General features: G+C 53.0%; 1 protein-coding gene across 3 annotated transcripts; it reads right to left on the bottom strand.

Annotated features, from left to right (window-relative positions):
- Positions 1 to 14,593: 14,593 nt before the first annotated feature.
- PCDH1 (protocadherin 1) lies at positions 14,594 to 67,629 on the bottom strand. Of its 3 annotated transcripts, XM_065030320.1 has the most exons (6): positions 67,420 to 67,629; positions 60,944 to 61,758; positions 57,162 to 59,354; positions 40,239 to 40,458; positions 17,508 to 17,550; positions 14,594 to 15,544 (listed from the first exon to the last, which is right to left on the bottom strand). In XM_065030320.1, the coding sequence occupies exons 1-5, from the start codon at positions 67,481 to 67,483 to the stop codon at positions 17,525 to 17,527; spliced, it is 3,318 nt and encodes a 1,105-aa protein (XP_064886392.1). In that variant the 5' UTR covers positions 67,484 to 67,629; the 3' UTR covers positions 14,594 to 15,544; positions 17,508 to 17,524. The 3 variants fall into 3 exon arrangements, with proteins under 3 accessions (XP_064886392.1, XP_064886390.1, XP_064886391.1); XM_065030318.1 differs by lacking the exon at positions 17,508 to 17,550; XM_065030319.1 differs by lacking the exons at positions 17,508 to 17,550; positions 67,420 to 67,629 and adding an exon at positions 66,155 to 66,172.
- Positions 67,630 to 70,742: the final 3,113 nt, after the last annotated feature.

Genomic DNA, 70,742 nt, shown 5'->3' with positions numbered 1-70,742 from the left:
CTGCTGCTGGGGAGGGCTGGTTTTGGGTGCCCTCCCACCAAAGAGCCGTCACTCCTTCCCAGTGACATCCACAAAGCACATCTCCCAGCGCCGTGGGCCAGACCTGCTGTCCTCCCTGCTGCCTTCCCCAGCTGCAGAGCAGGTAGCGGTGCTGGTTTGCAGGACAGATCCTTTTCACTTACCCACCCCCCCAGACCTTCCCCCATCAACCCAGCCTGCTGGTTTATTAGGACCTCTGGCAGAGCTCTGCCTCGTTCGAGCTCTTTATCTGTTTTCATTTTCTATGCACACCTCTGGGGCACTGTACAGATATAAAATAATCAAAATGACAGTCCCCAGATAAAGGCCACTTTTGTTAGGAACACACCAAGTTCTCATGTAAAAGCATACAAATGGCAGTTTATTTTCTATCTCAGCACCTTTTGGGTCTTGCAAGCATTGAATACCTTGCAAGTCCAAAGGAAAATATCCTGGTCAGCTCTTTCATGCCCGTGAAACATGGTGCAGTGCGTAAAGTTCAGAGCCAGGAGTGAATAACAGAGACTATCATTAACTGTCAAGTGAAACCAAAGGCAGACTGAAGTGCTAATTCCAGTTGGGACCCGTTCAATAGCAAATTAACCTGCCAGTGATCTCCCAGTAGGCTACTGAACAGAGCAGAAGGAATAATTTGAAACTAGGTTTGTAGAGGTAGGTAATATCTTTTTTATTAGATCAGCAGATAATTTGTAGCCAGATATTTATTCAATGAGGCTCTGTGTGCGTGAGTGGCCATCTGCCTCTCCCACTCCCCCCAATATCTGAACAAATGATGAAAAACTCTTCAGATCGTGCCGTGGACTGTTTGCACGTAGGTAAAATTGGAGCAAAGGGTCTCTGATGAGCCTTGCACATCAGGAGATGGGGCTGACGACCCATGGTGGGAAGGATGCAAGAGCGTTTTCAGTGCCGAAGCTGGTTTCTGAAAACCCTTGCTCGCTGCAGCCATAGGAGGGGAGAGAGCACCGCACAGATCGAGGAAGGCCACAGGAATGCCTATAAAGGCTTTTGCATTTTCCTCTCCACGGCCAGCGGGGAGGGACAGGGCCGGCCGGCAATGAGCAGCGCCGGAGGAGCATTACATCACCAGCGCAGAGGCACGTTGGCTGCGCAGCGCCCGAGGAGGAGGATGCTGTCTCCTGGCAACCCCTGCGCCTGTCACATACATCAGCAACAGCAACAGATTCACTGCAGGACCGATCGCCTCTTGCAGCACCCCTCTGCCAAGAGGGGAGCTTGTGGCTGTGCAGTGGAGGTGCCGGGGCTCTGCTGGGTGCTAATGAGGTCTCCTATCTGATATGGCTTCCCAGCTGCAACTCAGCTCCCCACCACCCCTTGAAATGGGCTTTTCTGACACTGTGAGCAAGAGCAAAGGCAGCTTTGGGGCTGGGCAGTGACAAGGCTTCTCAGCCAGCCACAGCAGCAAGCGCTGTATGAGGAAATCAGACTCTAGGTAGGATGGGTCACTCCCAAAATTGAGCACTGTGATGGGCTCAGCTGCAGAAACCCTGTGCTTGCCCCAGCTGATGGGTTGAGACACCTGCCCTCACCATCCACACACTGAAGAGAGGGGTTGCTGTGGCGTTGCGGGCCTTTCCCACAACAGCAGCTCTGATTTTCTCCATGCTCGAGGCAGGGACAAGGATGCAGAGCTGCCAGCTGCAGCCAGCACCAGGTCCTGCGGACACCCTGTTCCTGCAGGGTCAGAGGAGGGCAGGGACTGAGCCGATACTGTCTCCCTGTGGAGCTCCATCAGGCTGGGCTGATCAATTCCCTTGGGTGCCTGGGGCACGGCAGCCACTGCCAGCCCATTTCACTTCCCCGAGTCCTCCAGCACTCCAGACTCTCACCTTCTGACCTGCAAAGGGAGGGAGATGAGGCAAAATATTTGTTTCTCCTGTGCTGGGGAATGTAGACTGTGTCTTCATCCATCCTCTGTCTTTAGCTAAAGGTGCCTTCCAGAGCATCCCTCCATGCCGTGCCTTCTCCCTGTGCCTCAAAACCTGAGGTCCACCAGCAACTCTCTTCTCTGTTTGATCTCCATAGTCTCTGGCCATGCAACTCCGTACCATCCCATGTCTGTTCCCCTGCTCCGATCTCTCCCATGTGTGGTTGCTGGCTGCAGATTTGTGCAGGCACCCCGGCAGGAGCAGCACAGACCCTGGGATAAGAGGCAATAAAGGCTGTGAATTGTCCTGGGGCTGTCTGCCAGGGCCTCTGCTGGCAACTGGCAAGATGCCTTCAGTCTCTCAGAAGAGTTCTACGGCACCAGCCCATTGAGGGACTTCTGCTACTAGCCTGGAAGGAGAATGAGGATGAGGCACAAAATGAGCACTTGTCCTGCTGGAGGATGCAGCTCCAATGCTGAGACGGACTGAAGGAGGAGCAGAGGGGTGGGGAAGTGAGAGTAAGTCACAAGCATCCAAGGGGATCTGCTCCCACTTGCAGGAGATGTCAGCTCCTGAGCTGCTGCAAGCCAGGGGCTTAATTTGCAACCGATTCAGCAGCACAGCAGCATCCAAGCCAGCAGGGGGGCTGGAGGCACTCAGCATCCCCAGGCTGCTTCTGGCAGCTGGGAACGTCCCCAGAGCTCGGCAGCCGGGGCAGTGATGGGGACAGCGTGGGAGCGCTCAGAGGTCCAGTGCCTGAACTGTCACCAGCTCCTGGAAAAAAGCCACAACAGCCCCACGCTTCCTGGCCACACTCATGGGCTCTCACAGAGCCGGGGGGATGAGACAGGAGGGAGGAAAACTCTGTAGAAGGGAGATGGAGAGAGATGAGGAAAAGGAGGGTGGGGGGGAGGGAGAGGGAGCACCTGATGAAGAATATGGGAAGAGGAGGCAGACAGAAAAATTAATCGAGGATGATTGAGGGAGAGAAGAAGGACGAGTGAAAGATTGAGACAGAGTGATAAAGAATATGTCAGATGGACAGGAAAACTAATAAAGAATAATAACCGCCCCTGGCTGAATGCAGCACACGCACCTGCCGGTGGCTTCATGTGTGAGCACAGGCAGCGTGTGCCCCCCCGCCCCGTGCCCAGAGAGGACACACAGGGACACGCTTTGCTGCTGACCACATGCACAGTCCTCCCGTGGACATACAGTCACACACAGAGCATCTCTGCCGGCGCAGGCTCACACGCACCCCAAGCCCTGTTGATACCCACAAGCACTCTCAGTGTCTGTAAACCCAGGTGCCACTGGCAGCCACTGCTCACACACAGGTGCTGGCCCCTGTCCCCCAGTATGTGCTGTGTGCAGTGTGCTGTGTACCCCAAGGCACCCAGGCTGCTGCAGACACCCGCTCAGCCCAGAACAGGGGATGAGGGTGCTCAGAGGGAGGTTTGTCGTCAAGGCGTTTTTCTTACCTGGCTTAGTGGGCAGGACCCATCTGCTCAGCCCAGGCAGGACCACACCAAGCCTTTCCCATCCTGTTCAAGACTGTTGTTTCTTCAGTGGATCCACACATGTCATCACGTCTCTGCCCATCTTTGTAGCAGGTACATACACTGGCTGGTCCTGGCATTGCTTCTCTGTTTCTTTTACAACTTGAGATGCTGAGGGAGCCTGGACATGCCCTTTCTGCTCCTCCCTCTTCACAGCCAGTTTCCCTGTGCTTCCCTCCAACCCAGCCCTTGCTCAGAACCCTTCCTGCCCCAGGGATGCTATGGACCAGGACTCACAGTGCCAGGCTAGACAGAGCTGTCCCAAAAAGGGCTGCATGCCATGGTTGCTGGCAGGGCAGGCTCAGCCTCCCACTCCTTTGCTGTCTTGACTGAGCCTTGTAGGCTGGCAGGTTAAATGAGAGCTGATAGGGTAAGTGGAGGATTGCTCCTGGAGAAATGTCTTGCCTGCATTGATCCCTCCCCTGCCACCACTGACCCCTGGCCCTGGAAGACTCCCAGAGAGTGTCCATCCCCAGACAAGACACGAGTTGATTAACTGAGTCCAGCTCAGGAGCGTGCGGGAGCTCTGTTTTCTCTGGTTTTGTCATGGGGAAGTGGGATGCTGATTTCAGACTGGCTGAAAAAATGTCTGGTGCCACAGGACAGAAATGAGGAAGGGCAGACCTCAGGCTGGCCAGGCTCTGGCTGCTGACTCACTCTAGGTCACGACAACTGGGGACACACTGCCACGGTGACCAGGACCTCTCTCCAGGCACAAAGCAGGCTCTGGGGTTTGTCAGGGGCTGGCGCCAGGCTGCCCTGGAGGAAGAGGATGGAAGACAAACACAAGGGATGAAGAAAGGGTGGAGAAAACCAGATGTGACAGCCCACAGTTTTAGCGTGAGAGCTGTGTTATTTGGTGTTTCCTGGTAGCTCCCAGGCAGGGTGAGGATCACACATAGCAAGTGCTCAGCTTTGCCAGGAGTGGGGAAAACCAACTCCCAGAAGGCTCAGCTGTGGCTGATTTTATTTTATGTATGTGACCCATTTGGGATCTCACCGTGTCCCAAAGGCGGTTTGATGGGCAACATCTGGGAATGGTTCAAGCGCTGCCTCGAGTGTGCTGCCACACTCAGCCCTCGCTAGTGGCTGTGCTGTTGGAGCATAGGCCAGCATCACATTGGGCTGGAGGCAGAGCCCTGCAACAGCAAGTAGGATTTTATCAATTCTTCATCTCCTGTAAATTTGAGCCATGAGCATAATTCAGGCTACAGAGAGCTATGCAAGCCAGGGAAAAAGCAGCCTCTCCTTTGCTTTCTGCTCTTTGGAAATGGCCAGTCCTTCCCCACCCGCCTTGCCTCTAGCAAAGCATTTTGGGGTGTAGGTGATGTCGGCAGCATTTCAGATGAGTTTGTCTACGTGGTGAGGTAGCTACGGCATGGCAGACCTACCTCAGTAGCCAGAGCGGCCCTGGGAAAGACACCATCCTTTCCAGCAAGGTTTGAAAGGGCTGGTATGAGAACAGCTTAACCCAGGAAAGGAATGCTGCACCCTTGCAGTCAGGCTTGGAGGTGGCTGCTGGGCTGTGACACAAATAAGACAGGAGGTGTGGTGCCACTGGGCCTCCCACATGTGAACGATGGGTCTGCTTGCAGTGAGCAAGCATGGTGCGTGGGAGCTGCTCAGTCTGTGCGCCAAGTGTGCATGGAGGAGCCTGACCTGCCGGGGCCAGAGGAAGTCCCCTGTGAAACTGGAGACAGCAGAAGCACCATTTGGGACCAGGAGCAGAGCAGCAAGTGGGACAAGATGGACATAATGGGAGAAAGATTTAGTTCGGTTAAGATAAAGCAGGGAAAGAAGGCTCCATCCCTCCTGACACCTTCCCACTCTCCTCACTGCTCTGCATCTCCCTCCTGCCTCGTTTCTTCCCCTGGTCATCTCTCCCCAGTACACAAGTCCAGCCCCAGTGCTTTGCACACCCAGTCATGCCCAGCTCTGTCCCCACCATGCTGGCCACTGTGGGTGCAGGTACAGCTGAGTGCTGCTGACACACAGATATTTGTTTCCGTCAAGGTTTTCCTGCTGGCTTCGGTTTTCATTGCTTCAAGGCAATACGCATGCAGGGACAAGTGCAAGTGGTTGCTTGGGGTGGAGCACACGGGATGCACCGTCAGGGTGATGTGTTTAGTGTGTGGGCAAGGCAAGATGACCTGTATTTTCCATTTCCTAATGACGGACAACCTCCATTTGCAAACCTCCAGTGTGCTTTGGTAGAAAGCACTGAGCTTTGAGGGTTTCCCCAGCTTTGTGAGTGGTTTATGTTTCAATCTGGCTCAGTGAAGGATTTGATATCACCATGCAAGCAATGAATTCTGAGTGGTCAGAATAGCCTGCCCCAAGGGGTTCTCCAGATCAGAACCATGGATTCATGGGGAAACAGAGGCCTGACCCACTCCAGCTGACTCCAGAAATGTTGCCCAAAGACTGCACAAAGTCCTGGGAGAGCCCAGGACCAGCATTGAAGGACTTATCCTAGGTCTGTGCAGTCTATGGAAAAGACATTTAAGTCACTCCCTGCTACTTTTCTGAGTCTGGGAAGCAGCCTGTGCAGCCCTTTCCTCAGATCTGAAATTATTTCATAGGGCAGGAGAAGAAGTGAAAAGCAGCAAAGGACAAGGCTGGGAGGCAAAGCAGACAAACACCCATGGATTTCTCCTGCTGGCTGCAAAGAGGCCCAAAGCTGTTGTCTGATGGGTGTAGGATGCTGCTGCAGCTTACCTCCCTGATCCTGCCATGCAGCTGCCCACAGACATCTTCTCCTGTGCAGTGGGAGACGCAGGAGCAGTTTCTGCAGCAGCATCTCTCTGTTCTTTCCAAGCTGCAGCAGCCAAGAGAGAGTGGCTGGACCACACTGCCAGGACATCACCCTGACCATGATGGACTTGCGTGACAGCCACTATGAACTTTGCCTCATTACAGCCCCCTTCCAGCTGACACCCATCTTCATGCCATCTCCAAGGGCTCATCTCAGCTGAGGAGTTACAATCCCTGATGCCCAGGTTCAGTCTACACGTGCCTGCTTGCAGGCAGCTGAGCATCCCAGGCGGGGCAGCTGGTGCGGAAGGTGTCTGCTTGGGGTTGTGGTTGCGTGGGTTGGTAGTGTGCCCACACCCCAGCATAAATATGTTATAAATCACATCAGTGTGGCAATGCCAGAGAAATGAACAACTCTGGTCTGTGTTTGAATGGTGCAGAATGTAACACCGCAGTGGTTTATGGTGGAAGCCTTGGTGTTATTGGTGTTATTGCAACACTAATTAATCAACGGTAGGTGCTGATGGTCCTCCAGAGACTTTCCACCGTGCTGAGAAAGACAAGGAGAGCATTACAAGGCTCTGGAGCGCTCTGGTTCCCTGCAGCACTGGAGCTGTGACAAGGCTGCTGCAAAGAGAGAACTGAGGAAGTTTTGTATCCATCCTGACACGGAAAAACTTCATTTTTAAAGTGTTTTGAAAAAAGTCTTTCTTTAGAGGCAAATCTAGTAACATTGTAATTTGGGGCTGTTTCACAAGTGAAAGTGGGACTCAACCAGTTTCTGCAACAGAAGCTGGCTATCCATAATGAGATCAGGGTGGAAAGATATCTCAGGGAGCTGAGATATCTGATGTGTCACATCTGTTGATTTGGAGGAGCTCAGGACAGTGAGTTTTAGAAAGCTGCCTTTTCTGAGGAGTATGGGTGCTGAGATACCTGGTGATTGGCACCCACTCAGGGTTGATGGACAGGCGAGGAGGGAAAGGAGAGCTTGGGGAGGGAGGGCAGGCATGCTTCCCTCTCCACTGGAACAGAGTATGGCTCCCATTCACACTAATCCCATTAGGTCTGTTTGCATTAAACCCCTGAGAGCTCTCCCTTGTCGAGAGGGTTTCTGCCTTTGTGTGAGCCAGGCTCTGGTCTACAGCCACCATAAGCAAACGGGAAATAAGAGCACGGTCCAACCAACTCTGCCTCCTTGTGTGATTAAAACATGGTTCCAGACCATCCTGGTGTGCGAGATCAGAGGTTCAAGCCAGGCGAAAGGGTGGTTGCAGCATGGCAGAGGGGCTGGACCAGCTCAAGAAAGGGATGGAAACAGTGATGTGGAGTGAAAGCTGATGGGGGCTGAGCATCTGGCCATGGAGGAATTATAGACTCTCCCTGTCTTGGATGGTGCCAGTTCCATGCTAGCAAAGGGGAAAAAGCTCCTGCTCTTAGATTAGCTGCTGTTAGCTGCACCCCGGCCTTCTCTCTATCAATCTGCCTAACGGAATAAACTGAGCTATGTATTCTGCTGGGGCTTCAGTTGGAAAGCCCCCTGGAGAGTGGGCTGGGCTTGTTCTAAATCTCCTAATCCCCTTCATCATACCACCAGACAACCCCAGACAACGCAGCAAACTGCCTGTGGCTGGGCCCCCCCGCATCCCCTGAGCTGCTTCCAAATCCCAATCATCCTGTGGGTGATTACAGGGGCTTCTCCTGTAGCACAATATCCAATCTCCCCCAGAGGCCACCACAACATATGCAGGGCTGGGCTCCAAGGCCACCGCAAGCAGAGGCAGCCCAGCTCATCCTATTAACGGCAGAACATGAAAGGGATGAGCGGGGCAGGGGCGACCTCCCCGCACCCAGGGCCAGCCAGGGCAGTGGGGCTTTGCAGCTTCCCCGTACGACAGTCCTGCTCCTGCTGCACAGGGGGCTCTGTTCCTCGCAGGGGCTCACTGTGGTGTATGGTTATCGAAGCCCATCACTGCCCTCTCCACAGCCAGCCCTGCTCTTGTGGCCCCACATCTGTCCACAACTGCTTATGGGCACCATGGTATAGACATCCCCTGCCAGAAGAGATGGTGTGGACTCTTACACTACTTCCAGCTCTCTTTGAACCTCTACCCTGAGCATGACATTGGCACAGCAGGGGCCCAGTATCCTGCTCTCATGTCAGGAGTGCATCTGTGGTCACCGTCCCAGCACAGCAGGCAGTAAAGTCTGTGCTGTCCCATCGCTCATCCAAGCCAAGAAGCCACCATGGTGGGAATTCATTGTCTGGTCACTTCAGCCAGCTCTACGTAGAGCTCTACCGGCTCCATTTGTCCTCCTACCAGGTCTGCCTGACCCAGAAACCATCTGAGGATAATCTTATTTCTTTAAAGATTCAGTGAAAATGAATCAGACAGTTCTGAGATTTCCATCAAGTTTCCTGTTTCCAGCTTGCAGAAATGCCCATTGCTCTACAAGCGAGGAAAGTAAACACAGGTCTTCTCTGGTTACTGACAACACTGCTTTAAACTTAACCATGCTTTTTATTGAGCAAAGCCCTGTTGGGAAACAACCTCTGGAGAGGAGAGGCAGCCTCCATGAAGAAGATGGTGCCTCTGCACCTGGTCACTCCTGGTTAGAGCCAGAGAGCCCAAACCTCATCCACTTTACCATGAAAACACTGAAAATGAACCTGCCAGATCTGTGCAGACAGCTGGAAGCTGAAGCTGCAAGGTTGGACCCTCAGGAGATGTGAGAATTATGTTTTCCATCAAAATGGATGTCCCTGGCCTGGCACATTCCCAGTTCCTGCTGTAAGCCGAAGACCCTATTAAACCAGATGTATTTGAAGAACTCAGGTCAGAGCAAAGCTTGTACAGCAAGTGGTTCCTTGCCCAGCCCATCTACCTTCACATGCTCTCCCCACCTGGCAGCCACTCAGACCATCCATGGCCCCTCCTTGCAGATGCCCCCACCTATGGGAGGCTGCCAAGGAATGGACAGGAGGAGCAGCTTCCCATCTCCTCCACCTTAGCCTAGGAAAGGTGCCTGTAGAGGCCCAGGCTGTGCAAACCTCCAAGGCAGACCTGGCAGGGACACCAAGGCCATGTCACTCAATTCCATTTCAGTTACTTGTGAGGTCTAGCCCAGTGGGACTATCCTGAGCTGGAGGACAGTCTTTTTATGTCTACCTGTGGGGCTCACTGGGCACCAAAACCCATCCCAAGAGCAGCACTGACCAGGGAGCCTTGTGTCCAAACCCCAAGCTGTGTCAGGCCAGATCCTCAACAGCAGCATCTGTGAGGCCCCTTCCTGTCTCGGTAATCAATGTGTGTTGCCATGGAAACAAAACAATTTCCAGACCAGCACATATCTGGCTGGCTTTGATGCTCGGGGCTGTGCTGGAGGACCAGGAAGGCTTGCTGCACCAGGATGGGGCGAGGGGAGGGCAGGGCGTGCTGGAGGGCACACAGTGGAGTGGAGAAGGAGAGACAAGGAGAGCACAGAGGAGGTGAGGAAGTGGGCATGGTGGGGGGGCAGAGAAAGCTGGAGTAGGGTGGGGAAAGAAGGCAGGAACAGGGGTCACAGGGCTGAGTGAAGAGGAGGAGGGAGCCTGAGGAGCAAGGGCAGGGCACAGCACAAAGCCAGGCATGTTCAGGAGGAACAGGGAGGTCCTGGGACTGTGTGTCTGCTTAAGACAATCTTTGGTGAACCTGGTTGTCCTAGGGGGGGTGGGTGCTGAAAGCCCTGCCTGGGTGTTACCTGCTCCCCTGTGCCAGCTGTGAGAGTCTGGCACCATTCCCAACATCTGGATCCTCCTTCCCTGGGATGGGGTACGAGGAGGCAACCAGACCACTTGGTTCCCCATGACCCTCGAGGCACATCCCTGCTGCCCAGCTCGCGTGTGACTGCATGGAGGGGCAACTGAGATCCCCTACCCTTGAGTTCTGTGCCACATACTCAGAGCAGCTCGGCCATTATCCTTCAGGAGTTGGGGCATCTGTTCCTCTCTACGTGGCCCAGAGGAGAGCCCAGGGAGATGGGGATGGTAGAAAAGGGCTTTCTACAGAAAACTCAGCAGGGAGCAGCAGCAGGAGGCCAGGAGGAGGGTCCTGCCTCCTCTGGGTGGCACCCCAAGGTGCTGGGGCCGTGGGCGATGCAGCGTGGCATGGTGCTGCCTGGGGAAGGCGAGGAGCAGGACTGGGGCACAAGGAAGCGGGTGTGACCAGGTGCCTTCTGCTGTCCTTCCCTTGTCACCCAGGCTTGGCTTGCTCCACATCCTCTCAGGTCAACTGGGGCTGTGCTGGGGAGCTGGCCAATGCCGAAGCAAAGGGAGAGGAGCTGCTCAGAGAGGGGATGCCGGAGAGGGGACAATGGTCTCCATCTTCATTTGGAAACTCTTCCTTCCCAGGGACACTTGCCAGTGGCCCCCAAGCTGGGGGTGAGTGTTGCCTTTTCCTGATGCTGACCATGAGAAACCCAGTGACTGCAGCTCAGCAAAGAGAAAGGTACGATGCTATGTGAGAGCTGAGACATGTCGCACCCACATGTTACCTAACTAACGAGGGAAGCACCTCTACTCTGAGCTAAGAAACTACCTTGCACAGCTTTTGATCTCACCTAACACAGACCTGTGCAAGCACAAAAACACAAGAGCCACAGCTGAGCAAGCTCCTTGAAGCTGCAGTAGGAAACAGCTGCAAACGTGCCCTGGTTTGAAGTGGCCCAGCTGTTTCAAAAGGGTCTAAACAACCTAAAAAAAAATCAACTGTGCTTGGTAAAGAAGATGATGAAACGGTGGGAAATGGCATGAGTTCTCCAAGGAGCAGCGACGAAGGTGGGAGTGAGTCTGGAGCTGGTTGATGGGACTTCCCCTGGTTCCCACCTCAGCTGGTGACAGGCACAAGTGCAGGCAGCCTTGGGGCTGAAGATGTCTTTTTGCTGTAACATTTTGGATTTAAATAAAGGAGCCTGGTCTGTGGCAAACTGTTTTGCAGGGTTATCTTACTTGTACATGTGCAGAAGCATGCATAAACTGGAGATTAGGAGAAGGGAGGCGAGAATGGCCATGCCAGGGCTCCTTGCAGCTGGAGGAGAGCAGCCACAGCCACCAAGGTTCTTCACTGCCTCCATGTGCTTTCTTCCCTGAAGATGCCCTTGGCCACCTTCAAGGATGCGACATGTGGGAAGAATCCATCAGGAACAGGCACCCATGTTTTCACACTTTTATTGTAAAGCTTTAGGAAGGGCTAATTACAATGGAGTTGGTCATCTGACAGCTCAGCAAACAAACAGAACAGGAGAGAACGGAAAGGGGATCACGACGGTGTCATGCTCACTGCTCTGAACAGAAAGAATTACAAGGGAATCAATTGTGCTCACAGCGCCCGGGGAAAACCAAGCCCAAGGCCCAAAGCCTTCCCCGCACAGGGAAATGCATCACACATTGAGAGCAATACAACCTTAGCAAGAGGCATTGCCTTAGACATAGGTCACCATCTGAAAAATAGTTGGGTACTTTACTCTGCCATAGGATTTCTCCTTTAGAAAAGCTACACCTGCATGTACATAAAACTGTACAAAAAACAAGGCATCACAAGCAAGGAAATGAAATCTCGTATAAATAGAACCAACACTGAAGAGCTACAAAGGGGTCGCTTAGATCCTTCCCACGCAGCCCGCCTGCTCCCTAGCTCCCACCTTTGGTTTTACCCCTGGCTTGTCCTAGTGCAGTGTGAGATACAGTGAACCCCTCCACAGGGGTGTTGAACCCCCCCTACTCTTCCCTGTGCTTGTCTAGACTGGAGCCCGTGGGGAGCTTCCCCCTCCCCACGTGCACGGAGGCTTTATCCTTCTGGCTTATAATTGTGCAAATGAGCTTCTTTCCAACAGTACCTCTTCTTCACCCTCCCCCAGGACGGATCCCCAGTGATACTGTCAGCTTCACCCCGGGACAAATACCCAATGCCCCCTCTCCCAGGACTGATGTCCAGCACCTTCTCCCCAGGGAAACATCCCTCTGCACCCCACGTAGCCTCCCACCCCTTCACACCCCACTGAGGACCTACTCTGTTCCAATTCCCAGTGTCCCCTTTATTCCTCCCCACAAACCCACCTTTCCCCCCGCCATGCTCCCCCTGGTCATTCATCCCCTCTTCACACCCCAGATACACATGCCCTCCCGCGCTGTGCTCCCTCCAAAGACCCAACCCCACCATCCCTCTGTGCACACCCAGGAGACTCATCCCTCCCTCCCTTCCCCATGGTATTCCCTGCACCCATCCCTCCCACCCCTTGGGGATCCCCTCTGCACTCACCGCCCCTCTTGCACCACACTCGCACTGAGAACATCGCCAGGTGCTCCAGGAGACAAGACAGCAACCCCAGCCACAGGGCTTCAAGCTTCAGGGTCCCTCTGATGACCCCCAGCAGAAGGTAAGGAGCCCACCCACAGGTGAGGGGCTGGGGGAAGCTGGTCTTGGACAAGCACCCCTCAGATGTGGCTACATTGCTCTCCTGGGGAGTCCCCAGGAGGGGCACTGGACACTGCCACTGCCTGAGCCGAGGGGAGGCGTGAGCAGTCGAGTTGGCAGTGGAGTCAAAGATCCTGGCCAGCGCGGCCAAATTGCACATTCTGCCCAGTTTGGCCCTGAAACTACAGAGCTACAATAAAAAGAAGTTCAGGAGCATGACCTGCTCAGGCAGCCAGGCCAGGGGAAAGTGGGCCCTGCTGGGCAGCCACCGCGGGCAAGGGTAGAGCAGAGATGTCCGGACAGGTAGGTGGACATCCACGGGGAGCATCACACCCGCCTCGAGGGACCCCCAGCCAGTCGGCGGGGAGCAGCAGCAGGAGGCCGGGAGGAGGGTCCTGCCTCCTCCGGGTGGCACCCCAAGGTGCTGGGGCCGTGGGCGGTGCAGCATGGCATGGTGCTGCCTGGGGAAAGCGAGGAGCAGGACTGGGGCACAAGGGAGCGCGTGCGACCAGGTGCCTTCTGCTGCCCTTCCCTTGTCACCCATACTCGGCTTGCTCCACGTCCTCTCAGGTCAACCGGAGCTGTGCCGGGGAACTAGCCACATCTTGCCACCACCGCCGAAGCAAAGGGAGAGGAGCTGCTCAGAGAGGGGATGCTGGAGAGAGGGGGAAGAGACTGGTCAGGGTTCCCCCCAGAGTGCTGCACCCCAACAGGCACTACAGCTGTGGCAGGGCAGTCTCTGCCCTGTAGCGGCTGGGGTGCCCTGTCCCTGTGGTGTCCCCATACCAGTTCAGTCCAGCAGAGCCATCCACGAGCCCCATAGTGGTGGACTGCCTGGAACAAAGATAAACAGTTAGGGGAACCATCCTGCAGCTACCACTGGCCTTGCTGCCTAAGGAAGATCCCAGAGATGAAGACAACTGACGCATGCGTGAGTACGGGAAGAACAACGGTGCAGCACAGCCCCTCCCCGCATCCCGGTGCAGGGGGACTGGGAAGGGCAACCCAGGGATAAGGTGTCAGTCTCCCAGACCCCTTCTGCCAGGGGTGCACGCGGAGCTCTCCAAAACAGAACTGTGCCCCAGCTCTCAGGGGAGCAGAGAGGTTCAGGAAAGCAACCAGGCATCCCTGTCTGTGGAGTCTCTTGTGGGGCGAGGTGGTCCTGTCCCCTCCGCATGCACAGCATCACCCTGCTTGGGTACCCTGCAAGGGAGCTGAGAATGCAGGGCAGCAGGGACCCACTGGGGAGACCAGTCAACCTTTGACAATGGAAGAGAAAGCTGGATCCCGTGAGAGTGGCCCGTGGCCTAAGGGCAGCAGGATTCCAGCGGGCAGGGGCTCAGTGGCCCCTGGTGTGACCCTGAGACAAAGCTCCTCCTCACAAAGGCAATGGTGGCTTACAGGCAGACAGGACAGAGGTCGAAGGCATGGCACAGCCGGCCTCATGGGCATCCCCTGCCCCGGAGGAGGCACGAGGCGATGGCCTGAGACGCCACAGCCAATGTCAACCTCCCTGCCAGCAGAGTCGGACTGAGGGCTTCTCCGGACCCAGCCGGTCCCTTTACTGGGGGCTTCCCCATCCCTCCTCCAGCTGCCGGGTGCAGGGTCACCACCAAGGAACCCCCCCTATAGACCCCGCCTATGGCACCGGGCAGTCCCTAGGGACCCTGCAGCTTGTGGGCACAGTGACAACGTTCAGAAAGAGATCCAGGCTGAAAAACAGCAAAGTCCCTACAGTCCGGCTAGGACGCTGCCCCTCTCCTCCAGCTCCCCAGCTGCTGTTTCAGGGACTGGTCACATCTCTATTTACAATATAGAACATGAGTGTGGGCCAGACGCTGCGCTCCCGTGGGCTCTTCCACGCAGCAAACCATTCAAAGCTGGAACTTGCTCCCTGCGGTTTGTTTCTGTTTTCTTTTTTTTTTTTTGTTTTTCTTTTTTTGTTTGTTTGTTTGTTTTTTGTTTAAATGTCTTTTGTTTCAAGGACAATAAAAAGTTTCAATCAGGCAGGACTTGAATGTCATTCCTAAGATTCGTATTTACAGGAGTCTACAGCAAAGAGACAGGCAGCTCACTCCCTGTGTGCAGGGACACCCCTCGTCCTATGCCCCAGGAACTCCACGAGCTCTGTGTGGACCTTTGGTACATAAGCCCTTCTCCCCAGCCATGCCCTCTGCACCAGGAGCCTGCCCAGCCCTTCCCGGTGACACAGCAGTTCGGAGACATGCACCCGCAAGTGCTCAGAAATTGGGTTTCGGATGCTTTCATCCTTCCCACCCACCCCGGCCCCAGGAAAAATGGGTTAAAAAGGCGCTCCTCACATCCCTGCCTCGCCCTGCCCTGCTGTCCGCCGAGCCCACTGCCTGGAGAACTGGCCGCCGGAGCGATAAAGCATTGAAGTTTGAAATGTTCCTCTGGACACTGGCCTCAGAAGCGCGTCTGCTCTCTGCTCCTCAGGCCCAGCCTCACAGGTATATCTCCCTCTTGGTAGTCTGGGACGAGGGGGTGGTGGCTGGCTGGAAGTCCGAGGTCTGGGTGAGAGGAATTTCCTCCATGGGAGAGTCCTTGCAGGGCTCATGGCTACTATTGGAGAAGGCACTGTACGTGGGGAGCAGGCGGAGGTTGGCCATTTTGGTGCTGCGCTCTTCTGAGAGTCTGGGGCTGCCATTCCCGACTTGCTCTTGACTCCCTCTGTCTTGGTAAGGCACAAAAGTGGAGAGTTTGAGGGCGTTCTTGGGCCTGCGGCTGGGGGAGGACTGACCAGGCATCCAGCAGGTATCGGAGTGGCCGAACTCTGTGCATTCCCGGGTACAGGTCCCAGTCATGGCTACATCGGGCAGAGGCCGGAGATCTGCAGAGAAGCAAGTGAGAGCATCGTTACGTACACCTGGATACCACCGGCTTGGGATGTGAGGATGGAGCACAGGGACGAGCAGCAGAACCTGGATGTCTCCATCCTAACCACAGTGGAAGGAGACAGCAGGAACCATGGCCACCCAGGAAGCAAAGGCAGAGCTGGGAGGGGAACCCAAGGCTCCCGGCAGCTGATGCCCTCTGTCCAACCTCACAGTCCCAGCTCCCCCTGGACAAGCATCCACCCTGCAGCAGGCGTGTGCAGAGAAATGGGAGGCAGAGCATGGGGCCAAAGCACACTGAACCCACCGCTTTTGGAGATGAGCACTGGACAGAAGGAGCTACACAGACTGGATTTGAACAGCAGGAGACAGGTTGCCATTGGACTCATCACCCCACAGCTGTGGGCACCACCTGGACACTGCTGGGCTCCAGGAACTCCTTTGTTCCAGCACCTTTGGGCACCACTGACAGCTTCACCATGCAGAGACGGGGAACTGCCTTAAACACAGTCAGGCTCTTCACTGCCCTGAGGCACAACCACATTTCCTGAGCACCATCCTTGGGCAGCCCTGCCCTGCTCACCATCAAGCATGCCAGGCCACCTGCAAGCCTCCCCCAGCACCCACCAGCAGGAACCCCAAGCCCAGCCAAAAGTCCTCAGGAGTTGGCTGGTCTCCCACAGAGCCTGGAATCCCCAAGCATAATGAAGCACACATGGTCCAGCCCGTGTCTACCACCAGAGAGGCTGGACACATCTGATACTCCTGAGTCCCTGCTCCAGCAGTGCACAAGCCTCTCTGTGCACCAAACACCAGCCCCTGAGAGAGCCGAGTATCTGAGGGCATCAATAGAACCTTGCTCCTGGCATAGCCGGGAAACTCTGACAACCAGCTATAGCAGTTCATGGTTTGGTGTACTCGCATCCCAGCCACCCTCCATGCCAGACACTACAAGGTCTTCTTGAGCCTTGGCCATGTGTCCTTAACACAGGGAGTATCTGTCACAAATCTTCAGAGGCCAAAACTTGGCATTTCCATGCAGAGGTGAGTATCCCTCCAAGAGCCATCCCAGACACAAGCCATCCCTTGCCATCTGCCCCAACGTGGGGCACAACATAGCCTCCTCCTGCTGCCTGGGACACATCCCTGCCCACTTCCACAAGCACCTGCTGGCAGATCAAGCCTGGTGCTGACGCTGGGATGAAAGGGGGAGCTGCTCATGACCTTGACGCTGCTCTGACTTGCAGACATCCCGTCTCATTCACAGAAGTCCTTTCCGCCTCTCCATCCAGCAGCTCACTCCACTGCATTGCTGACAAACAGCCCTGCAGACTGACAGAGGGAGATACTAAGGAGCTCTGGAGACCTGAGACATATGGGGCTTTCACCAGCTCAGGGCATACCCCTTCCCACCAGATACACACTGGGTTCACACAATCCCTCCTCCCAAAAAAGGACAGATGCACTGGCACCCTTCAACCCTGGGAAGAAGCAAACCAGAGCCATTGGCACGATCCTGGGGGCTCTGCCCTCCTTGGCACACGACTTCTGCCACCAGGTCAGGGCTCTTGGACAGAAGTGTCCACAAGTTACAATGGCACAGCTTTCAGACACAGGCAACCCCGGGATGTGAGGAAGGTCTCTGCAGGAGAAGGCTCCATACAATGCTGGGAACAGTTGACAAGGGTCATAAGTGAGAGCTAAAGAGTTGGGCATGGAAGAAGGGGCAAAGTTATCCGCGAACCAGTGCATGAGAATGTCTTGCCCTAAAACAACCCCCAGTGACTGTATCCCAAATCCTCAGTTCCTCTGGTAACTGAGGTACCTCAGTTTTTCCCCCTGGTTCCTGCAGAGGCTCTGGCACCCACACTGCTCCCCATGCCAGGAGCTGCCTCCTGTGTCCCGTCCCCTGGCGCACGTGTAAGCTGTGATATCCTGGCAGAAGCCATAAGGACATACCTCAGCGCAGACCCCCTTCACAGCCTGCTCCGCTCAGGGGACTCTAATGAGGAGCAGAAAAAGGACGAGAGGGTCACATCATTGCACAGCCCCCAGCCTCCACACCCACCCTTAGGATCCTCCTGGACCCTTCAGCCTCTGCCAGCCCTCCCCATCACATCACACCGAGCCCCACAGCATCCCTCTGGTACTCACTGCCTTCAGGAGTCTCCTGGCCTCTCCTCACCCTGCTCCAGCCTCCTTGAGGCTGCTTGGCCAGCACTGCTGATCTCTCACTTGTTTCTCCAACCTTATCCCAGCCTCCTTGGAGCCCACTGGCCATGCCAGAGCTTGCATGGGAACCTGACACAAAGCTTGAAGCCACCTGGTTTGTGGCACCCTGACCCCTATGTGCAGAGGGACTGTGGCTGTGCATCCCACGGTGATGTTCACTTACACACGGGTACAGCCTGGCTGGATGTGCGCTGACATGCTCATGCACCACAAACGGGCACAGTCAACCCAGCTGGGGTGCGGGGGACAGCCATGCTCACACTGCAGGGTGCAAAAGCAGGAGCCCAAAGCATCGCAGGGGACAAGATGGCCACACAGGCCAGTGTGAGAGCTTAGCTTGCCAGGGCATGTCTTGGGGTCATTCTCAGGGCTGGCCACAGACCAACTGTCCTATTTCCTGAGCATGCGGAAAGTTGCCTCCTTTCTTTCTCCTAGCTACAGATAGAAAGCAAGATATGAGACCAGAGCCAAGTCAGCTCCGTTTTCATCTCTACTCTGTGCTAGTCAAAGCAGAGGCTGGAATCTGTGTCCTAGATGATGCACCAGCTCTTCCTCTCAGGACAACAGGATGCCCTGGTGGCCACTGGTTTCACCAGTTTGAGGTCGTGTTTCAGTGTCTTTCACTTCTTCTATTCAAGAGGCAATATTGATGTCTCTCTCTCATCCACTTTCCTACTGGACAAATGGGACAACTCGTCATAATTTCCACTTCCAGAAATGCCTTGGTGCTGGGTGCTCCCAGGGTGGGGAGTAGATGAGTGCCATGACTTCTTGCTCTGGCAGAAGGTGCTTTGCTGAGTCTATGGAGGGCACTGGCAGGACTGAAATAAAAGCTACCTCTCCAGTGAACAAAGCTATGGTGATTTCCTTGTGCCAATGGCAGCTTAGAATCGCAGGATCAAGCAGGAACGCTGTGTTCAGGGTCTTTTATTCTGGTTTTCCTGTTGTCTGTTTCTGGCACTAAATTCTTTTTCCAGTGTTGTCCCTTTGCTTGCAGTGAGATGCTGGCATTGGAGCTCTGCTGCTAAAGGAGTGTATTATGTGCCATGAGCACAATCCTTTCCACTTTAAAAGCCCGGGAACAGGGCAGGGTGTAATTCCTGAATAGCTGTGATTTAGAGCAAACACGACTCTACAGCCTAATTCTCAGCACATACCAGTGGTTCAGAGACTTCGATGTGCCACTGCAAACAAGTAGAAATCTTTCTTTGGGGGTAAACACTGGTGTAAATTTTGACCTACAAAGTGCTGGTTTTGGATGCTCTGCAGTATGGTGAGGAGGCGGAGCCCAAAACTCACCTTGGAGTTGAGGTGTCCACTTTATTTTATGAACTATACTCAGGATTTTGGATCCCTCCTCCACCCCAGAAATGCAGTTTTGTGACTCTGAACCCCTGAAATCAAACAAAGTTCCCAAGTGATGAAGAGGATGGTCATGCCCTCTACAGCATCTCATTCCTCCATGACATCCTGACTCTGCAAAGTAAAAGCTATGTCTGTTTTCCTGAGCTTTGCCCTCTTGTGCTCTTTGGAGGGCTGCCCCATCCTGTTATCACCATCTCCATGCCAGAAAGATGCACTTAACAGCCAGGAGGGTTGTGTGGTTGGTTGGGCACTCACAGCCTTCACAGGCTTTCCCCTTTCTACAGCTTTGCATTTCTCCGGCATCGTCTTGCTAGCTGCCTCAGCCCATTGCAGAGTAATGTATCTGGGGTAGTAAAAGTCGCATCCCTTTGAACTTTTCAGATGAAAAGGGGGCATGGTTAGGGCTTTACATTCAATGGTGCACTCAGAGATGCACCCTGGACCCTCGTTCTGGCTGGTGGAGAGGGAGCTCTCTTGAGCTGCGGCTCTGTTCTCAGTGCCGGTGTGGCTGTTCCCATCTCCTGACAACCAGGGCACCTCTGCTCTTTGTGAAGGAGACTGTGCCAGGCTGCCTCCTCTGGGAAGAGGCACATATTGGTGCCGCTGCTAATTACTTCTCTCTATATATCCCCGTGCAGGGTAGGAACACATCCTGTTGCAGCCATTTGCAAGGGCTCCTCTAATAGTATTATTGCTCTTAGTGCAGGATTTCAACAGTGCATTTGAGCAGTGTTTGACAGGACACAAAGGCAGGCAGCCTTGTTCAGGAGGCACTTCCATCTCCCGCAGTAGATGTGCAGAGGTTCACTCAGCCACCACAAGTCATGGAACTTCAAGTGGAGGCCGAGCACTAGCCTCAACAACTGTTTCTCTTTTCTTTTTGCCACCATCTGCAACATCAGCAGTCTGTTTTGGTTCTCCCTGTCTTCCATTCCTGTCAGACATCAGCACCACATGCAGGGTGTGCAGCGCTGAGGGAGCAGGGATGATGCAGCACAGAAGGCCAGATCTTTTGGATGAGGGGATGTAGTGGAGCAGCTCTGGGAGAGAAGACAGTGGGACTGTGGGGATGTGACACAGCAAAGCACGGCAGAGGATGCAGAGAAGCCCAGAAGGGAGGTGCAGCATGCAAGGAGGGACTGAAGAGGGTCAGTGGTCCGGAGAAATGGGGAACATGACAGTGTGGGGGGAGAGAAGCTTGGAAACAAAGCAGGATGCTTTCCTTAAGCATTAGATCAGAAAGACTCGTCTGTCTCTACCTGGTGGCATGAAGAACATCAGCCACTAATTTCAACCAGCTACCCCTGTTCAGAGCCCTGGAGCACTGTACCTCTTCTAGCCTCGTTCAAAGGATAGAGAGGTGGAGCATGCCTCATGCTGCAAACTGAGGGCTGAGGTCCAAGGTATTGCTTTCAATATGTCTATATTTCAACCAGAGAAAGATGCAGTGTTTCCAGTAGCGGCAGCTTTACCACCTCTATTGCTGTGGTGTGGACACCTGGAAGCACCCCTTCTCCCACACTGAGCCCTCAAGGCTCTGCAGACCACTCCTGGGATATCCCTTACAGTGGTGACCTCCCATGACACATATGCCAGCAGCACTGTCCTTCCTGTCTGCCCTCACAGCATCTATGTGATGAGAACAGCCTCCCTGGTGCTGCTCTTTCCAATGACCTACAGCACAGCTCATGGGAGTAGGCACCATTCCCCTACTCCACCATAGCTTACCGGTGTCATTCTCCTGCACCACTCACTGCTGCCTCCAGGTACCTCTCCCTGGAGTGCTCACACCTACAGGTACCATTGCCTGCAGCGCTGTTCCCTACCAGCACCATCCCCTACTGCTGACAGGTACCATTCTCCCTTGTCACTGTTCTCTATAGGTACCACTCCCCTACAGCGCAACTACCTACAGGTATTGTTCCCCTGCAGCGCTCTTCCCTACAGGTACTATCCCCCACAGCGCGGTTACCCAAGGTACCACTCTCCCCCGGCATTGCTCTCTCCGGGTGCCGTTTCCCCGCAGCGCCATTCCCAGGAAGCACCGTTCCCCATGGCGCTGATGTCTACAGGTACTGGTCCCCCATGGTGCCACGTCCTCCAGGTGCCATGTTCTGTGCCGCTGCTCCCTCCAGGTATTTTCTCCCCCCACTGCTCTCTTCCCTTCAGGCACTGCTGCGTTAATGGTGTCACTTCCTCCAGGTACCATGTTTTACAGCACTGTTCCCTCCAGATACCACTCCCCTGTGGTGCTGCTTCCTCCAGGCACCACTGCTTCATGGTCTGTTCCTTCTTCACAGTACAGCTATTTGGATAGTGTGCCCCAAAATCCCATTTTCTTTTACCAGCAGATTCTAGCCTAGTCTATTCCTTCTGTTCTGTCCTGCCTTGTCCTTCATGTCTTTGCACCCCAGCATGGTTGGGATGAGTGCCTTGCACTATTCCACCCCTCAACTTACCCTTCTGCATGCATTTCTGCCACAGCAGCATTCCCAACCCAGTAGTCTGGAGGAGTCCCCCCAACACCGGCAGTAAGAGATGCTCAACAGCCTGTTCCCGCTTGGTCAGCTCAGCCTGGGCTTCTTTTGGCATACAGGAGCTCAGTGGCTCCTTCCCAACGTGTCTTCCCTTTGCAAGGGTTTTTGGGAGAGGGACGCTGTGCTGTAGGTAGCTGTGGAGCTGTGACCTCCTTTGCAAAGCCCTGACACAAGGTCCCCACCTTCAGTGTCCCCAGATGAGGAGGGTACGAGCAGTGCTTTTTCCCTCCAGGGAATGCCCACCCTGTGACACAGGGAACCAGATCAGCAAGCTCACCTTGTGCAGGTCTCCTGTCTATCTCCTTTCTGGCCCCTGTTTCCCACATGACATAGGAACATGACCGGAGCCCTCTACCTCCAGGGCAGCACAGGCACAACACCAATTTCACTTTCCAGGCCTTGGGGAATGCTGCTGGACCGCTGCCCACTTCCACAGCAATGCTCCAGAGATCAATGATTACAGAAATATCGGAAGCTGAAAGTACAAGCGGAGAGCTCTCTGCAGTCCACATCAGCCCCTATTTTTCCTAGACTGAGCTGACATCATCCCTACAACACCCAGGCAGACGGTTTGCAGGGCCATTCCTAGCACTACAACACCCAGACAGACGGCTTTGGGGACCAATTCTAGCACTACAACACCCAGACAGATGGCTTTCCAAACTTAACACAGTCACTATAGCATGGAGACAGATGGCCTCTGGTATCTGAGACCGACCCACCACTGCCCATAAAGGTGGTTACTGCAGTTCAATACCACACCTACGGCTCTCAGGGCAATAACGAGTAACACCCGCTCTTACAATAAATACTGAGAAAGATGCTGAGATCAATGCCAGCACACAGATGGATTTGTCCTAGGCACCAAAGTCAAGAGATATAACGTGCACAGCCATCTTCCCCAGACCCTACAGCACTGAGCCTCTCTCCCCTCATGCTAAACAGTAGTATCTAAACAGCAGTAGAGACATCTTGCTCTAAAGCTAATGGCCTGTCAGCCCCCAGATGCACACACACAGATCAGACCATGGCCTCTGGAGTATATTACAATAGCACACACTAACTGTAGCACCAAAGCAAATGACTTCCCAGCTCCTGCCAAGGGTATCACAGCAGAACTGGCACATAATTAATGTGGACAGATGCACCCATCAGCCTCAGCCTCACCAGCACAGGTAGCACAGTACTAAACCACTTTGTCGGTAGCAAGGGCCTGAGCACAGGCTCCCAGAGGACATGTTCTTCCCTCACTCACTGTAGCTGGAGCTTGAGGGACCATCTCCCTGCTGCCATTATGCCTACAAACCGCAGGCAGCTGCGTGACAGTGGCAGTCTATCTGGGTTACACAAGCATCCCACAGCCACATTGCCACAGCAGCAGGATGTGACCCAAACCCAGCACCAGTGGCAGCAACACCCAGGCAGGCGGCTCTGGACAATGACTGTGTTCCTGCAGGGACCAGGCAGGGCTCAGCAACAGACTATGGCACCTGTGAGACTCCCAAAAGCATGATCTGCCCCTCTGGCTTCACTGCCATCCTTATGATACCCAGTGAAACAAATTCAATCCCTTTTAAGAGATCTTGTGCTTGTGGTGCCACTGACACGATCTTGTACCCTGGCACAGTGGGACTTCAACCTCCACTGGACTATAAAAAGCAAGATTATTACATTAAATTACTGAATAATTATGTTAAGAGCTACCTTAATAGGATTACAGGGTTCAAAGGTTAAGAAATGCCAAAATTAGGATTGTCCATGCAGTCTTAATTCACTTCATGAAAGTCTGCTTCATGATGCAGACCAGAATTATGCCCTGGTGGAAAATATTTTCCCTGGGGTCCTTTGTGTCTCTGCAGAAGAGGACAGAACCTCCTGGGAGGTGTACCAGGCTTTTTGAGTGAAAGAGACTTTGCCAGTGAGACTCTGTCCCACAGGCTCCAGAAACTGGAGAAGATAGAATGAAAGGGTCAAGAGATCACAGAAAATTACGTCTCCAAATTAAGGGGCTGAAGGACAGGGGGATTCTTTTACTACTGAGAAAAAACAGCAATTTATTTTCCTTCCTTCTTTTAGAAGTAAAAATCCAAGCAGATTTCATTGCCACTTTTCAGAAGTTTTGGTAAGTGGCATACATTCACTACAAAAAAATGTGTCTTTGCAGTTAAACTTTGCCAAAATATCAAGCAACTGAAAACAAAGTCAGATAATGAGCATTACTGGTCAATCCTCTTCACCCATGCTATATAACACATAGCTCCAAAATGAAATCAAGGTTCCTATAATATCCAAACACTATCCTCTGGCCAATCAAGAACTTCTCATGACACCTACAAACAACAAACATTCAACAAATAACCACCAGAAAGGTTGAGGAGCCACGCAATAACCAAACCAAACCATGCAATAACCAAATCATCTTCCTAATCTCATTCTTTGCTCCTGCAATATCCAGCCCAGGTGAGTAACAGCTCCTGTAGTACCTTCAGGAGTGCACATAGGTCTTGACAAGAAGTCCTGGGCAGCAGAGAAGCTGCCCTTCTTCCCTGCCCCCCAACCCCCCTCCCCCAGAAGAGGAGCAGGTGGGAGCACAGGGCTCTTCTGGTTTTTGAGTCCCCTGCATGGGGCTAATGAGGGTTGTGTGAACACCACCTGCTGTCCCCGGGGGGGCTGCCAGCTCATGCATGCCTTGTATGCGCATTCCTGTTACCCAAATACCTATACAATTGCTCCTTCCACATTCCCACCTTGCCCTTGCTGATGCCTCCCGTGGATCAGATTATCAGATTCCTCACAGACCCTCCCGGTGGGGGTCCCAGCCTGGGTCTGTGAGGCTGACCCATCCCCTTGTGCAGCTAGGGGCTCCCTGGAGACACATGGATGCATTGCCCAGAGCCTCCTGGCATGCCCCGGGTCCCAGTGCTCTGCCAGCTGATGGGAGGGCAGTGACCAGAAGGAGCCAGGCCACCAGGACCAGAGGCAGTGCCATCTGTGCCAGTGACACTCTGGCTACCCACTGACCTGACTACAGCGTGCCTACAGCTGAGGTGCCCTTGCCCAGCCCTCTGGAGCAATGCAGTCTCCAGCTGGGGTCTGCTGCTTATGTGTGACAGCAGGAGAGCTGAGGTTGTGGCCCTTGTGGCACCAGGTCCTGGGGAGCTCCTGGTCCATATTATCATGGGTTGCTAACACACAGTGGTCCTCTTACCCTATCTCCCTCCCGCCCTCTCAGAGCATCACTGAGACACGCAGACCCATAGAATCGCTTAAGTCAGAAAAGATCTTCAAGATCATCAGTTCCAACCATTAACCCAACACTGCCAAGTCCACCACTAAACCATATCCCTAAGCACCACATCTACACATCTACATCATGGCTTTCAGGGGGCACTAGAAACCTGTCCCGTGGCTCCTGCAAGAGGGTTGTGCTCTGCACTCCTGCCACAGGTCCAGAGGCTGGGGACACTCCCCTTGTACTGCAAGCCTTGGGGACAAGGGCAGCAAACCATATGCCCGGGCCACCCCACAGCTGCCAGGCATAGGATGTAGCAAATTCTCCTTACAGAAGGAACCTGAGCACCTAATCCTTGAGCTTTACCCTGTTGCCTGAACCTGTGAAAGGCAGAGGTATAATTCTTTCTGACCCAGCCCCTCTGCTCAGGCACAGGGCTTGGGGAGACCACACAGAGGGGTCCCCTCCAGCCTACACATGCTTCCAGGTGAATTGCAGTGCCCCCGCCCCCCCCCCCCCCATCCCTGGGGCTGGCCTCAGCACCCTCCATCTGCTGCAGCCCACCACTCCAGCCAGCCTCCCTCCAAGGGTTAATCTTCCTCTCTAGAGCTTCTCAAACCTAATTAGAAAGAGCCTGGGCAAGTGTGGTGGCAGACACCGATGCACTTATCTCCCCACTTCCGGGGCTCTACCCTTATCATTTAATTAAAGCTGCAGTAGTGCTTCCCTTCCTGGCAGGAGCTAATCAGAGAGGGCACTGGAGCTTGAGGCAGCCTTTGCCAGTCAGCTAGGGTAGAAGCTGGAAAAGGGTGGGAAACATGCCCCAGGAAGGATAATAAAAGGGAGAAGAAGATAAAGAAAGAGTCCCTTTGTGCTGGCAGCTGGGGACCAGGAGAGCAGCGAGGGGCTAAGCCCCAGTGCCCATCTGCCAGCCATGGTATGTGGAAGGACTCAGGGTCGTCTCAGCTCTGGATGGACCCCTGTGATGTCAGGCCCAGGAGTGAGCCAAGAAAGCTGCCTCTGCCCCAAGCAGGCTTGGCAGCACTGCAGGCTGACTCCATGTCCCAGCAGTAACAGGACCCTGGACCCCCCACCCTACCCCAAAACAGCTCTGCCAGCAAGGCACACACAGATGCACCCTGACACCAGAGCCCGTGGGTGCCACATGTGCCAGCAGCAGAGCAAACCACACTCAATCCTCCCATGAGCAAGAATCAACTCAGACCATGCAACATCCAGCACCCCCAAGAAAACTGGGGACCCCCAGTGTACTGGGGAAGGAGCATGTCCAGGGGAGATGTCATCAGGCAACAGGAGAGACGTCCATCGAGCAACAAGCTCCTGCACCAGGTCTCCAAGGGAGGGCAAGGATGCATAAGCCCAAAGAAATGCTGTTATTTGAAGGCCACACAATGATGTGTGGACACAGCTACACAATGATGTGTGGACACAGCTACACAATGATGTGCGCTGGCATACACTCAATGAGAGACTCAGCTGTTTTGGGGTAAACAACCCCCAACCGATGCTGACAGTTTCTGTGCCAAATTCCACAACTCTCTTCCAAAGCATGGTTAAGCTAATAGGTCTTGAAAATAAATTCTTATAACCAGTTTGTTAGCAGGGCTGAGACAGCATGTCTTGTTCTCAAAAAACAGCTGGAACACCTCTCCTAAAACTTAAGAAAAAACAAAAACAAAAACACAAACAAACAAACAAACAAACAAACAAAATCAACCTGAGGGAAACCCAGCATGGAAAATTTAAGCTTTAGAGCTAGAAATATGCTGAAGTGATAAGCAATTGAAAATAAGTCTGTACAATACAAAACGTCAAGCAGCCCGAGGCTGCACAGTCTATATAATGATCCTCATTGCAGGTTCCGAAAGCTGCTCTGGAGGCGCAGCCCGGTTGGGAGATGGATGCGTGCGCTTGGCGCGCTCCAAGCAGGAGGAAGAGAGCAATTGTTTCAGCTTTATGCCGACACTGTACAGTCCTATCACTGCTCCTGAAAAAGGTGGTCTTCTCCCACCATTGCTCACCAGCCAGTTCATCAGTCCTCCTAGTGTCATAAATGTATAAGCAAGAATTAAAACATGATATTTGATTTATTATTTTTTTTAATTAATTTTCAGCAAGACCAGTTTTCTCACTTTGCCTACAGGGAGGCGCGCGGCCCCATGCACAGCCCAGGAGTGCACTGTAAGGTGCACCAGTTCACATGCACAGGGACCTGGGAATACTGGCCTGGTTTTATGAGCATTCTCTGTGTTTGCTCCTTGGTGGCTGCCTTTCATTGTACCCTTGTATTGAAGCTCTTGTGTCAAGGAGAAAAGAACCGGCATACGCGTGTCTGCCTTTGAGCAAAACCATTGTTAAGCTCCATCAACAATTTAATAATCTTTCACTCGCAGGACAATGAATTGGGGGAAATTATTCTTGCAGGGGGGCTGATGGCCACACAGCAAAGTGCTGTTCAAGGCCTTTGAAGTCACATAGGTGTTTAACTGACAAAAGAAATCACTTTATGAAAAGGGCTTGCCTCAACAAGGGGATCTGGAGACAAAGAAAACCAAGACCACTTAGAGAGAAGCGGAGCAGGGGAGAAGGAAGAGCCCTTGGAAGAGAGTCAAGCCAAACCCCAAGGAAACTGGAAGAGGAAATGACAGTACCAATTTGCATGCATATGCTTTGTTTTCTTTTCATGGATCTTTCCTGGGCTGCTTAAGAGTAAAGTTAGCACAGTCACTTGTCAGCTTTTTTACAGCCTGTTCTGACTGTAGAAACATTCCGGTTGCCTGAATCGTAATGCAGACACCGAGGTGGAAGAGGACAGATTCTTGCCAGAAGTTGTGGTGGAAAGCTGAAGGTTCAGGCGATGGCACTAAATCCAGGGCTGCCGCTCCTGGGCTGCCCTGAGGAGGAAAAGTCTGGCTGCTGATGGAGGATGCACACACAGACCTGGATACCACACCCAGCCACAGAGAACCAAATGCACGTGAAATCCAACATACAGCTGTGTTGTGAGCATTAGACCAGGGGTGTGGTCATGAAAATTTGGACGGATGATCTGACACCAAATGAGGGTGTCAGACTGCTGATTGCTCGAAGATCAAGAGCAGCCCACAAAGAAGAGCCTGAACCTCTGAACTAACCAGCCTATTTCTCTGCAGGGAAGACACATGCCATCAGCCCAGCTGAAAACACACATTATTGATGCCACAAACACCCACAGACTCGAAGGCTGAAAATCTGCAGTGGAAGCTAAATGGGGAGAGATTTTGTGGCTGGCACATAGCAGAAGCAGCATATGCACTGGTCAAATCCTCCTGTGGTGTAGCCAAAATACATGCCAAGAAATCAGTCCAGGTGGTTAACATTTCTGAATTGAACCACTTGCCATCTTGCTGGCATGATTCCCCACTGAGGCGCTGGAAGGATCTGCAGCACTGATGGCCGCAGCCGGGGAGAAGTTGCCTTGTCATGTAAAAATAGAAGGTATCAACGCCAATGCAGCTTGCTAAAGGTGCAGCTCTGAGAAAACAGGAGGATATCAGCGTGCTGATGCAAATGGGGAGGTTTAGAAACAGGTTATGGCTTGTTTGGGAAGACACAGGAAAAAATCCCACATCCTGATGAATACTGCTCTGCCTTATGTTTGTTCTTAGGATGGTAGGAAGGCGCTCTTGTGGGAGAGTGGGGAAAAAGAAGGATAATCGCTTCTGATAGGGAATATCAACCTCTAGCTACCCCTGGGTGCTGCAGTTTACAGACTGCTGGAGGTTAGATGCAATAAAGTTTGCACCACTCGAGGGAGACCTGCCAGAGGCAGTCCTGAAGGCACAGGATGAATAAACCACACTTTAAAGAACGAGCAAGGATTAAACCTGCTGCCTAACATCCTGGCAGGAAAGCGGGGATACATCATTGCCCTGCATTAGAGGCAAATAGGTAAAGGGAATTTGCCAGCTCTGTCACCCCCAAAGCACAGCACAAGGGAACAGCAGGATGATCACGAGAAGATTTTGATTTCACGGTCCAACAGAGATGTATGAAAACTTCCAGAATCAGTCCAAGGGCATATTTTTTACAGATTATTTTTCAAAAGGGAGAAGACGGTAATAGCAGGCCTTCTCCTTATGCACAATCTGTAGCCATAGAAATATGTGTGTAGCACTGAGCAAAGCAGCGGTGTACCTATTTGAAAGAGCAGGCAAGACCTGGACAGGTAGAGAGCTCAAAATGATCTGTGATTTGAGAGGTCCAGGATTAGCAATTGACCCTTCAAAGGAAGCCATTAATCATCATTAAGAAGGTTTATGTCCTGAGGGACCAAGAGGCAAAACAACATGAGTCCTGTATCTTATGATGTGGGTTAGCAAAGAGACTTGGGGAATGAAAAACAAAATGTGTGTGGGCAGCAGGGTTTACCTGCAGCGGGGAACTGCCTGAACATGGGAAGGGTTCAGGATCTGGCTGCTGAGGGAAACCGATAGGGAGAATAATACCCTCGAAGCAGCATTGTTTTCAGGAAAGGCAAGGCATTTGCCTTCTCTCACTGATTTATCTGCATCTCTGTGGGTGCCCCTTCCTGTGTGGCTAATAAGCAGCAAGACGCTAGACGTGGAATACACAATTTCTTTTGCTTTTATTCATTTTCTTTCTAGATATAATAAATCTTGCTTTTGTCAAAATCCCTGTTGTCTGGGTAATTTCATCTAGAGATCCTCAAGGAACAGAGATCTCCATATCCCTGAAAGTTTAATATCTTGGGTTTAGTTGGCATATTTTCAAGCAATAACTTATACAGCTGAAGAAGAAAAAAAAAGATTACTTATGTCTAATTGGCATTATACTAATTACCAGCAAAATACATTAGGCAAATATCACATTTACTCACTCTCTGTCATTTTACATTCCCTACTCCATCTTCTTTTTCCTCAGCAGCTATAAAACAACACAACATGCTGTTCTGACACATCCCTGAACAAGGATCATATCCTAACCCTCTCCTCCTTTCTCTTGCTACCTCCTTGGTTTTTTTTTACTTCCAAGCAAGGTCGTTTTGAAACGGGCACAGACATATAACTGACTGGGGACTCGTGACCCTGTACTCCAGCATCCTGCTCTTCTCTGCCGGATCCCTTCCCCAGCCTCCCTCAGTGTTTCTTTTACAAAGGGTTTATGGCCATCTATGTAAGAATGTTTTACCTTTTATATCAGAATAAGTACATGAACACAGATAGGCTAAAACAGAGGCACATGTCCTCTCGCACATGAGCCATCTGAGCTGTTTTATTCGTGACTCATAGCATTTTGCCAGTTTACCCTAAATGATTTCAAAAGCAAAATAAGTTAAACCAAATAACACCAGCCTTACCCTGAAGTAAGAGTCCTGAATGTAGATTTAAGCACCTCCAAGACCCACCACTAGCACCATCCTCATCATCTGGTTCATTCTAAGGTTAGCCTGCTTTCGCCTGGTTCAGAGCAGCCCTCTGCCAGACAAGAGCCCTGGCACAGTTTGGGGGCGAGCACTGTGGAGGAACCCTTTTCCCAATGGACAGGGCAGACAAAGCAACACTAGCTGAAAGAGTTTAGCCTCGTAGACATGAGCTGTGCTGGTCCAGTTGGCCTCAAAGACCAAGAACAAGGCCTGGCTCTTTGTTTTTAGTGATACAGCAGTGGAAGGAGCACTCGTGTAGGACTCAGTGTCCATCAGACCCTGGGCAGTGCTGTTCTTCCATTAATGAGGTGCAGTTCTCCTTTCCTATGAGGAGCAAGGCTGAAGCCCACCACAGAGATTATCTGGGAAGCTTGTACCCACTGCAAAGGCACAGCCCCTTCTCCATCCTGCTGCAGTCTCTAGTAACAACAAACAGGGACAACTTGTCGCTGCAAGCCACCAAGACCTGTCTAGATGTGCCTGCCTGGGAAAATGAAGCATGCCAGCCATGAAGCACATCAGCTTCCCCCATTTCTACTTGTTGAAAGCTTCTTGTCCTGCTCAGACCAGAGGGAGGGCTGAGGTGTTGGAAAGAAAGCCCAGGTCCAACCACACTGCCCAGGGATGAAGGAGCTGACCACCATGTGGCTTCTTTGCACCTCTGTTGTGTTGTCTCTGGCCCCAAACAGACTGCATGGTTGCATCAGCTCACATGAAATGAGCCCTGGTTCCTGCAGAGGAACCTCATCTCCCTGAAAGAAAAGGCAAACGCGGGGGCTGATATGGTCAGATAACCTCTGAGTCAAAGCAGCCTATCCTTGGTATCTCTCGTCAGATGCCATGACTAATGTTAGATTTATGGAGTGTCCTCTCTGCAAGTAAAGCAAAGAGCTAGCGTTACAATCACTTAATGGAGGTGACTTCAAATCAGGATGGATGAGAGGTAGTGAGAAGGAGACAGGAAGAAAGATTCATTGATAGTGAGAGTATAAAGCACAAAATCCTGGGGAAGAGCGAACAACTGAGACTGACATTTGACCTGTCTCAATAGCAAAGCTCGCATTGATTTCACTGGGGACAGGAATGAATCCCTTATCCTCTGTCTCATGCCTGCGAGAGGGATTTTCCACCTGAGGGATCTACACCTGACCAATCCTCCAATCTTGGGCACATGCTATTTCTATGAGAAAGAAAATGCAGCATGAAGTCCTCAAGAAGCTCAAATGGGAGACTTCATAAGCTTCTCTAGCATTAAGTTTAAATCCCACACTAATGCAGGTCCTTTTACATGGGAAGAGGTACTGCCAAGCAGGAAAGTTTATAGAGACATTCAGAAAATTCAGAGGCAGATAAAGGGGAAATATCTGAGTTAGATCACACAGGATCTGGAAATGGCATGTCAAATTACTTCAAAAGGAGCTTTCTAAGGAAGCAGGTCTTTGAAAACAACAAATAGCCTGGGACTGCTGAGGGATCCTAGTTGTCTGTTGCTTTTACATGAGGTTGCTTTTTCTGGTTTAGACATGTTCTAAACGTGAACACCAACCTCATCTGGCTGCTCACCGCCCCTGTGCAGAATCACAGCTTTCTGCAAGTTCAGCTCTTTGCAGAGCCATGGAGCAGTCAGGTTAGGAAAACTGTTCTAACTGAAGAGTAATACGGCAAAAAAGAAAAAGTGATCCAGCAAAACTTCAGTCTGATCAGCTCCCCGACCCAGTTTGCCATGAAGCCAGACAAACAGCTGTGTTGGCACAACAGAGCACATGGCACAGGGACAGGGATGAGAAAACCAATATAGAGAGGAGGGAAACTGCCTATTTTGGCACTCTTGCTAACAAAGTACTCAGGATGCTGGCTGTGGCTAATAGGTTCATCAACAGAAATGCTCATAACTCAGCTGCTGGCTCACCCCCATGGATGTCACATGGACCATCTGCAATTGCTCTGGAGCACCTGTCCAAAGGCAGGACACGGGGTCTCAAGCCCTGTTCAAATGCATATTTTAAAATGTTGTAGAAAATACAAAAGAAGAATCTGAAGGAGCTTCATCCAACCCCTAATTCTGAGGAAATGTCCTCTCTGGAAAGCAACGTGGTACAAATGAAGATGGGACCCACCCTCTTGTTCCTACGGTGGATCCAATTCTGAAAGCTTCTTCCTGTAACACAGTTTGGCAAATGTGAGTTGCACCCGCGAATAGCTTGAGTATGACATAAACTACTCTTTGGAAAACAGACTTTATACCAAAGAAGAAGTGTTTATATTTGGTCCAGATAAGAATAGCTGTGCATGACCATTTGCATGGGCATTTGCAAACATTGTCAGGTAAAAGCAAAAATCCAAATTCCTGTGTGGGCTGATTGGCAGTAACCCGTGTCTCACCTTGCAGCCACCTGGTGAAGGTGAAGAGTTCCCTGTTTTAATGTCACTAGTGCTGCAGGGTTGTGTGTCCTGCCAGGTGAGAGCTACAACCCAGCCCCAGCCCTGCTGAGGCCAAATTCCAGTGGAAGGTGTTCCCACCCTAGACTGTAGGAGGTACATGACATTGCTTGGTCTCCCTGGTCTAGGAGACCAGGAAATCCTCCTTTCCCTGAGACAGTATAAGTCATCTTCCTTGCATAAGCTTATTTATAGTTCTTATATAAGAATATATAGTTACATATTCCCACCTGTTTGCAGTTGGTTCCTGTAAGAAAAGTTTCAAAGTTTGCTGTGGAGCCAGCCAAGCCTAGTGAACAAGGAAGAGTGGTTCCAAAAAGTAAGCTGAGTTTTAGGCTACCCCTCAGCATGTTCTCCAAGCCTGTGGTCTCTGCAGCATTGACTGGTAAATCAGCAAATTTAGAGCAGGGTCCCATCCCTGAGATGTGGCCTCATGATAGTGCAGAGAAGGATCATGTTGGCTAAGGTTTCCAAATGGAAGAACGAATAAATATTAAGGAAAATTATGGGATTTTCTCCAATCAGTACATTCAGAGCAAAAAGAATGTGAAGGATGTAAAGAATAGAGATGACATTCACTAATTTCAGTCGTCTTGCCACAGACAGCAAGAGGGAATGGAAGATGTCACGGCCCAGCCCAGGATCACAAAGAATAGCAGAAAACTCAAAAAATCTGATCTTGAATGCAGGAGGCACACATAAAGCCACAGGGACCTATATATTCTACAAGAGAAGGCACCTTCCTACCAAAATACGAAGCTTTTTGTCTCTTGGGCATTGACTCAGAGTGACTGTCCTGACTAGATTTTTCATAATCACATAATGCAACCACAGTTCAGGGACAGAAAGGGTAAAAAAGCCATCAGAATACAGTAGGGAAATTTGCTTCCTTCAAATAACTCCTCTAGAGATGTCCAGGATCTGCCAAGGATCTTTGGAGAACTTCAGGACAATCTTACATGTGCACTACCACATAATCCTGTGAGACAAGAAAAACACTGTCAAATAAATTATTAAAGCTATTTTGGACAACTCTGAAGCAAGTAGCATCCTTCTTATAAGGTCTTGAGAGGATTAAAGGCATTCTCTGTAGCTAGTAATGATGTACTTGTTACTCAGTGTGGAGAAGAAAAAAAATAGTTGTACCCTGTTTACCCTGGGATCCTTGGTACAATTAGGAAGGTGACCTGGTTGACATGACACACCACAACTGCTCTGAACAGCTCTTTCGTAAGAGTTTACCCAAATACGAGTGCTGGAAAATATGGAAAAGAAGAAATAGGGTGAGAACAAGTTTGCAATTACAGCTGAGACAGAAACAGCATGTTGAAACCAAGATGGTGTAATCCATGACCATTTGCAATCTGTCGGATGTTATGTCTCATGATAAGAATCTTTTCCCACATCTCTCTTCAGTAGCGATTAGGAAAATCAAAAGCTGCCTTTGGGGATGAACCAATATTAAGTGAAGAAAATAGAGAAGCTCACAATTTCTTACGAAGAAATGCAGATGCCTGTAGAGCTGAGGATCACTGAGAAACCCAGACATAATTTGTTGAAGCAGATGAGATGCAGCAGATGGTCACAGAGTGTATGCATACCCTATATAAGAGCAGGACTTGGAAACTACTAGCAATGACAAAACATCTACAGTAAGAAATTCCAGCCCTGATGTCAATAGTCAGTGCTAAAAAGGAAATGGCTGCAAATCACTTTAAAAAATCCCACAGTATCTCAGCTAGAGAGGAGTCTAAGCACCAGGCAAACACAAGCCAATAGTCCTCAGCTGGTCAGATGTGTGACCTGGTGGTTCTCAGTCAGCAAAGGGGAGACCGGTACACGGTCACAGCCAGAGGACATCTTTATTTATTCCATGGGCAGAAGCATTTATCCTGTCCTAGACCATAGCCTCGGTTTTCTCCCACAAGGTGTGAGATCTTTCAGTAACAAAGAGGGCTCTGTACCAGACATCCAATCTGGGCTCACCAGTGTTTGACCAGGAACGACACAGAGCTAGCCGAAATCCTGCATCCCAGATGGGAGCCCAGTCAAAGGCATTCCTCAGCGCTCTGCAACAAAGCAAAAATGCTGCAGGGCACGTTTGAAAAAAAAAAAAAAAAAATCCCGAAGACTGACTTTCTGCAAGACAAAAGGGACATTTAAAGATAATACAAAAAAAGAAGAATAGGTTTTAAGATCTGGAGACTTCACCCTGACGGAGGAGGAGACAGAAAGTAATTTGTTTTGTCCCATCTGCTAGCTGGAAGGAGCTGAACAACAATCGCAGTGAGAACCTTAAGAAGAAGCTGGTGACCAGATGGACACCAAGCAGAAGACAGGAGGTAGGGGCTGCCCAGTGCTGCAATCCATATAATTACCCCGAACAGCAAAAAGGGAGCGTTGGCTTGGGAGTCCTCTGCTGAGCCACCCACCTTCTCAAGGTGCAGTGACACTGCAGGGTGCACGCACAGCCCACTGTTTGCCAGAAGCAGCTGTTTGCGTGCGATGGACACACATGCCTGTGGGGAGACCATGAAAAGACACACTACCAGTGACATCATCTCTGTGCCTGGTGCTGCTATGGATGCCACCAAGTGCTGCCAAAGAGCTGCAGGCTATCATCTGGACACATCCCCACCGCTAAAATGTTGTTGGCAAATTGGCGACCATGCAGAGAAAAAAATGACATGAGGGAACAGAAGACTTGAACTATAATCGGAAGTGTAGCAAAGGGGAGCAGGAGGAAAAACATTTCCCCAGGCTGCCTTTGCAAGGGTTGCCAAAAAGCAGCACATCCATCCAAGATGTGCCAGATGTTGCTGCTGCCCAGGAATGGGGCTGCAGGTCTGTGGTGGCGTCATGAGCAGATGGCAAAGGCTGGGAGGAGCCCAAGGAAGAGTGGGAGGAAAGGAAGAGAGACCCAGCTGCCAAATTGCCTTGCCTTGGCACTGCTCACAGTAAGGGACTTGACTCAGTTTTTGAGAGCATCAAAGAGAACTTTAAACGTTGACTTGCTTACATGTGATCTACAAGTACACATGAAGTGAGGTGTCTTCCAATATCGTAAGATTCAATGGAAAGAAATGAGAGCTAGAGCAGCTCGAGTAGAATTTAAGTGGAGGCTTATGAAACTGAGGGCAGAGAGAACCTACCCCTAGAAGGGCTCACCAGGGGTCTTACATAATTACCACCATTTGCAATCTGCTATCAAAATGGGATCTTTCCAAAAGGAGCTCTCCTGCTCAACCATGGTGAGATGCAAAAATCACAGGGTGAAATTCTATGGCCTGTGTCACACAGGGGTTAGACAAGCTGCTGCTTCTGGCTTTACAATGCATCAATCTACCATCTTTCTCGGAACAAAGAAAAATCTGGACTGAAAGGGTTTTATTGAGTCCAGTAGTCAAACCCTGGATATGGTATCTCAATTCATTTGGTCAAGCTGTGCTGAGGTGTACAGAGGAGGTAGGATACCATGAGAAAGGCTGGACTCGCCAGAAAACCCTATGGCTATAAACCAGGCGAGGATTTTGTATCTAGCTCTACCATGAGGTCCCAAAGCCATGCTCCTCGCACCTTGTGCGTCAGCAGCTGCCCGGAGGCGGTCAGTGCAGCCTCGGCTTTGCTGTCCAAGAGCAGCTGGAGACCTGCCTTGCGGCTTAGAAGCACTGGCACCCTTGGGCAGCTTTCACCTTCTGAAAAGAGCAGACCGAGGAGCTGCCAGCTCATCCAGGGAGCACCCAAAGCTAGCAGACATCTCAGAAAACTTATCATTTTCTGTTTTATTCCCCACCTATGGTGGAATTTCTTCCCTGGAAGGAGAGCTGTGAGGATAAACTCATTAACATTTGTGAAGTACAGATACTACTGCACTAAGTGCATTGCAAAAGCTCATGAGATGATTGTTAATTACAAGTTTAGTGCAATGTTGTAACAGCATGCATTAAAAATTGTATGGGGTCCCCACTTTAAATAACGGGGATAAAACAGGTTAAATATTTATCTCTGTTCTGTGGGCTGAAGAACACAATTCAGAAATGCTTCATCCAATATATTGTCATCACAGGTACCCATGTACCACACAGGGATGGAGTGAAACAGCCATCATGTAACATTTCCTAAATTGCACATATTTGGTCCTATAATCTTACTAAATTCTCTTGATCATCAATGAGACTGGCACTTTCATAATCCAAGCTCTGCGTGCATTATGGCAGGACAGATCCTCTGCAGAGCAGAATCACTCCCAGGTTCCTTCCAACTAAAGCAAATCTGTGATACAGGGAGAGCAGATGTCTTTAGTGAAAGCAATGGGTGGGAGACTCAGCTCAGCTCCCAGCTCAATGTACCCCACAGAAGTGGATAACAGCATGGTAAAATGTTGGGGAGGAAACAGTGGGCAGCTAGGTAAAATACCATGGATGACAAATGCCTGGGATGACTGAGGAGCTGGCACATCAGTGCCAAGATACTGGAGAAGTCTTAATCAGAAATATTGTAATTCCTCCTGCAAAGGACCTGGCTCAGCCCCTGCAATACAGCATTTTACTGCAGTCTGCACAGTAAAAGGTGTCCAAAAAAAGGAGGACACTGATATGTATGTTAATCAAGTGAAGAACCATCTACAAAGAAAAGGCATGGATCTGTCTTCTAGTTGAAAAGCTATAAATAGCCTTGCATACTTGCTTATCAGATTGGTTCGGCTGCAGGGATAATCTTCTGGAGAAAGCAATGGAAGCCCTGTTATGTTGGATATTTATAACTAGATGAAAGCCTAGAAAATGCACAGTTGTGTCAGTCTTGTGCTCGTGCCGCAAGATAGAGTGTATGGGATGCAATTAGTCTCTTCAGTTTAATACAAGGTCAAGAATGGCTTAGTCTTCCCAGCCTCAGGAAAAAAAAAAAAACCAACCAGCAAAATCTGACCTCTTTGAGGGGTTGTTGCTGCTTGAGAACCTCCAGAAGCATAGACAAAGGCAGGGTGAGACAGCACCCCAAAAGGTCATGGAGATGGAGGTCCCAACATCACTGGACACTCTTTGCAGGAAGCAAAACATGACCCTTCTCTGGACAGAGAAGACAGAGAGTTCTTGTTTGCACCACAGAAAGGTCTGATGTGCCTCATCTTGGGCACACAGACCATGCAAAACGCAACTCTGATGAACTGATCTAATACGACCAGCAACTCGCCATCTTCAAATCACCTGGCCTGGTGCCAGCGTCCCCTAATGGTCTGCTTAACAGATCGTGACCCTGACCATAGCCCTTCGAGTTGATTGAACTGCCGTTGCCAGATTATCTGCAGAGCACTAGGGCTGACTAGAGTTAATGCTGTTGGATTCCTCAGAGCCCTGGCCTGCCATGGCCCCTGCACTGAACTGGGTTGATCCAGGTCAGGGCAGCTGCTGGAGGTACCAGAGGCTGGTTCCCAACCATTGCCACATGAAAGGATCCAAGCCAGGACAGGCTGGGGAACAGCAAGCAGAATGGGGTTACAGTTGTCCCCTGGGAGCCTTTGCACATCGTATCACACACGGATTTGTTTGTGGGTAGGTGTTTGGTGATTTCTGTCCTCCTGGGCTGTGAACATACACAGGGTCTCTTGTGCAAAGGAACAGAGCTACCTAATTTATAGGAGAAATTGGGTTTTGTGATGCTGTGGGTAGGGACACATGCCCATGTGCTCTCTCTGTGACAGCCACTGACCTGGGCAGTGTCTCCTAGCTATCCTCGGGTCTGCTCATACCCATCAAGCAGACAATGGACATCCCAAGGACCACAGGCAGCCCTCTCTTCCCTCCATCTCCTGCTGCAGAACTTCCAGGTCCTCCTCTCTTTCTCCCCTTTCTAGTCTTAGCCCTGTTCCTCCCTCATGGTCTCTGGGTTGCCTGGTACCTTCAGGGGCTCAAACTTTCCTCTTCCAGCTCCATCAATACCACAGACGTAGTGTATCCTTCAACACAGCCGTGTGGCATCTCCTTGCCCACAAGTCCATCAAGCCTCTCTTGCAGGCACCTGACTAGTATTCAAGGGCACTTGGGAAATCCACTACTGTCATCCTGCAGCAGGGACTTCTGGAACCTCTCCACACTGCTCTTCCCAGTTGACTGGCTGGTACTTTCAGGGAGAAAGTGATCTGCATGACACTCCTAGACAGGATGGTGCCTCATATTGCAAGAGCAACAAATGCTTTGGGAAACCCTGCCAGACCTGGCACAACCATGCCTTGCTTTGATGGTTGCAGTGTAGTGAACTCCAGTGTTACTCCAGGATCTAACCTGGGAAGAGGGCAGAGATGTTCCACTAGACCTTCAAGACCAAAAATTACCCTGTCTCCCCTGCCTTCCTTCATGAGGGACCCAGCAGGTTTGAAGCTCCTTAAACCAGCTAAACACACTCTCAGCCATTTTCACAGCACATCTGGACCTGTCTCAAAGTCAAGGTTGCTCCCAGAAGTAGGAGACTTCAGGAGGACCCTTCGCACCTCCTTGTTTTCCCTCCCAGCAGTTTCTTTGAACTTATCATCTCCACTGCAACCTCCCCTCGATACAAGAGCACAAAAGGCAGCAGGTATAAGAAAGTAGATGTTATGTGCACAGCCAGAGCCAAATCCAAGGAAGCAACTTAAGATGACCAGAGAAGATGTCTTGGGGATTGGGTTGGTTGAGGGTAGGCAGGCAGCACAGAGGCAGCACAAGGAGCAGAACTGGGGTTGAAGCTGTGCCAGGGCAGGGGAAAGCCAGCTCTCCTGTGGTGAGATTGCAAACACCTCCGTGGGGTTCTCAGGTAAAGGTGGACCTGAGCAGGAGGTGACCTGAAGGGCCCAATGAAGGCAGGACACATCACTCTCAGGTTTACCACCACCACACTGCGTGATCCTCTATTCCATGTACCTCCTCGCCCCAGTCTGTACCACTAAACCTGCTCTCCCCCTTTGCTCCCCGGGAAACTACCCTGGCTTGACACCCACCACAGCACAGACAGCTGCATCACACCCAACCACCCACACACCCCTGCCCTGCCACGGGGACAGGCAACCACAGGACCACCTGACTGCAGCATGCAAGCTCACCATCGTCTGGGCTACAACTCCCTCCACATGCCGTCTCAGACTATTCTGTTGGGATCCCTGTCTATATTGTACCAAACCCATCTTCTGCCCGCCAAACCCTTCTGTTTCCTCAGCTCTTCTGACTCTCTCATCTCCTGGACTCCCCCAGACCTCCTCACCCTCATCCACCTCTTCCCTCCCCACCGAGTCTTTGCTGCTCTCTTCTCCAGCCTCCCAGCCCCACCAAACTTGTGCCTGGTAAGCCTGTCCCAACCAAGCTTCTCACCCCATCTCACCCACACCAAGGGAAGGTGCAGCACTGAAGATGAAGAGCTTTGGGCACAGGGTCCCTGAGGAGGGGGCAAGCACATGTGTCACGAGCACCTACCATTCTCGGGGTGCTCCATCTCCCCGATGCTGCCGTCAGGCGTGGTGCGTTCGTAGTGATCCTCAGGCAGGGCTAGTGGCCCGATGCGGGGCCCCGACGATGATTTGCTGCTTGGGGTTTCTGACTCTTCCAGCCCGCTGTCATAGTAGCTGTGCTGGGAGGGATCCTGCAGGTCCTGAGCCTGGCTGGCTGCAGAGAATGTCACTCGGCGATGAGGTAACTGTGAGAGAAGAAAATAGCTGTTGCATCACCCACTCAGCAGATGAAGGCAAAGGCGATGTCATCAAACCTGACCCCTAAACAGAGGCAGAGCACAGCAGCAGGGACCATCATCAGCCCCCCACAGCCAGCCCACAGACACAGTACCCGGGCTCCACCCCAGCCAACAGCATGCCATCAGACACCACCCCATGCAGGGAGCACACTTTGCATGGTCCCTGTGCTCCCCTGACCCAGCAGCTCTCACCACGGCATGTGCCACAGCCTCCTCTTTCACCCAGAAGCGACCTCAAGCAGATGCCCTCTCCCATGACAGGCAGACTCCAGAAAGGATACCTGTTAGCACAGCATCCCGAATTACTGGTCCCCAACGCTTCCTTTGGGGTCCCCACTCTGCACTCAGATTCCGCATGAACCCTTGGTGCTCTCAGAGATGCACCTGGCCCAGCCCAACTCTCCGAGAGCCTCACTAATGGGATCACTGCCCAGCACAGAGCTATGGTGACATCATCCCTCACCTTCCAGCCCCTGGCCTGACACCGTGTTTCATCCTATTATGTTCTCCATCAACGGTCACCATTGCTTCTTTTGTCTGCTTGTTAAACATTTCAAAGACCCTACTTCACACTTTCTCTCCCCAGCTTTGCCTCATGCTTGGGAGGAACTCCCAGCAAACAGCCATTAAGCCACATCATTATCCTCCCCAAATCCTTCCATAAAATCCTTCTTTGTTGAGATTATCGAGGAGTGGAAAGGGTAGCACAAGTTCATAGGGCAAGAGCAGGATGATGAGCACAGAGAAAGAAACACAAACACCAGGAGAAAGAAGAAGGCACAAAATCACCCACACATGTAGGTAGGAGCCCAAGAAAGGAGCTATTTGATGGGGATCTGAAGGCAATCAGAGAGGCACCAACACACCATTTAGGCTGAATACCTTTTTGCTGATGTCTTTACTACAACTGAGTGGCAATCAGGCGTCCCACACAGCTAGCACCAATGAGGAAGGGGAAGGAATTGAGACTAACTGATGGAAGGAACACACAGGGAGCATTTAGATGAGCCAGCTGCTTTTAGGTTGGTTGGACCTGATTAAATTCACCCCAGGTGCTTAGAGACCTGATTTAAGTAACTTCAGAGCTGTTAGGGATTTTTTTTTTTTTTTTAAGAATTTGTAGAGAATCAGGGAGCTTCCAGAAGACTAGAAGTGAGCTAAAATAGCGTCTGTCTTTAAAGATGAGAAAAAAGAAGAGTTGGAGAATTATAAAACAGTTAGCTTAATTTCAGTTCCTGGAAAAATACTGAAACAGATAAAAGAACTCTTTGTAAGTACCTACAAGATAACAAGAAAATGAGTAACAGTCACTGTAGGTTTGTCACAAACAAACATGTCAAGCTATTGAACTTCTTCCTTTGAAAAGACATCAAGCCTTGTGGATGGAGGAGGAGCAGCAAATGTTATATTTTGACTTTAGGAAGTTTTTTTGACACTATTTTAGACAATATTCTCATAAGTAATGCAGGAAAACACTGTAGGTGCAGCATAGTACTTCTCTGCTTAGGTAATATAGTGCAATTCACTGCATGGCGGATGCAAAGCATTTAGAAAGTCGTATTCAGAAAGTAATTACTGAAGACAGGCCTTTCAGCTGGGACAATGTATCAAACGAAATTCTTCGGGTTGTGTCCCGAGTCTGTTGCTAGCCTGTATTTTCATTAACTGCTTGGATGACAGATGTGGAATATATCTGTCACATTTGCACACTTGGAAAAAATAATCACCATGCAAGCAGCAGGCTGGCTGAAGGATTGGGGGTTACAACAGATCACGGCTTGACTATCTGTCAGCGGCATCAATCTCTCAACAGAAAATGCATCTATATTGGGATGCGTAAGCAGGCACGTTGTCTTTGAGTCACACGAGGATCTGCCTGATCTGTTGGGCTCAAGTAGGACTTCAGCGACAGAACTGTGTCCAGTCCAGTCACCGCTTTCAAGAACATATGCACCAGTTAAGCAGAGAAGAACAGAAACAAGGAGCTGTTAGAAACCATTACGAATGATGAGAAGACTGAGCAAACTGGTTTGGGGAGGAGAAACCAAAGGCAGCAGTCACCAAGCTCATAAAAGCCTTCTGCAAAGAGAAAGCTGCTGCTTTTCGCCGTGGACAAACAAGAAGGAATAGCCTTCACCTTCAGCAAGGAAAACTGAGGTTCGCCACTTGGAAAAAAAAACACAACGGTAGGTGTAGCCAAGTGCAATAGATTGCCCAAGCAGATGGTGCGATCCTCGTCATGAAGGGACAGGCAAGCCCCTCTCAGTAGGTCTTTGTGTCCAGCTCTGGAGGAGGTGAGGTCAAGGCAGTCCTGCCTGCAGCAGAATTGTGAGCAGGCCCCCCGAGTTCATCTCGCAGCCCACTTGGTAGACTGTGCAGCTGTGTCAAGCCTGCAGAAACCTTCACAGTTATTGCCCACCATGCCACGCAATGCCATCCCACAGCCTCGTCCTGCACCCAACTGCCTGTCTGACGCTGCTTTCCTCCATCACTGTCTTATCCCCAGCTCGAAGCTTCTGCTTTTGCTCTGTGCTTGTAAAACCCCAGACAAACAACTAGGGCTCCTTGGGGTGCCTGCAATAATAGAAACAAACAGCCTCAGAAACCCAGCCTGTGACAGCTACTATCCCTCCCCTGAGGGGTCTCCTTCCAAATAACATCACTTTTACCTAAAAAACACCTCCTTTAAATGTCAGATCCTGACTGGCAGCCCTTTGAAAGGATTCTTCTTCTCACTGCAGGGCAAAGAAAATCCACACTCAACCCCGCTCCCCCATGCACGGCAGTACGGCACTGACGGGGTAGGTGCCCCCTTTGGGCTCCACACGGTCCCCACCATGCTGTGATCAATGCCCTTCAAAAATCATAGTAGCTCGTGTCTGGCTGAAGCGCTCCGCTTCCAAGGAGAAGCCTTGTTCTGGAGTCATGGAAAGACACTGAATCCATTTCTCTGGCACTGACTTACAGAAATCGGGTTTTGTTTGACCTTTCTCTGCTAGGTTAAAGAGCCTTTCAGCACACAGTATTTTCCACACAAGAAGTTGCTTGTACAGTGCAATCAAGGCACCCCTCAATCTTCTTTTTGAGATGTTAAACAAACCAGGTTCCTTAGGTCTCAAACTGAAACCCAGAAAATCAGTGTTTTGGCCGTCATCTTTACCTGCCCCAGATTTTCCCCGTTCCTCATCAGAGCTGATCCCCCCAGGGCTGCTGGTGCCATCTCACCAGGGCTTTCTGCAGAGCCTCACTTCTCCTCCTGCGTCTCAGGTTTTTCCACCTAAGGACTGCATTAGCCCTTTGGCAGGAGCGCTGTGAGTGCTCATGCTGAGATACTCATGCAGTGTGACCCCTAAATCCATTTTAAAGCAAATGCTTTCCAGGATATAACCCAGCCTTTTCTACTTCTCAATGTACAGCTTTGCATTTGACTGTGTTAAAATGTACTTTGTTTAAATGGGCCCAGTTTACCAAGCAATCTAGATTGCTCTGCATGACTGCTCTATCCTCATCATGATCTCCCACTCCACCAATCTCCTTGTCAGCTGCAAATTTTATCAGTGGTGATTTTATATTTACTTCCAGATCATTGATTATAACACTGAATGGCAGCGGGCACAGTACTACTGCCGAAGAGCTCCTCCAGGAGAACCTCGTTCCACGAGGACTCCCAGCCAATGACTGCTTTTCTTCTCTAAGCTGTTGATAAACCAGATCTTCATCTATCTAACAATGCTTTACTTATAATGAGTAGTGTTAATTCAAAATAATAATAGTCATAACATAAGGCATTATCAACTCGGCATCTTGATCAAACTCCAAGTCAATCAGCTGCACATTGTAATCTCACACCAAACACAAAACCAGCTCTGCTGCTTCAGCCTCGAGAAGATCCTGTTCCTCACGGTGGCCAGGAGCAGATGCCTTAGGAAAGGTTTAAGAGCTGAACCTGTCATGTAATGACACTGCCCAGTATCCCTCTCCATCAAACTGCGTTGACTGACGTCAGTGCTATTTCCATCATCGAGTTTCCTGCCTCAGCTATTAATCCAGTTGTTCCCCGGGGCTAGTGAGGACAGTGTGTGCTGCACATAGCAGCCCCATCATTATTGCAGCTAGCTCATGGTGTCACTGCCCCCCAACTCCTCCTGGCCCACCCTGGGGTCGCCAGCTCCACTGGCACACCCGGATCAGAGGGTTTCTCCACCAGACATTTTAAGACTCTTTGTTGCAAATTATCTTATTTGATTATTTCAAATATCACTAGTTCAAGGAGATGGTATTTTTAATGTTTTTGCTGGTTACAGATGCATTGGCAGGTACTGCATCCTATATTGTTATGTCTCAGTCCAAATTACTACAACTATTCATTGAATACTTCTGCATTTTTCTACATAATTAACAATTTTGCAATCTCCATTTGGAAATGACAATTACCGGATTCCACCTCTTCCTAGCACATTTTTTAAAGTACTCCTTATTGTGTTTAACTTGTCAAAATCGATTTTCCCCAAATGTTTTTTGCTTTCCTTGTCAATTTTCTACATTCTGTAACTACTCATTTCTACTAATTGCTATACACTCCCTCCCTTTTCCCATTTTTTTCCCCCCAGTACTTATTGTTTTTCGGTTTCTAACTGCTGTCTCCACTTTGCCACTGTGCTAGAATGGGATTGAAGGCAAAGCCATCTATTTTGTTAGCTGAGGAATTGTGGCTCTTTGAAAAAACTCCTTTCAAGGGCTCCCCAGTGCTTGCTGTTGTATTCCTGATGGGCAGAGCTGCCTGCACATCTGAGGAGCAAACCGAGCGCCCGTCCCACACTTTCTGCGGGGAGCACCAGCACCGACGGCTGCCTCCGGCATCAGCGGATGCTCTGATGAAGACGTTCATCCCCTGCTAAATCCTGCGGGTTTCTGTTGTGCTGCAGCTCAGGATTTTTTCCTGAGCAAGGAATCATTTGCAGCTCATAGGCTTAATGACCTCCATCCTCTGTGAAGTGCTCTCACTCCTTTTTGAGTCCACACCTGCTTTTGGCCTCCGTGGCATCCTGCAGCAATGAACTTTCTGCCTGTGTGCTGTGTGGAAAGCACTTTCCTTTGGTTTTACATCTGCTGCCTGGTAATTTTTCCTTGAACTTCTCCTACCTGCAGGGTTATGAGAAAACATGAGTAATTGCTCCTCGCTCTACCCCTTTCCAATTTCACAGATCTGCACTGCATCCTGCTCCGCTGTGTCCTCTGCGAGCTGCAGCAGGCGGGTCTGTGCATCCCATCCTCCTGCAGATGCCAGGCAGGCCGGGCCGGCCAGCTCTGCTGCCCTTCTCTAAGGCGGTTCCAGCTCTGCCACAGCCTATCTGCAACAGGGAAGCCAGGGTCACATCAGTGGTTCCAGTTTTTGGGCCTCTTTGACAGTAGCTGGGACTTATTTTTATAAGAAATTTTCTCAGGCTCTCCCTGAGAGCCTTTCCCAGCCCGCCTGGTCCTGCCTGCACACCCCAAAACCCCCCAACACCAGTCCCTGCCAAGGGCCTCCTCTGTCCTGGTGCCCTCTACCATGAGGGTCCCCACCCGTGGATGCCTGAGGGGAACTAAGGGGACTCCATCCCTCTTCAGCCCCACTCTGCTCCCTCCTGCCTCTTCCCTTCATCACAAACATCCCCAGCTCTCATCAGAACCTGCACCAAGCTGATTCTCCTTGCTAAACCAAGGGAAAACAAACTCAGCCAAAACGAGAGCAGTGCTATGAGGGAACAGGGCTGCGGGGTGTCACACTGTCTCCCCCTAAATGCACGGCATCGCCTCCTGCACAGACAGCGTGGACCAAGCAGCAGGAGATGCAGTCCTATCTGACAGACCAGGAATTGCGCTGATCCACAAAGGAAATATTAAAATTAGCCCAGGGCACCCTTTTCCTGCCAACAGGAATGGTGTGGTGCAACAGCCCCCACAGAGGTGAGATGCCGTGCTCCCCCTGCAAGAGCCGATTAATGCTGGAATGTTGGAAATATCACAATTTTTAACTACCTTGCCACTGCTCCAAAAGCAGGACCTGCGGCTAATGGGCTCTTCCGGCAGCCTCCGATTGCTCCTGTGCCTCCCCACATGCCAGGAACCTCAACGGCCTTTCAGCCAGCTGCCAGAGGAGCTTGCTTCCCCAACAGCCGCCACAATGCAGCAACTCACAGGGCTGCAAGTGAAAGGCAATGTCAGACCCAATGCCCAGAATATAAAAATAAGTGACAAGGGAGCCATTGTAGTACATGAGTTAGTCAACTTCAGATTAATTCATGAACCCTTCTCTTTTACAAACCGACCTGGAGCTATGCAACATCCCTGGTTACTAAAAAAAACCCAATAAGCCGAGGGACCATGCCCCAAACTATATAGATCCAGCTTTTCGTGTATGGAGTCTTTGCTACATGTGGGAATTATTTTATTTGCTAGTGTCACGTCTGGAGAGGAGCACAGCTCCGGCACAATGCAACACAGGCTTCAGAGCAGGAGGCTGAGAGGAATATTATGCCCACGGAAACCAGGGCAAGCCTCGAGGAAAGCTGGACCTGAAATGTCAAGAACCATCCAGGGCAACGCTAGAGCTCTAGGAAACAGGACACAAGCTCAGCTTGTGGCCATGAACAGTCAACCATTTTACAGCTTGTCTGGGCAACAGCGTGTGCTTCTGCTGGTGTTTCAGAGTGAGGATGGAGTCAGACCAGATAGCTCTTTCCATCCTTTCCTGTGCTATCCCAGCAGCACACTGTCCAGCTGCTGCATTGAATTTTGGAGAAGAAACCCCCCAAGAGCATCCCCCACTACTCCTACACCCCCACTCATACCCGGGGCTGCCATACCTGCAGGTGTCGTGAAGAGCTCACAATGCTACGTGGCAGCAGGCAGAGCAGCACGATGAGGGAAGGTGTCTGCATATGAGCAGCAAAGGCAGGTGCTACCCTGGCTTTGTGTCAGCCTCTTGCCACCTCTGGTAACCCTCTGCTCCTCAAGGGCTGCGCTTCTCCCTCCTGTGCCCCTCTGGTCCCCTTAATGGTCTGGGGATCCTGTCTGCCCCACAGGTTCCTCCCTGCCCTGCCACAGCATCTCCAGGTCCAAATTTTCAGAGCCACAAGGCCTAACTTGTGTCCACTTTGCAAAGTGGACCAAACCACACCAGAGCTGCAGTCCCCAGCAGTACTAGACTGTTCCCTTTTAGCACAACATAAAGAAATTGAGGAAAGAGCTGATGCAGAGCAAGAGAACAGGTCCCATGGTCTCTGTCTGCTTTGGACAAGATAGGATGGAGCAACCAGACAGGACAACTGCCTGTCTGGAGCTCCAGCCAGCACAAACAAGGGAGGGAGACAGATGGACACTGCTCTAAGCAAAGCTGTGGTCGATGCACACTTGTAAGACACCTCCTGCATTCAAAAAAATAGTTCAGGCCTTCCCAAAATTATGTCATTGAAGGTGATGTCTCCCAGTCAGCACTGACAATTCTGGACAGGACTACTCGCAGACTTAAAGGTCCAATTTTCTGATCTACCAGTCTGACGACTTCCTGGGGTCACCCCTGTCACAGCTACTGTGGTTGCACAAGACACATTAGCAACAAGGCTGACAGTTCTGGTCCATCTGGTTCATGAGGTCTTGTTTGATAGCTGTGCTTTGCCCACAAATCCCTGTGTCCATCCCCATGCCAGCGTCTGAAATGAGGACTGTTCCCAACAACTCTTTAGCTCTTTCACTGTTGACAAATGAAGCTACAGAAGGAATCCACAACTGGAGGAAAGATGTACAGAAATCCATGTGAATCACACCTCTCAACACCAGGTGTTAGCAGAAAAGCAACTGCTCACTCTTCTAAGTGGCTCTTCCCATGGCTTCTATGGCTGATAACTAGCAAGTGCTGACCTTGCAGTCAGAAGAGAGGTGCTACAAGTCCTGCTGAAATAATGATAGCAGAACAGCCATTCTAAAATGGACAACAGATCCCGAGGCGCTATTTAATGAATAAATCTGGGTAAAATGTGGGCTGACTCCACATAGGTGCCCTGAAGCCTCCTGAAATTTGCATGATGCTCAAAGAAGCCGCCAAAGCTCGGTGCCAACCTGCCTGGTCAGATCGAATTTATCTAACTCATAGCAAGATCTAATGCAATTAGAAACCCATTTAGACAGCCTCAGGACAGAGATTGCCTAACCTTGCAGCCTATCAGAGCTCTGCGCCCATCAAGGGTGTGCAATTTGGCTTTTCTTTGGTTGAAATGAACACTGGAAAGGAAAATATGGAAATAAATCATCTGAAGGGTGAATCATAAAATCTAAAGGGGTCATAATCTTTATGGAATAATGTCTAAATTGGACTGACCGTGGTGTCCTGAAATGTCTATCACCTTCAAGCTGATAATAGAGCCATTTTGTAGATAGCTGGCATGGAGCGGAAATTGCTCGGGACACAGAAGGAGGTCTCATAATCACATTAAAACCATCTGAAGATCCCAGGGAGAAAAAGGTTCCAGGACAGGGACTAACACTTGAATAAAGCCCTTAAGGAATCCAACAGCTGTAGAGTGGGAAAATAATGCTGGGAAAATAATGAGCTAATCTGACTCCCAGTTGCACCCAGTGGAGCTGACAAATAGTATTGAAAGCTCTGGGGGGAGCAGGGGGTCCCAAGCCAGGACTCTAAAAAAAGAGAGATAAGCAGGAATGCTTCAATGGAACACTTTGCATGGAAAAAATGTCAATTTGTTGAAATCAGATCCTTTTTCAAGCGAGTTTCTTGTTTCAGCGTTAGGGCAGGGGGGATATCTTTGCTGACATGAAGAAATGAAAAAGTGATGCTCTTGCAAAGGTAACTTTCACTTCAGACTTCATGCCAAGTGTTAATTATGAAGCTAAATTCAAAAAGGTCAGTCAGAAATGTGCCTTTAGAAATTATTACTATATATATATATATTTATACACCTATGTCCGTTGATTGACTTGAGCCAAGAGACAAAAAAACAAAAGTTGACAATTCTGGCTGGTATTTTTTTCAAGTTTAAAATTTTCCTCTGATTGCAGCCCTGTTTTCTAACCACCTCTGTTTCTACAGGCAAAGGGCAGAAGCTTTTCCTGCTTGGTCAAGGGACTGTGTCTATTCCATAAGTATGTGCACCGACACACTCTAGACACTGGCAGCCCTCACTTCAGTGGTCTGTGACCAGCCTGCACCTAATGATGAATAATGATACTGGGTAAGACAAGCCTTCATTTGGAGAGGTCAAACAGGAAAGACAAGTGATATTGTAAGGGTTGTTAAGGCCACACATTGTACCTGCACTGGTCTGGCATTACCATTCTTACTGGCATAGGACCACCTGGTATGGACAAGCTGAGGACAGATTGTGGCTCAAGCAAAATTTCCTGGATGTTAGAAAAGGTTCCTGAGCTCTCTTCTCTGAGCAAGAGACATTAGTCCCTAATAAACTGTGATCTACTTGAAATCCTTGGAAAACCATCCCAAACTCCTCCAGGCACTCACAGGGCCTTGAATCACAACGCCCTGAAAGGTCTCACCCAGCCTGAATAATAATGAAGGGCTCTTCAAACATCTGAAATACTGATTTTGCTTTCTTCTGAGCTTGAGTGCTTTTGATGAAGAAGCAGAAAGATTAACAGATTAGTGTAAGAGGAACATCAGACATTACATTAGCAAGACATTTAGAGCACGAACTCAGTCCCGAGCTCAGACAAGAAGTTCCTCCCACAGCAGGGACAGGATCTGTCAGAGTTCCCCTGGCAGCAGCTTTGCAGCTGCTCAAGAGCATCGGGGAGTTTTGGAGCATGCGAAAACCAGGCCACATGGGAGCTAAATAGCTCCAGGCTTTCAGGTTGCTTGGGCTTTTAGAGATGGCTCGGAGGAGCAGAATCAGGGCACACTGCTCCCACAACTTTGCTAGGGAGCAGGATCAGTTCCAAGGGAGAGGTGGTGAATTGCTGCCCTCCCAAAATGATGGCCAGCTACCCAGCCCTGCCATGTTTAGATAGTAGATTAGTAGGTGGGTATTTTGCAAATGAAGAGGTACTCAGAAGGATGTTTACCTTCTGGGGCAAGGGCATCGTTAGGGATCTTTGGACAAGATTCCCAAGGCATGACTGTGAATGCCAAAATGGACAGAAATGATAAGATAATGTTCTCCTGCCCTCCTAGCAGGTCATTGCCACAAACCTGCTCTTCCACCCACTCTTTCCTGTGACCGTCTGAAGGACTGAGGCAGTAAACAGCTTACACCATGTGAAGACATTGATGCAAAACAACTAAGAGATATTTGTAAGGGATCTTAGGGAGTTGTTTTCTTTCTGTTCTTTTGTCTGACCTACTCTTCCTCTTGTGCTCTCAACCACGGGATTGAATTGGAAACCCCACTAGGAAAACAAGCCTATCCTATTGGTGGGATATGGGAAGCAGATCCTTGAGCATGCAGACTGAGACCTCCAGAAAAGTCCAGAAAGTCAGAGAGAAGACAAGGTCAACAGGGGAGAGGCTGAGTGCATCTGAGTCACAGGTGACCCTGGCCCCTAGTGAAACCAAGACCGAGCTTCATCCAGGCTGGACTGATGAATGCTGCAGCCAGTGTCAGAGGTCACAAGAAGAGGGAGACCAAGGTGCCAGAGGTGGCCTGTGCTGCGGCAGCCAGGCTCCTCCTCATCCATGTTCAGTCCTCTGCCTCAGCCAAACAGACTGTGCTTCCTCGGGCACAAAAGGAGCAGGGGACTGTAGTAAGAGTCCCTTTTGGAGTGATAACCATCAACCATCTTGGTTTCTCCCAAGGCCAGAGCTTGAGTTGTGTAACTGGAGTGTGGATGGGCTGGCTTGCAGGGCAGTATGTAGGAGCACAGGTCTCCCATGGAGATTGGCTGTACCTGGGGTTTCATTGGCAGGTGCTCCCACATGACAGGTATGTGTGGGGGTGGAGGGGGAGGAAGGTGCTTTAGGTTTGGCACAGGGCTCAGCTCCAGGGGCAGCATTCAAAAGCACATGCCTGCAAGAGAGTGATTTGGCAGGGTACTGCAGGGGCTGATTGTCTAAGACCCCACAAACTGTGCAGGGGAACTCCTGGTCTTTGTGATCCTCTCCAGCACAGCCCCACACGAGTCAGCCCGTGCACAGCTGCGCATCCCTGGCACACAATTCACACTGGAGGTCCTGGGTGGGCAGCAGCTCCGGGGACATGAGCACATGGCATCCACCTCTTCGCTGCTGCCCTCCTGGGGCTGCCCTCCCCACCTTGAGCTGACACAGTTCCCAGGGACGGAGCCGCTCTCTGCTCCTTTGCTCCACACATCCTTTAGCCCTCACTCTCCCGCACAACACCCCACCCTGCCCTACATCACACACCCTTTCATTACCCCAGCCTCCTCTCCACCCCATCCCAGAACGTCCCAGCTTTGTCCTCACCCAGCAGCACCCCCTCCACCCCCTTTAGCTGCATCCCACCCTCTGCCCTTAACCCCATCCACAGCCTCCTGGCTGCTCTTGGGGTGGAGGGACCACAAAGCGCCTGGGGTACACACTCCACCACAAAATCAGGTTCTACCCCAGGATTTGGGTGCCTGATGAAGCAGGCTGCAGGGCTGGGCCCCGCTCCAGGCTGGTCTGTGCGTGCAGAGAACAGCACTGCAGCTGAGAGCCCGGCCGAGCAGGCAGAGCAGTGCTGGGAATATCAATCAGCACGGCTTGGACCCAGCGGCTGCCCACACAGCCAGAGCTTTCATCACACAGGGGATCCAGAGCTCGGCTGTCTGAGCCAGCCAGGGACTCAGCCCTGTGCTGCAGAGGGCTCAGCATCCCTCTGTATTGGGGCCAGCAGACAGCTGGTCCGGAGAGGTTGATGGGGAGGGGAAAGTGACAGGGAGGGGGGAGGTCACTGCCTGAGCAGTGCAAGAGGAGAGACCAGGAGAGAGGGATGGAGACGAGCAAATACAACTGTGAAAGATAAGAGGAGAGGGTCAGGGGAAAAAAAGAAGTCCCTCAGATCCAGGCTAGGGAAGCCCATGTTCACAGACCAACACTGGCTCCATGGGCACCAGGCCTGGAGGTCTGAGAAATGAGAGGAAGAGGAGGGCAGGGAGGAATGAGCAGCATCTGTCTCAGCAGGGTGGGAAGAGAGGAACTGGCCAGCGCTACAAGCCACCCAGGCAGCCCAGCCTGATCTGAGGAGCCCCAGGCAGGTAGCACAGACTGGGCGAGCCTTCAAAGGAGCAAAGGACGCGTTCCCAAGTGCTGGTGGAGCCAACGACTATCACGCAGGAGAGACCTGATACTCTTCTCAATGGCATAGGGTCAGCAAGCACCACTGCTCTTTGCAGACATGCTGCTTACAGAGTTGTCACCTGCCAAGGCTGCATGCTATATACACCCCACTGTCCCCTCCCATCACATACAGGTTGTGTGCACCCACTTCCACTACTCCACAGTACAGCTTGCACATAACCCTGTGCCACCTCTCCCTGTGGTACCAGTTGTGTAACCTCTTTGGTGCCCCCTCCCACTGCAACACAACCTGCACGATCCTGCTGCCACCTCCTCTGGGGACAGCGGTTGTACCCCTCCCTGTCCCACCTTCTCCAAGGACAGGGGTTGTACCCCTCCCTGTCCCACCTTCTCCCACATTGCCTAGCCCTGCCACGCAGCCCGTTCATGTGTCAGAGACAATGCACACCTCCGTGCCACCCCTGCATGGGGTACAGGCTATGAGCACCCCGCTGCCACCTCCCACACACAGCGCGCAGGCTGAGTACTACCTGCTGTCACCTCCCCCTGCAGTACAGCCCACGCACACTCACAACATCTCTGGCTGTACAGGCCAGGCTGTACCAACAGGATTGCTCATCTCCATGGCTGAAGCTCTTCACCTTGAGGTCCCAAATGCCCCAGGCTGTCTCAAGGCACAGGCACCCCCTCCCTGCTATAAACCAAAGTCCCCCCAGCACATGCCTGCCAGGAGCCACTGCACATTCCTGCCTTGCTTGTGTGGCTCTAGCAATCTCACCAGCCTCCCTAGAAGCCAGCATGGTGTATGACCCACTCACCCCCTTTTGTGCTCCCCCAGCTCCTACAAGCCCCACAGTGATGCTCACAAGCCACTGTGCATTCATAGGTGTTTTGCAGAGCCCAGCCACTCTTTCCAGCACAGCTGGGGCTTGGGCCCCTCACTGGTGCCCCCAGGACCTCAACATTCCCTCTCAACACGCTCCTTCATTTGGTCTCTGCATGCCAGAGCCAAATCTGAACCAAGCACAATTGATCCCAGGAGTAGGAGCTGATTTGCAGTGCCCGGGAACTTCTCTGAGCTCAGTGTCTTTCCAAAACTGGGGAAAAACAGGGCAGGTCCCCCATGAACCCTCAGCTCCATCTGCAGCTCGTTTCTGGATCCATTTATCAGCTCATTCCACATGAACAGCCTTGAGAAAAATCCACTGACCCAGGACAGTAGGAGACTTTCCCAGACATCTGCCAACACATAAGCCTGCAATTTATGGAGACTCTAAGCTAAATTCTAAACGAAGACAATTTCATTTCTGTCCATTACAGCTACAATATTCCTCTTATTCCCGCCCCGCAGAGAGTAATTAATACTGTGCCATGCTCCTGAGCCTGCAGGCAGGTGCAGGCACCTCTGCTGAGCTCACAGCAGCATGCTGAAGTTAACACCACTCCAGATAGCTTCTCGGATGGTGGGGGGGGTGGGCGGGGGGCATGCTGTAAGGACCAGGGGCAGTCTGGAGTTTGTGCAGTCAGGAAAGGATGTAGCATAGAACACCCAGTATAAAAAAGCCCCAGAGGATAGAGCCTGGGAGATGGGCAGAAGAAAGAGATGCTGCCCACGCCAGCATCTGAGAGGTTGTGTTCTCACCTCAGGTTCATCAAAGAGCTACTGAGGACAAGGAAGGAAGGGAAACTCCTCTCTGAATGTTCCCAAAGGGAAGCAGATAGCAACACTGAGCCAAGCCCCTAGACTGCCCTGCCCAGCCCTGCAGGCACTAGTTATTGAGGTGGTTGCTGGTGTCTCCTTTCCTGCTCTGCAGCCATCGCATCTCCCCGCAAGTCCCAGCCCTGCCTGCCTAGGAGGCCCAGACACTTCCTGGATGGTTCAAGATAAAACCTTATGCTGTTAGCAAAACAAACGAAGAGGCTGTGAGAGCCAACGCTGGCACAGGGCTGAAACCACCGAAGCCAGAACCACTGGTTTCCCCGGATGATCTAATCTCTCCCAGCGCCAGAGCTCCTCTTCCCCAGCAGCCTGGTGCGGCTGGCTGGAGCCCCCAGGGAAGAGGTGAACCTGGTGTGATTGGCGCAGGGATGTCTGCCCCAATTTGAAAAAGAGGGGATCCCCAAGATGTGATGCTTGGCTGGAGGGAGGAGGGTGTAGGATGGTCAGGGTGCTGCACTGCACCTGCCTACCAGATCCATCTTCTCTCCAACCTGCTGGAAACAAGAGCCTGAGCAAGCCCCATGGCAGCAGCATCACCCCAGACCTGCCCACTGGCAGAGCCATCTTTATGGAGAGCGTGGCTACCTGGCTCCATCGCCCTCACACAGGTCTGCCACTACCAGCAAGCCAGCCTGGGAGGACGTCTCCTTCGCTGCAAGGATGCCCATCGCATCCCGGGTTGGGAGGAGCACCTTGCTTAGGGTGCTTCCTTCCCCCAGGCGCTGCTGACGCACCGAGGCTCTATCTGCAACTGAGTGTGTCCTGATTCCAGCACTGTGGCAGGCAAGAGGCAGGCATCTTCCAGCCCTTGCCGGCAGGATTTGGGTCATGCTAGCCAGACACCGCATGGCAGGAATCTGCTCCTCTATGCGTTGGCTTTCGGACATGGGTGGGTCTCAAAAGGACATGGAGATGAAGTAGGAGAAGCTCTGCAGGGTGATGTTGGGGTGAAAGAAAGCTGGAATGGCTGGTCCATGGCTGAGATTGCATCTGCGTCCACACACGTACACACGTGTGTGTATGTACATGCATGTGTTGTGAACTGTGTCCTTGGGGAAGCTATCTCCTTAGAGGGCCTGGCAGTGACTGGGGATGGGAGATGTCAGTCTGGGGAGAGGGAGTTAGTACCCTGAGGCCTCTGGACTGGCCATGCTGGGGCATGGTTGGAGAGCTTGTGGAGATGGCTGGCCCATGTGAGCATCGCTACTGGGTGCTGCGGGGCCTGGGTGCTCCAGTGGCTGAGGACATGGAAAATATGCCTGGGAAATTGCTGGGAGCAAGGCCATCTTCAGTGGCAACAGGGAAAATAAAGCACAACCGGTCAAAAATAGAAAACTTTATTGAAATCAAATCCAACAGGGCAGCTGAGCTCAGCCCCACAGCAGGAGCCCAGCCTGCCACTCACTGGGGTACAAAGAAGGGAGCAGGGATCTCCATAGGGCACAGAGGGTACAGCATGTTGGGGGAGTGGGTGGTCCTCACCCACGGGGCCCCAGGAAGAAAGCAAAGCCACAGGCACTCGTCCCCCTTCTCCCTTCCTAGCTAGTTAAGGATAGACGTGACAGGCGCCAAAGCAGAAATGTGCAAGCTAACTGGCCAGACAGACCAAGAAAAGAAGGTCCTGAAAGCTCTGGGCTGATCCCATGACCTCCTGGGACAGCTCTAAGCTCCAGTGCACACCAGCAAGCAGCCCTTCCCCATCCGCAGCCAAGACCTACCTCCGCCCTGCCCCGCACACAGCAGAAACCACTGGCTAGATCAAGAGCAGTGACCCAACTGCAGCACACAGCAGAGACCCCGGTGCCCCGCACCTCCAGCCCCGAGCATGAGACCCAGCCCCAAACGCGGCACACGGACAGACCTGAGCCCCCGGGATCCGCTCTGCCCCGCTGCAGCAGCTGCAGCATGGCTCTCACAGAGCCGTAGCTCTGGGCCCAATGCTCACACTAAGGGAAGCCTGGTTTTCTCTGCGCCAGCTATGGCAGAGGGCCCAAGCCTGGGGGAAACCAGAGCCTGAGCCTGGGAAAAAGGCAGAGTTTTGCTCCTCCACCCAGCCCCACCTGCCCGGGCAGCCACAGCTGGTGCAAAACTGCCTTTTGGGCGGCTTTGCGTATGGATGGTGAAAGGTTCAGCCACACCAGCAGAGCCGGGCTGGCAACGGCAAGGCTAGCACCTTCCTTGCTGCTCCCTGGACAGGGGCAGGGCTGGAAACCGGCTGCCCGAAGCTGTGTCAGGAGCAGGACCGGTTTGTCTCCCCCACGAGTCAGCCCAAGCAGAGGGATGGATGGGAGGATGGGCATTGCCCTCCTCAGTGCTCTTAGAGCTGGTCCCTCTAGAGGACCCAGGTGGGTGGGATTCCCTCCTCAGAGCTCCACATGCAGAGGCACACACATGCAGCACCCTTCACGTCACCGTCACCCAGGCAGTGCTGCCAGGACCCAGCCCCAGGCGGTGTGACAAGGGTTCCGACAGTTTTTGGCCTCCCCCTCCCACCATCCCCATCCCCTCCCTGCCCCACAACCAGGCTCCGTGGTTCGGCTCCGGGGTAGTTCTCTGCCATCCCCCAAGACCGTGCATGCAGGGCTGGGGGCCAGTCCATGCTCACTCCCACACCTCTGTCCAGATGGCTCCCCGGTTCAGGGGGGGGGCCGCTGCCGGCCTCAGGATGAGCTCTCCTACCTGCTTGTTGGTGTATTTCTGGGGATTGGTGCGGTAGCTGTAGTCTGAGTACTGCTCAGAGCCCGTCGAGTTGTTGTCCCCGGTGCCAACAAAGGTGTTGGTGGCCGGCAGGTCCTGCACCACTTGATGCTTCTTGGAGGCAGAGGGCGACTGAGGCTGCAGCTGGATAGAAGGCAGCGGCGAGTTGGAGCGGTAGTGGCGACCCAGGTCTGGGCTGCCTGGAGGGTAGTTGAGGGGCAGGTGGATGCGGGGGCTGTCACTGACAGAGTCATTCATGAGGTTGAACTTGAGCGATTTCTGCAGCCCTGTCTCCTCCTCATCCTCTGTGGGCTTGGGAGGCTTCGGGGACTTGCTCTTCTTCACCTTGCTCTTGTTCTTGCTACTCTTGCTGGCCTGCTTGGGTGCATACAGGTCCTTGGTCTCCTTCTTGCCTGCCTGGTAGCCACTCTTGGCCTCCCGCTGCCGGCAGTAGCGCACCAGGACAACCAGCACAATGACCAGGGTGACAGCCACGATGCCGGCGATGACCCCAAAGAGGATGTTGCTTCGCTGCTTGCTGCGCTCGTATTCGGGGTCTCCAGCAATGTCTATGTCGAGTGGTGTGTCCAGGCTGTGCCCCACTAGTGTGTCCAGCAGTGTGCGGTTGGCCAGTGTCTCATTGACGTAGAAGTGGACCAGCGCTGTGCCGTGCCGCGAGGGCTTGCCCTTGTCATTGACACGCACTACCAAGCGGTGCAGGCCATGGTGCTTGCGCAGGATCTCCTTCTCGAGGGTGATATCTCCACTGTGCGGGGAGATCTGGAAGAGCTCAAAAGGGTTGCCTCCTGTGATGCTGTAGGTCAACTCTGCATTGACACCAGAGTCAATGTCCTCCGCCTTGACCTTGCTCACCTGCTGGCCAGGGCTGGTGTGGGGCAGGATGTGTTTGTAGGTGGCATTGGAGGGCGATGTGATGAAGGGTGCATTATCATTCTCATCCAAGACATTGATGGTCACCCCCACATAGGCAGACCTGGGAGGATCCCCACCGTCCACTGCCTTGAGTCGGAAGGTGTACGTGCTCTGCTGCTCCCGGTCAAAAGAGATGCTGGAGAGGATGGTGCCAGTGCCATTCTGGATGACAAAATCCCCGTTGTCTTGCTCCACCGACAGCTGGATGCGGGCATTTTCTCCTTTGTCAGCATCAATCACTGTCACCATGCCCACAGGGCTGAGGGGTGGCATGTTCTCCATCACTGAGAAGTTGTAGCCGCTCAGCATGAACTTGGGGTCATTGTCATTCCTGTCCATGACGTTGATGGCCACAGATGCTGTGCCCTTGAGGCTGGGGCTGCCCTTGTCTGCGGCCACCACCAAGAACTCATAGCGCTCCCGCTGCTCTCGGTCCAGCACCGCCTTCACCCGGATCTCCCCAGAGTCGGGGTCAATGGTGAAGGAGCCCTTGGAGGAGGGGTCTGTCACCAGGGAGTAAACCAGCTTGGCATTGGAGCCGCTGTCAGCATCACTGGCGCTCACCTCCATCACCAGGTCATCTGGCTCGTTGTTCTCAGGGAAGGCCACCTCGGTGAAGCTCTGGCTAAAGACGGGTGCGTTGTCATTCACATCCATCACCTGCACCTTCAAAGAGTTGGTACTGGAAAGGGGCGGGTTCCCTGAGTCCACCGCCACAATCTCAATAGTGTAATCCTTCACCGACTCATAGTCCAGTGGTGTGGTGGTCTGTAGGAAATATTTCTTCTTGCTGTCACTCCCTGTTTCACTAGCCTGCCGCAGCTGGAATGGGACATCACCAGCCACAACGCAGGTTACCACGGCATTTTCACCCTCATCTCGGTCGGACACCTGCACCAGAGCCACTGCTGTCTCTACTGGTACGTCCTCTGAGATGTTTGCCATGCCATCCTGATGGGTGACGAGCCCGATACCTCGGATCTCTATGGAGGGTGCATTGTCATTCATGTCCTTGATGGTGACCACCACCTGGGTGCGGGCGCTCTTGGGGTTGGCCCCCTTGTCTTTGGCCATGACAGAGAACTTGAGGATGTTGACGTCCTCGCGGTCAATGGGGCCCTGCACGGTGATGAGCCCTGTAGCACGGTCCAGGCGCAGCAGCCGACGCACCATGTCTGAGGCTTGGTGGAAGGAGTAGTCGATCTCGGCATTGGCACCCTGGTCCGAGTCATTGGCTTTCACCTGCAGAGTGGAGGTGTAAACGGTGAGCAGGGGGGCACGGCAGCATGAGCCTCTCTGCAAAGTGCCGTGCTGCCCACCACAGTCTCCTCTGGGAGGAAAAACCAGGATTTCCTCTTCTGGGGCCAAGGACTATGGGGCAAAGAGCCTGGGACTGGCAGAGCAGCTGGAAGAGGCCCTCCGGCATGGAGGCTTTTCCTTGCTCTTCCAGTGAAACCGGCTGGGCCGGTTGGCTGTGCTCCCTTCCCGGCCAGCTCTGGCATGCAGGGAATCCTCCAGGAATCCATGCCGCTGCAACCCAGGCAGCAGCAGGGAGAGACATCTCCAGCCATGCCCACTCTGCAAAACCCTCCCCAAGAGGGGATCAAGCAACTGTCAGACTGAGGTGAGGATGAGGAGGGAGGTGAGGATGTGCGGAGCTGCAGCAGCTCCATCCCAGCATTCAGCAATGCAGCCAAGCTAAGACCGGGGCTGCCCAAGCTTTGCATGGCACCAGCCATCCCTGCCTGCCTGTCAGGAGCTCTGCATTCACATAAACCTGCCTCTACACCTATTATTTGCTTTCTAAAGAAGATGAGGTTTGTCTAACATTTGCCTCCCTAATCGGCTCTCCGAGCAGCCTCTTCTCTGCACCATTTGCTGCTCTGCCGTTATCTTGCTCAGCAGATTTGGATGGAGAACGAAAGTTGTTAAATGTAAATTCCACCTTTTACCTCCACTCACAAAAAAGGTGGAAGTCATTTTCCCCCTGAAAGATAAAAGCTGAGCAATGGCAGCAGCGGCGTCTCAGCCCATTCTCCTCCCGGCCGCGCGGCTCCCTTATCTGCTTCCAGCTTCCATTCTCTTAACAGTGAAAAATGAATTCTTAAAAAAATTCACATCAGAATTAGCAAGCAGATGAGAGCTGGCCGCGTTCCGCTTATTAAGATGGCAGCTGCAGATAAACAGATGTCGGCTACTATCATCTCAATGCCCCCTCCAAGCCAAATCCACCGAGATCCAACCCCTCGGGCTCCCCGGGCTGGTTTGCACTGCTGCCTGAGACAGGGCAGAGCCCCAGGCCCCTGCAGACAGCAAAACCCCCTGGAGTCATGGGATGTTCCCCCAGAGGGGCAGCAGGGGTGCTCCCTGCCCCTCATCTCCTGTGCAAGCCTGAGTTTCCATGGAGCGGCTGAGGGAATGCAACTTATGAAAGGGTCTATGTCTTGTCTGCGGGCAGCATTGAGACCGCTCTGGCATGGAGCCAGCCTCCCCATGGACCTCAGGTCCCAGCCCTCCTGTAACTCTCAGCCTTGCTCCCACCTACCCCCAGCCCTGCTGCTGCCCCCCTGTTGTGTCCTGCAGCCCCCGCTCTGGCTCATCTCCCTGCACATCCTTTTCAGCCTCATTTTAGCAGATGCGACATCCCTGGGACCTGCCTGCCCATTGGCCCCAGGTGACATTGTGCGTTCCTATGGCTTGTAGCCCTTCTAGGCTCCCTCCTTCTTTGAGGAACCGTGGCAGCAGGTGGCCGTATAAATGCTCCCCGGGTTGTCCTTGCTGCAGCCAGGCAGGAGGGGGGCTGGGGAGGAGAGGAAAGCCCACGCACTCACCTGGAGGACAGAATGCCCCACGGGGCTGTTTTCAGAGAGCTCTGCCTCATACAGGGCCTTCTCGAACTTGGGCGCGTTGTCGTTCATGTCCAGGATGGTGATGCGAAGCAGGGCACTGCTCGCCCGCGGGGGGTTGCCTCCGTCCTGCACCTTGATGGTCAGATCGTAGGAGTCCCACTGCTCCCGGTCCAGGTTCCCCATGACGATCAGCTGCGGCTGCTTCTCATCCTGATCCTCTGCCACCTGCAGCCCAAAGAGCTCCTGCGCCTCCGGACCAGCCGTCAGCTCGTATGAGGCAACGCCATTGGGGCCTGAGTCCCTGTCCATGGCTAGGGGGATGGGGAAGAGCGTCCCGATGTTAGTGTTTTCAGGGATGGAGAGGGTGAGAACAGGTGAGGCAAAGTTGGGGGTGTTGTCATTGATATCGAGCACCTCTATCTGCCCCTCAAGCAGGCGTGGGCTGCTGTTCAAGATCAGGTCAGTGATGGACACTTCAAACTCCAGAAAGCAGGGCTCTCCAGGCAGCAGGTACTGGCATTCACGCAAGCTCTCCCGGTCGATGGAGGTTTCTGTGGTGTAGATGTCCCCAGTCTTGCCATCCACACGTAGGTATGGGGCCCCCACTTCCAGCTTGTAGAGGTGCCCCACGTCTGGGAAGCCGTAGTCGGAGGCCAGGCTCCCTATGAGGGTGTTGGGGGGTTGTTCCTCCTGCACTTTGTAGACCACACGCGTCCCACAGACCAGGGCAGGGAGCTGGAAGAGGAGCCACAGGCCCAGGCAGGATGCCAGCAGTTTCATCCTGCGCTGCAGGGGAGCTGCAAGGAGACACACACATGGGATGTCAGACAGCCCCCAGTCCTCAGGACTTCTCCGCCCCAGCCCACTTCCCTGGCATATCCCCTTTGGTGCCATGCAGGACTGCACGTGGTCCCAAAGCAGCCCCCCAAAGGGAAGGGTGTTCAGGGGCTTGCCTGCCAGAGCTGACCCCTGCCACAGTCTCCTGGCAGCCTCGGCAAGCAAGTGCCCAGGAGGGCCAGTTCCAGCTTGCAAAGTTCCTGCAACGCCCTGCTTGAGTGAGCAACCCCGTCACTGAAACCTCAGCCTTCCTGTCACTTGCACTGCCACTCCTGCCACTGTCCACCCTCTTCGTCACCACGCAAACTGTAATTAGACCCAACGAGGCACACTAACATAGTAGACTGCACGCAGCCTGCTGCCAGCAACCCGATGGGAGCCGGCCAGGCACAGGGGCGGCTTCTCACCACAGAAACACAGGAGCATTGTACGCCACGCACTGCAGGGACACTGCCTGCCACGCATGGTGGGGACACAGTGGCACTCTCCACATCCACCAGTCCTCCATAGCCAGGAACACCAAAAGCGGGGCAGGGGCTCTGCCTATTCTGCAGAGATGGTGGGCTGCTACCCATCCAGCACTGCACTGACATGGGGCACTACCAGGATACAGAGCAATCTGATCCCTCACTGCAGGGACACAGGGCAGTGCCCTCCCTGCACTGCCAACACAGGCGGCACTGCCAGCCTCACACTGCTAGATACAAAGGCACCACCCACCCGGCACTTCAGGGATGCAGGAGCCCTGTGCATCATCCATCCCGCACTGCATACAGGGCACTGGCATGGCTGTGCGCCCCTGGCAGAAAGAGCGGGACACAGACTCACTGCCCAACCTGCGCTGCCGTGCAGACAGACCCCATGAGCAGACCCTGTATTTCCCCAAGGAGCAGTAGCACTGTACAGCCCCAGCACACTGCAATGGCAGGCACAGCATCTCCCCTCTGCTGCACAGTCACTAGGCAACCCCACACCCTTTGCCAGCAAATACTGTTCCCTTCCCTCACTGCAGACACAGTTCCTTTCCATTCCCTCCCACTCCAGACTGGGACACTGCACGCATGCACTGGGTGCCCACCCTGCCCCACAGGGACAGCCCCGTGTTGTCCCAATGTCCATCCCACCAGCAGCAGAGGCAGTGACAGCAGTGCTGCCCCCCTGCATTGCAGAGACACACACTGCACACGCTGCACCACAGGCACCCAGCCACTGGAAACCTCCTCCCAGTATACACACACTGCAGAGGCAGTGACAGGCACATTGCCAGACCCAGAGAGATTGTCCCCTTCTGTACCAAGCCACATGCCCTGTCACCAAGCCTCTGCCTGATACTGTGCCTGGCCACCAGTTTTTTCATCCCCTGCTTTCTGTTCTGCGAACGCACCTTCCTTCTCCATGATCCAGGTGCACCCACACAGCTTCTGCTGAGCCATGAAGGGGTGCAGCCCAGCTTGCTGGCACCCAGAAAGCCAGGCTGGGTGGTTGGATGCCCTAAAATCAACAGCCACAAGCATCTGACGTGGCCCCACAGCAGCAACCCTCTCTTCCCACTCCCATCGTTTGCTTTCTCCATAGTCTGTACCCAGCCTCTGGGATAGGTGAACGTTCCTCCACCATCTCCCCACTGTGGTGTCACACATAGCAATTGCCTGATTCCCTGTGCAGATCCTGGCATTGTAAAGATCCTCAACAAGTGGAGCATCCTGCGCTGCCCACTCAGGTACCTTCCACGAGCCAGCAGCTCCCAGTCCCTCCACCCATCCACTTCCCCATGAACAACTGCTTCATCCATGGCATGGAAGAGAGGAGCTCTCCCTCCACAGGTGAAAACATCTGTTTCTGGAGATGAAACCATGGTCCTGACACAGGCCCTAGCCTGACCCTGCTCCCTTCTCCTTCAAGCATTCTTCATGCAGAAAAGAGATATTGCCACCTTGCTGAGGGCATCCATAACTGTCCAGATCAGCTCTGCGTGTGGATGCCTCTGAGATGTATGAACCTGGGAGGACAGGAGGAGACAAACAAGACTTCTGCACAGGGCTGAGGATGGAGACCGTAAGAAGCTGAGCAGAAACACAACGCATCCCTGCGTCAATACAGGCAAAATCCAGCAACGCATGTACACACACACACATGCATCTGCAGTGACTATCTGTCTGTGCACTATGAGTGTTTGTGTGTGTGTGTGTATGCACCTGCACAGAGCACAACCGTGTGTCTGTAGGACAAAGCATGCACGTGCACACATATGCACTAGCAGGGTGTGCAGATGTGCCACACGCGTGCATGCACTGTGAGGAGCACATCCGTGCCTGCCCTGGGAGAGCCTGTGCACCAGACACGAGTTTGCATCCCTGCACCGAGCGCACGTGTGCGTGCACCAAGCAACGCGTGTGCGTGCACCAAGCAACGCGTGTGCCTGCGCAAGGGGAGCATGTGTGCGTGCCCCTGTCGCCCCTGTCATCACTGGCTGTGCACTCATATGATGTCACCCTGTGCAGAGGTACTTGTGCGTGTGCACACCCCAGCTGGGTCACATGTGTGTCTGCTCACAGTACGCGTGTGCACTTGCCCCAGGCCCCCCAACACATCCATCTGCCTTCATGGGGTGTCTGAACCCGCACTGAGCTTCATCACCCTGTTGCTTTGTGTGCCCTTTGGAAACGACTGCGTGGTGAGAAAGGGAAGACGGGCAGCCCCGGCTGCTGGGAAGGTGCTCCCAGAGGATGCCCCATCCAGCAGAGGCACCTGCGTCTGCCGCTGGGCTGTTTGCACAATACTGTTTGCACTAGGCTGGGCCCCGGCTGCCAATGACGTAGCGCCATCCTGACTAAGCCTTGGGGTGAGGTGGAAGATCACAGCTAAAGGTAAAAGTCCCAACACGGGGTGATGCCTCACGCAGCCCTGACTGAGCCAGGAGGGAGGGACCCAGGCGCTGGAAACACCAGGAGCCCTCTGCCAGCCTGGAGGAGGAAGGGAGTCACCCAAGGGTGCCCAGCACCCACGCTTTCTGCTCCAAAAAAGGGGCTGGAGCCTGAACCCAAGCCCTGTTCCCACAGGTGAAGGAACCCTCCAAAGCAGGGAGGCTGGAAGAAGAGAGGGGCTGGGACTGAGTGGGACCGTCACCCCAAAAAGGGACTGCCGGCGGGTGTGAGGGGCCCCGGGTTCACTGGGGTAAGGAATCCTGCTTCGTGCCTAAGGGTGCGAATGACACAGCGCAGACGTGAGAGCCCAGAGCTGGGCGTGAGGAGGAGGAGGCAGAAGCCTCCACCACTGGGGAAAAGCACGTCTGTGCAGGAGACAGAGGCTTCCCAGGGGCCAGTCCAAGACACTAGGCTATTTTCCCATGGGATCTAAGGACCATCCCACACTTTCTTCTCCAGTGCCAGGCACCTTTTTCCGACCTGCTGGCAGAGCACAGAGCACTTAAAAATAAAAACCCCTCCCAAAACAACTATTCCTCCGCACACACCATTCTCCCTACGGGGAGAGTGTGAGAGAGACTGAACCACATGAGAGAGGCGTTAGTCACGCTGCTTAATGCATGACTGGGAAGATCTCAGAGGACAGTGGCATGCAAAATCCTACAGAATTCAGCCATCCCTCCCGAAAAGAAAACAAGCCCTAATGAGAGAGAGGTTGTAAAGCACTGAGAATTTAAGCAACTGCTTGAACAAGCCTGTGTTCCCTGTGATTCCCACAGCCCCTTGGCCCCGTTCCACAGAAGGCAGCGCCGCTCCGGGAACGGGCACCAAAGTCCACCCTCTTATTGCTCCCAACGGCTGATTGCGTGGCTCGGAGCCATGCTCACAAGTCTATCCAAACCCTGCACTGAGCACACAAGTACTAATTCCCCACCCCCCCACCCCCCAAGCTCTGCTCTGACGCTCGGAGCTGGAGCAACACCCGAGCAAGCAGCAAATGCTTATCGCGGCTCCAATCCATGCGAGGGGCCGAGATCAAGGACCATATTGTCTGAAAAATGGCCACTGATGTTCGGTCCTGCATCGGAAGGTATGGATGGGCTGAATCCTGGGCATTTTGTGGCACGTCCCATAGTTTCTCCATCTCTGGCTGCTACTGCAGCTGCTCAGCATTTATCCAGGCTGGGCCCGAGCACCCCGAGCCGGAGCACCCCACAACGAGGAACCCCACTCACTTGTGATCAGCTTTACCCCAAAATCATCTCTTAGGAGCTACATAGTGATCAAAAGAGGGCGAATCCCTGGGCCCTCCCTCCTCCTGCCTCCTCCACATCCTTTCCAAGTCTGGTAGCCAGTGAGACAGAGACCTGTCAGAGCCTTCCCAGGGCGGCAGCCCCCATCCTTCCACCCCGGGGGTCCCCCACAGCCTCACCGGGATCCAGTGGGTTCTTGTCTCACCCTCCCCGCCACCATCCTGCTCGTCATCCCAGCCTGAAGGGGAGTCCTGGGGGAAAGCAAAAATGTCACGGGCCTGAAACACCCCGGCAGGGCCGCAGGGAGCCGGTAGCAGCGGGAACGGCTCTTCTCCAGGACCACAGCCTGGAGGGGCCGGGGGAGCTTCAGGAAGGGGAGATGGGGGACCCTCTACCTCGCAGGGTGCCGGGGAAAGCCGCGGCTCCCGGTCCCCCCCGAACCCGCCGGCTGGAGGGAGGCTGGAGCCGGGCTCCCTTCAACGGCCGCTGCGGCCGCGGCTCCCTGGACCCTGGCGGGGCTGCCCGGGCTGAAGCTCTGGGCACGGAGCGCCCCGCTCCGCCTCTCCCCGGCGAACCCCGGGACATGGCCGGGGCGCGTCCTGCCAGCCCCGCATACACACAGACGTGCATGCACAGACACGTAGACACCAGTGGAAAAATCACCAGAGCCGCTCTCCCGGCACCGGCTTCACACCCGGCGTAAAGGCGAGGAAACAGGGATTTTTCTGAGGCGCAGGCACGTACAGCCCGCTCACACACTCACCGGCACATACACCCCTCGGTAACACAGATACCCTGCTTCCCGCACACACCCGCACCCCACATCACTCCTGGAACCCACACCCCGCTGACACACGCACACCCAGGCAGGGACACCCCGCCACGGAGCCACCTGCCAGACCCCTTCACCCCTCTCCTCCCGCACACACGCACACCCGCACAGCCCCGCTCCAGCACCCAGCGCTCGCCCCGACTCCCAGCCGCTTCCCATCCGCAACTTCTCTCGCTCCCACGCACCAGCGCACCCCGAGCCGCGCTCACACCCCGGGCGCACACACCCAGGGGTGGACGGGGGACACACACCCAGAGCCACCCCCGACGGCACAAACAAAGATAAAAAACAAACGGGCTTACCCCGACCCAGTCACATACCCACAGCCACCCCACGCCACCCACCCACGCTGCCCGCGTCGGGCTGGCCCCGCTCCGCGCACAACAAGTGGCAGTGCCGGTGGGATCGGTAACCGGGAGCCGCCCGCCGCCCCTTCCCGCGGAGCCCCGCGCACCCCGGCGCGGAGAAGCGCGGAGCGGGATTCTCGCCAGCGCCGTTCCCGCCGCCGCCCGGCCCCGCGCTCCCGCCCGGGGTATCCCGCCCCGCTCCGCACCGCACCGCAGCTCTCTGCGGCCGCGATGCGGGGTCTCCGGGTCCTAGCGCAGCCCTTACTTAGATGCGGACGGCGCTGCGCTCCGTGCTGGCCCCTTGCGCGCTGATCCAGCGGCGTCTGCATCGCCTCCTCCCCGCCGGGACCGGGCTCCCCCCGCCCTCCCGGCTCCTCTCGATCGTTATCCACGGATGAAAAGCAAATTAAAAAAAAAAAAAAAAAAAAAAAAGGATTAAAAAAAAAAAAAGGAGGGGGACAAGAAAAAAAATGTCCCGTGGGAACCGCCCCCTTCTCCGGGCCGGGGCTGCGGCTCCTCCGGCGGAGCGGCGGCGGCAGGGCTGGCGGCAGCCCCGGTGGGCAGCTCCGTCCGTGCCCGCCTCCGTCCCTCGGTGTGTGTGAGGATGTGCAAGGGAAGCGCAGCGCAGGCACGGCCCCTTCCCCCCCCCCCCCTCCCCGCTGCCTCCGCCTCTCGCCGCCACCACGGGGAGGTGGAGCTCCGGCTCCTTATCAGATCCCGAGCTCAGCCGGGCCGGGACCGGCGGGCACCGGCTACCGGGCAGAGCCCGCCCGGCTCCAGGCTGCAGGCACCGCGCTAAGCCCCGTGGCGGTGGAGAAATGGGGAGGAATCCCCGCAGCCCCCCGGGACCTCCTCACCCGGACACCCCTCCACTTCTCACCAGCACACGCGTGGGACGGGTCTCCCCTTTCGCTCCCCGCCAGGCGCTCGAATTTATTTATTCACTCATTTGTTTTTCCACCCGGCTCTTCACACCCTCGCAGCCCCACTACACGGGGAAAGGGGGGCCGGCTGGCAGGGCACCCCGCTTTGCTAAGGACCCCCCACAAAGAAGCGAGCCCAGCAGGGTGCTGTGCCAGCCACTCCTCCGATCGCTCCAGCCGAGCAGGGCTCCTGGCAGACTGCAAGCAATGGCTCCTGCAACCCTGCCTGGGTGAGGAAAAGCAACTGTCCCTTCCTGTCACACCTTTGTGAATCATGCTTTCATTGCAGGGTGTCGGGACGTGGGAGCGGAGAGCACCTGTGAGCTCCCGGCTGCCCTTGTGATGCCATCACAAGCTGTTTCACCTCTGCTGGGTCCTCACTTGCCTGCTGGCCCGCCACGGGGCCTCGGATGGGCAAGCACAAGTCCCAGGGGGCCTGGGGACAGCGTGCTTCAGGGTCTCCCCTTCCCTCTGTGTCTCCACTGCCCTCTGTGTCTCCACTGCCCTCTGTGTTCCTGTGAGAAAAGCCAGTGCTCCCTGCCAGCAGGCTGGATCTGCAGCCTGGCCCTGCCAAAGGCCTTAGCGCTCTCAGATGGAGACACTGGGGTTGCTCTCAGCACCCTGCAAGGACCGCGCACCCCACGGGGTTGCAGGGCCCCTCATGAAAGCAACACCCACCCTTCTCGGCCGGTTGCAGTGCGGATTTCTCGTCAGGATGCTGGGAAGTCCTTTCTGCTTCGCCGCAGCGCGAGGATGGGAGCATCGCTTCCCGCTGAGCTACGCCAACCTGTTGCGCAGCTCCCTGCGCTGCACACATGCTCAGCTCGGCTGCGATGACTGCACCATCTAGAGGCTGTGCTGGCCTGCTCAGAGGAGCCTTGACTCCAGCTCAGTCCAAATCACCCTGCTTTTCCCTCGTAACAAGAAAGATCAGCCCCTGGCAGGGCTTCTTCCTCCTAGGCAGGAGAAAGGGGCTAGAGAGTCAGCCCCTCTGAATGGAAAATCCTCTTCTCCTCCAGGACTTTGCTGTAGCAGGGCTGTTTCTGCTACTGCAGAGACGTCCCCTTCTCCACGTCTGTGTGTTGTTTGTTGTGGGTTTTTTAATTATTTTATTTTTTTTTCCTGGGTGTCGATTCTCACAAAGCCATTTTAGCAGATGTGAAGTGAGAGCCTAGGGAAGACCAAAGCACACATGGAAGGATAAGGGAAGGAGCTGCAGGGTTTGTCAAATTTTATGGCGTGGATACAGTGTGAACGGGGATCTGGACAAAAAAAAAAAGAGAATTAAACTCCCTGGAGGCACTGTGAGATTTAATTGATCAGTCACTGGCAGCCCTCCTTGGAGGACTGGAAAGCCGTAGCAAAGGCAAGAACCAAGCAAGTGACCCTGTGTGTCCAAGGCAGACTGTGGAGCGGTGAAGGTAAACTTTAGAGATCGCTGGTGGCCACAGGTTTTCATCTCACAAGAGTCAGTCGATTGGCCTGTGCTGTGCTCACGGTTGCACAGGAAGCTGCTGGGGAAGCTGTGCACACATGCAGTTCGCTAGATGACACCTGCCTGGGGGGACCAGTGCCTGCCATCAGCAGCCTCTGCTCAGCCACGTTTCTGAGAGTCAGGTCTGGGCTCTAAGACAGTGGGGGGAAAACGTGTCCCAGACGCAGGAGCCGCATCTCTCCAGCCTGGCAAAGCCCTCTGCAGTGCCAGCAGCACCCGAAGGTTGGCAGGAGGCTGTGGTGGCCTGGAGGTCCAGGAGCAATTTGTCTGTCTGTATGCGCTTCCTCTGCCCGCTGCCTTTGAAAGTGGACAGGCTCCTCCTGGACTGCTCCTTCCCCTCTGACAGCAAGGACAGCCTGACATTGCCATTGCCATTCCCTATCCTCCCTTTCCTTGGGCATTTTAGGTCACCAGTCCTTACCTTGTCTTTGCGATTTCCTAAAGGCAGGCCCAGTTTAAGCAATGAGAAACCATCAAACTGCAGCTTTGGCCCCAGAGTTATTTCATGAGACCCTCCAGATCCTTCCCACCCACCTGTCCCCAGTGCTGGCAGTGCCACAGCCCTGGAGATGCTGCTGGAGGCGCTGGCTCGCCCTGCGCAGTGGGTACCCCGTGCCAGGATGCTCCGGCGTCATGCAGAGACAGATGCTTCATGGTGCCGGTGGGGCCTTGTCAGAAGAACAAAGCCTGCGAGGGAAGAGCATCCAGCTAAATCTCCGGGAAAGTGAGAAGAAAGGAAAACATGGAAAGCAAATGAACCTTACAAGAGAATAAATACCCCCTCCCCAACAGACACACGCAGCAACCTGGCTGCCGTCTGCTGCAAGGAGTTCAAAGGCTCTTCTGTTCTCTCTCTCATCAGCTCTGGGCTCCACAGGAGAAGCAGCAGCGCGGATTTGGGCAGCAAATGCTAATAACACAGATGTTCTGACAATTCGCTTGTTTCTACAATTAAAAACAAAAAGATCCTCAAAACCTAAATGCAAGGAAATGAGCACATTAAAGAACTTCTCCTCCGTATGCCTACCGCGTAATGAAGGGCTGCAGGTTTGCAGGAAAAGGGGCTGGATGGTTTCAGCCCCATCCGGAGCGCGAGCAGAATGCTGCAGGACAGGCACATCCCTCGGACTGTGCCACCTGGGCGAGTACGGCCAGGAGACATGCCGGCCA

The sequence above is a fragment of the Columba livia genome, chromosome 14 (assembly GCF_036013475.1).
Source record: "Columba livia isolate bColLiv1 breed racing homer chromosome 14, bColLiv1.pat.W.v2, whole genome shotgun sequence".
Taxonomy (NCBI): domain Eukaryota; kingdom Metazoa; phylum Chordata; class Aves; order Columbiformes; family Columbidae; genus Columba; species Columba livia.
The sequence above is the reverse complement of the archived record's forward strand: the minus strand, read 5'-3'. Positions and strand labels throughout refer to the sequence as shown.

Bases quoted from the DNA above. Each gene is read 5' to 3' on its own strand.
- PCDH1 (XM_065030318.1), bottom strand. From the start codon at position 67,483: ATGCAGACGCCGCTGGATCAGCGCGCAAGGGGCCAGCACGGAGCGCAG. The intron at 59,355-60,943 runs GTGAGTGCGTGG...TCCACTCTGCAG, and splicing joins TGGGGCATTCTGTCCTCCAG to GTGAAAGCCAATGACTCGGA. The intron at 15,545-40,238 runs GTAGGTGCTCGT...GCTTCTCTGCAG, and splicing joins GATGGAGCACCCCGAGAATG to ATCTCCGGCCTCTGCCCGAT.